The sequence below is a fragment of the Pseudophryne corroboree genome, chromosome 9, assembly GCF_028390025.1.
Source record: "Pseudophryne corroboree isolate aPseCor3 chromosome 9, aPseCor3.hap2, whole genome shotgun sequence".
Taxonomy (NCBI): Eukaryota; Metazoa; Chordata; class Amphibia; order Anura; family Myobatrachidae; genus Pseudophryne; species Pseudophryne corroboree.
Window position 1 is genome coordinate 58,134,366 of NC_086452.1, and position 72,089 is coordinate 58,206,454.

Genomic DNA, 72,089 nt, shown 5'->3' on the forward strand with positions numbered 1-72,089 from the left:
ACTACGAGCAGGGGCCTGTTGTAGGGCGTGTTGTGGGCGTATGCTGATGATCGGTAGGCGGTGCATACGCAATTTTTGCAACTGAACGCACATTTATGGTGTGCAGTTTCTGAGTGACTACAGGTCTACCTTAAAATCTGCACAAGCTGACTTCAGTTGTAGACTGTTTGATGTATACTGCAATCATTGCTCCATTACTCCAAGCTGGAGCAGCTCACGCCTCAGACCACAATTCACTTTATTCAGCAGCATTGAAACTTAACAACATGTAAGGGAGGTTTAAACTATTTAACACATGTATTACTCTAAAATATATGTTAGTAGTAACCTAATAATTCTTTAATTTAATAACAATGCAGGTTTGTCAAAAACACACTTGTTTTCCTACAAACATGTACAATAACATTTACAAGCAAGTTTTTTGTTTTTTTGGTTTGGTTATTGGCTTTTTGTTTAAAAGCTGAGTTTTTTTCTGATTTAAAGCAACAAACAATTATTATCTTCAAAAATCATACCCACATACATGTGTAAGGGTTGTTTTTTTTTTTCCCTTGACAAAGAAACATGTTTAATAACATCACCACAATAATTGTGATTTTGTGGACATTTTAATTATGCACCACTTTTTTTTAATAAATATTTTCACATTAAACAATAACATAAGGAATGTTAATAATAACAAAGAAACATTAATACAGTATGTCATGTATGTAAACTTTCAACATAAAAAAAACTATTTTTGTTTCCTTTTTCTACCGGCGTTTATGGATTCACCAGCGGAAGTAGCTCGTCTCAGTGGCACACCCAGGGGGGGTTTCCGAGCACCCAGAAACCCCCTCCACTATAAAAAAAAAATTTTTTTTTTTTTTTTTTTTTTAAGCTGCATGAGTATTATTAATGGCTGTCTAGCGTCCTCTGCAGCCTGCTGTCTTCCTGGTGGCACTTGTAAGTGCAATAAAAGTTTACTTTATTTTAATTATAGTACATATATATCCATGTGCATACATGTATATACATACATACATATAAACACACACACACGATAGATAGATATATATATATATATATATACATGTGTATATATACGTGTACTGTACATATATATATATATGTATGCATGTTTAATATGCTATGTATATGTGTATATGTGTGTGTATGTATATATATATATATATATATATATACATACATGTATATATATATATATGTGTAGATATATGTACAGTATATATATATATATATATATACACACATAGACACAATAGTTTTACGGACCCAGCATATACTGGGTCACCTCAGTCCCCACCCCCGTGATTGGCTCCGCCCAGTTCTGGAAACCCCCCCATGCAAATCCTGCGTTTGCCACTGCGTCTTGTTGTTCGACGCCTCCTGCCAGTAGGCATGGTTGGCTCAATGGTATGTGTGGCTGATGTTAAATTGTGACATCAGAAACCTTTACGCAAAAAATGCGACTAAGTGTAAGTTTTTTTAGCAAAAAATGCGGAATTTTAAATCTCATCGCAAAATTAGCAAATTTGACAAGTCCACCTTTTTTTTGTAACCTTAAATTAGTGTTGCAGATTTTCCGTTTGGGCGTGCGATTGGTCGCAGTTTTTGCTAATTTGTACTTTTTACGATCCTTACTGAATTAGCGCCTAAGGAGATTATTCAGAGTTGGTTGCAGATTTTGCTATTTTATAAAAATTTGTAACCACCAAAATCACACAGGGCAAGGCCACCCAGCATGTGTGGTGCCTCCCCGTGATGCGATCGCAATTCAAAAAGAGGTTGACCCCTGCATATGCAGCATAACTTCATAAGCAGGGGCACCGCCGCCATGTTTCCAATCGCATGAAACGCATGCGACATCATTGGTCGGCCCCGAAAACGGCCGTGACATGCCTGCATTTCCTGTGACACTTTCCCCCAATGCCGTAACGTTGCCCCCGGACACCCGTCGCCTGTCAATTATGATGCAATCGCATCACGATAGCATACGCAGATGGCTGAAAATCGGTTGTTTGCGATTATATTTGCCCATCTGTGTCAGGGTCTGAAAAAGACCCATAATGTCTACCACAGACTGGAGGGGATGTAGTAAACCCGGCTGTCAGGAATGGATCCCGGCGTAAAGGATCCTGAAGCGAAATCCTGACAGACGGGAATGCCGACAGCACTAGCCACGGGTTTTCCCACTCGTGGGTGTCGACAAGACCCACAGAGTGGGAATGAAATCAAAAAATAAAACAAGGACAATGGGCGCCCGAAACTTTCAACCTTATGAGAGCTTCCTATTGCTGCACAATTTGGTAAGAAGGGGAAGGTTGCTAACCCCCACAAAACAAGGTAAACAAGGAAGAAAAAGAAACCAATCTGTGCGCAACAGGATTAACTTTTAAAATATAATAATTTTATTAATAATCCAAAAATATGGATAGATAAAATAAAATATACAGTATATACTATCTGATTCAGAGGTGACCTCACAATATTATTGAACAATTGTAGCAGATTTTAAACCATCTAGATCTTATAAAAGAACCCGCAATGATGCCATAATCACTTTAAACTTAAATAATGGTATCGTATTCAAAATATAATCCCTTAATAAAAAATCACAATACAGTGCACTGATTCATTAAACGTAAATGTCCACATATGCTGGCCAGCCTGTATTCAGATAAGGTGTATTTCACCTAGAGATTTCATCCAAAAGAATCAGTTTACTTTGTATGGATAATGTCTATAGCACAGTACTGTGATTAAAATGAGGAAAAATCACCATATAATTAGACCATTTAAATATCCTATGATTAGGTACCGTCAGTAGTAACAAGTGTCTCCTTTAGTTGAACGGTAAATATCCTCCCCGTGCCACCGATATGTATAGCTGTTCAGTGGGGATATATTTGCAGAGCAGCCGTCTCCTGCTGGCTCTCGTACTTGTGCTGATTCACTTGCTGTGATCACCCGAGACCTCCGTCATCTGTATTTCACGTACCGGCATTCACTGCATCACCCGGTTACTCACCAAACAGTGCGGCTAGATTCTCTTTAGCAGCCGGTGTCCAATATACGGTGATACACGGAGTCCCTTGCAGCGGGTTATGGGTGTAATAATTCACCAGCAATCACGGCAGTGGTGGCTGACATTCACCGTAATGCCTGAAGGCTATCAGTTAGTACAACTGAATTTACCTTTGTAGCCGGAGTCCGGTGTACCAAAATGTACAGAGCCTTTGCAGCGGGTTCAGTGATGATAAAAATTACCCAATATTCAGGGCAGCAATAGATGATCCAAATAGAGGTCACTCCAGAGCTATTACCTAACGCGTTTCTCGACCATTAGCCCCGGTCGTTTCATCAGAGGTAGATAAAAGGAAGTTCCCATCTAGCCGTATTTAAAGCCCCATACTAATTATCTAAATACAAACAGCTGATAGTCTTCTTCAACTCCCTGGAACAAATTTAAAGTGATAACAGACATACATTCACATAATAGAACCAAATATCCAAATACTCAGGAATGGAATAGATAACACATGGATATAAATGTAACCCCATTTCATCAATCTAAAATAGTCATTTCAATAACGAAACCAAATTAATAAATACACCAATGAGGTATTATACAATCTCGAATAGTGACATAAATATGTGCTTTAATATAAATACATACTTTATAAGTAAATAACCATAATTAAATAATTAAAATTAAATAAATAAATAAATAAATAAAAAACATTTTACTAATAATAGTGATATTATACTAATTGTGTATATTTCAATGAAACCTAAGGTACATGTTAAATACATCTGTGGAGTAATAAGTAATATAGGCTTATTATTATTAATATTATTATTATATATATATATATATTTTTGGGAATATGGTTGTGGGTTTGACGGATGGCTGCCAGACATACTCTGGATGAGTTTAAATATATCTCTCCGGATTGTGTCTGTCTTCTCCCTTCGGTCGACTCCACAGATGTATTTAACATGTACCTTAGGTTTCATTGAAATATACACAATTAGTATAATATCACTATTATTAGTAAAATGTTTTTTATTTATTTATTTATTTAATTATTTTAATTATTTAATTATGGTTATTTACTTATAAAGTATGTATTTATATTAAAGCACATATTTATGTCACTATTCGAGATTGTACAATACCTCATTGGTGTATTTATTAATTTGGTTTCGTTATTGAAATGACTATTTTAGATTGATGAAATGGGGTTACATTTATATCCATGTGTTATCTATTCCATTCCTGAGTATTTGGATATTTGGTTCTATTATGTGAATGTATGTCTGTTATCACTTTAAATTTGTTCCAGGGTGTTGAAGAAGACTATCAGCTGTTTGTATTTAGATAATTAGTATGGGGCTTTAAATACGGCTAGATGGGAACTTCCTTTTATCTACCTCTGATGAAACGACCGGGGCTAATGGTCGAGAAACGCGTTAGGTAATAGCTCTGGAGTGACCTCTATTTGGATCATCTATTGCTGCCCTGAATATTGGGTAATTTTTATCATCACTGAACCCGCTGCAAAGGACTCTGTACATTTTGGTACACCGGACTCCGGCTACAAAGGTAAATTCAGTTGTACTAACTGATAGCCTTCAGGCATTACGGTGAATGTCAGCCACCACTGCCGTGATTGCTGGTGAATTATTACACCCATAACCCGCTGCAAGGGACTCCGTGTATCACCGTATATTGGACACCGGCTGCTAAAGAGAATCTAGCCGCACTGTTTGGTGAGTAACCGGGTGATGCAGTGAATGCCGGTACGTGAAATACAGATGACGGAGGTCTCGGGTGATCACAGCAAGTGAATCAGCACAAGTACGAGAGCCAGCAGGAGACGGCTGCTCTGCAAATATATCCCCACTGAACAGCTATACATATCGGTGGCACGGGGAGGATATTTACCGTTCAACTAAAGGAGACACTTGTTACTACTGACGGTACCTAATCATAGGATATTTAAATGGTCTAATTATATGGTGATTTTTCCTCATTTTAATCACAGTACTGTGCTATAGACATTATCCATACAAAGTAAACTGATTCTTTTGGATGAAATCTCTAGGTGAAATACACCTTATCTGAATACAGGCTGGCCAGCATATGTGGACATTTACGTTTAATGAATCAGTGCACTGTATTGTGATTTTTTATTAAGGGATTATATTTTGAATACGATACCATTATTTAAGTTTAAAGTGATTATGGCATCATTGCGGGTTCTTTTATAAGATCTAGATGGTTTAAAATCTGCTACAATTGTTCAATAATATTGTGAGGTCACCTCTGAATCAGATAGTATATACTGTATATTTTATTTTATCTATCCATATTTTTGGATTATTAATAAAATTATTATATTTTAAAAGTTAATCCTGTTGCGCACAGATTGGTTTCTTTTTCTTCCTTGTTTACCTTGTTTTGTGGGGGTTAGCAACCTTCCCCTTCTTACCAAATTGTGCAGCAATATGAAGCTCTCATAAGGTTGAAAGTTTCGGGCGCCCATTGTCCTTGTTTTATTTTTTGATTTTTATCGATTGTTGCTGAGGCAGCCCTCTTCTGATACCTTTGAGAACATTCAGATATATAATGCCTTCATTAAAATGTTTATCAGAACGACTTGAAAGAAGGCAGAATTATTTAAAGGAAGAGTCCAACCATATAGAACAGAGTGTGAATAATGATAATATGGATATGTATTCATTATTTAATGAATTGGAGGACCTATTTATTTCTGAGACACGTCATTGGTGGGATCAAGTAACACTGCAAAAGTATCTTGATAAAGAAATGATCCCCAGGTGCCTCAGAATTTTTAAGTCCTGTTCTTTTAAGGATGATTCTATATTTACTCAGGAATGGAATGGAGTTCTGGATAATTGCTCAAAGAACCTCATGAGACTATTGATTAAACATAGAGAACAGAAAGTTCTTAAAATTCAGGAGGAGATTGAGAGGGTACAGGATTCTCTTTTTGCCTTCTCCAAACATCCAGAATTTGATAATAAGGATATTAAACTAAACAGAAAAGTTGAGGATTTTGAGAAAACTCTCATTGCCCTTAAGGATAAAAAATTATACCGGGATAAGAATGATTATCAGACAGATCAAGTCCGTACATTTAATAAAAGATTTAGAACACCATCAAGAAACGGACGTCTAGCGAGGTCCCCAAATAGATCCTCCGGTAATACCAACTATCTTGAACGTGAGAGGATTTCAGAAGGTTCTGGGAATAGACAGGAGAGAAGGAGGAAACCAAGCTATAGACAGAGATACGACTCAGGTCCAGTTAGGAATCGCATGGGAAATAGGAATAATGAGGCCACTTCATGGAGAAATAGGAATCACTCAGATAGATACATTAGGGGACATCAGAGATCACGTGATGATGTTGATAGGTATACACATGTAAATAGATATGATTCTCTAGGTGATAACATCCCTGCCTATAGAGATAAATTAGATCAAGGTGGATCGTCCTCGGTTCATTTTTTAGACAGGAGGGATGCATCACTTCGAGAAACACAACAATTAAATCAGAGGGAGCAAATAAGGAGCAGATACACTCCAAAAAGGAGAAGAGAGGAAGAAAATGAGGTTGTAGAGGAGGAATCAAGAAATCAAACAAACAGTCAGCTACCTCAAAGAAATTTAAGAAATTAACAGCCAATAAGGGTATTTTCAATCTCTCAACAAAGACTCTCACTCCAGGTGAAATTACCCTTCTGAACAAGGGTCTGAAATTTGCCCCAGAAACTAGACCCAATTTATTTACATTATTTGTTGATTTGAGCAAATTTACTCGTACCCTAAGTCGTAAGAGATACTTTACGATGAAATCCTTACAGAAAAAGAAAATCGTTGGTACTCCAGTTTGCCTTGATAAGGATGATATTCTAGCAATAGACATTCTGGAGTCTTTGAGTGATGAAAGGGAGGAAAGGCCGTGTTTAGAATCTATTAAAATATTTGATACTATGAGTCCCATAAGTGGGAGAATATCCAAATTTAAGAGGGCGTCAGATTTTTATCCACTCCAACATAGAGGTCCCTTTGTGGAAGGTTTTTACTCCACCACTATGCGAGATTTTAAGAATCTATGTGATAGACATGATAAAAAGTCCTTTAAGGATGATCTATCTAGATCGGAGAGATTGGCACTTAAAAATCTTGCCAAAGATAAGGCAATAATAATTAAACAAGCAGATAAAGGGGGGGGGGGGGGGGCTAGTCAATCAAGACCAGACCGATTATCTTAAAGAAGCATATAGACAACTTAATGACGAGATGTTCTATAGGAAATTATCTGCTGATTGTTATGCACACCAGTGCCTGCAGGAAAGTACTGGTGTCAGAACTGTTATGCACTCCAGTGTCTGCAGGAATGTACTGGTGTTTGAACTGTTATGCAAAACAAATGGACTCACAGACAAACTGGGGAATATGACATAACGTACACAGAAGGTGATAGGGTAACAAAATACACACAAAGTGAACAGAGAAGCCCAGAGGCTAAGGAACTGGGTATCTCCCTTGTATTAGAACTGCTCAGATGGAAATAGCAAGATGTTGTGTTTTAATACGTAGAGAACCCGAAATGCTGTTGCTAAGGGCAACAGCAAAACCCTAAAGGGTTACCAACGGGTGTGGCAGTAAACTCCTTGGTCAGAGATGGAATGATAGACACAAGGAGAGACTCCACAATCCTGATTCTCACTTGCAGTGCACAGGTTTTAGCTTACTGCCACTAAACTGACCCCTGACACCTAGCACAGTGAGACAGGATTAGACAGGCAAGTCTTAGAATACAGCCGCAAACTTGCTAAGTTCACAGAGTAGTAACAGAACCCCAGCAAGCTAAACGACTGACTCCAGTCTTACTGCTAGGTCTGGATTGGCAGAGTGTAATACCAAATCCCCAGGCCTATTTGCAGTAAGCAACAAACAAATACAAAGCTACACAGTACTGGCTAACTTTCATGAACTGACTAACCAACAAAGATTCAGCAGCATCTGCTTACCCTGAAAAGAGGCCTTATAAAGCAGGTGCTGTCCACGCCCCACTCAGACCTCACAGACTGTGAGCACAAAAACCAGCACCGGATCCCCTGCCGTGCACAGAGCCTATAACCACTGCACAGCAAAAGACCCGAACCGGAGTATCAGCTGCGCTCAGGTTACTCCACTAGCACTTGTCTCCCGGTTGCCATGACGACGTGGCAGCACAGGGCAGGAGACCCTAAGAGTACCCCCCCTCTGACGAGGGGTCAAAGAACCCCTACCACCGGGTTTATCGGGGAACTGCGAGAAGAAAGAGCGTATCAGTCTGGGGGCATGAAGATCACAACTGCGCACCCACGACCGCTCCTCCGGGCCATACCCCTTCCAGTGCACCAAAAATGACAGCCGACCCCGAACCACCTTGGAGTCAAGAATCCTTTCAACAACAAACTCCCTCTGGCCACGTATCAGAAGAGGGGAAGGTCTTCCACTGGAAGAAGGATTACTAATCGCCCGTTTTAAAAGGGAACAATGAAATGTTTTATTGATACCCAAAGAACGGGGCAGATCTAACTGAAATGCCACCGGATTGATAACCCTGGTGATCTTATAAGGGCCGATGAACCGGGGGCCTAACTTATGAGATGGCTGTCTCAACTTCAAATTCTTGGTTGACAACCAGACGAAGTCTCCTAATTTGAAGCTGCAGGGTCTTTTCCGCTTATCAAAAACCCTTTTGGTCACTAATGACACAGACACAAGGGCTTTCTTCACTTTCCGCCAAATACCTCTAAGGACCGAAACCACAGAGGAACCACCAGGCGTGGAGTCCAGGGGGTCAAAAGAATTGGCCTTAGGATGATGCCCATACACACAAAGGAAGGGAGAGATCCCTGTAGCAGAGTGAGCCGCGTTGTTATAGGCAAACTCCGCCATGGACAGATGAGCAACCCAGTCAGTCTGACACTTGGAGACATAACACCTGAGGAACTGCTCCAAGGACTGGTTCACCCTTTCAGTCTGCCCATTAGACTGCGGATGGTAGCCTGACGACAAGCTGACAGAAATCTGGAGATCGGAACAAAATGCCCTCCAGAATTTGGCCACAAACTGGGATCCGCGGTCAGAGACCACATCAAGTGGCAACCCGTGGAGACGCACAACATGCAGCATAAATAATTCAGACAGGCGTCTGGCTGATGGCAGCCCAACCAGTGGAACGAAGTGCGCCATCTTCGAAAACCTGTCAACGACAACCCAGATGGCTGTCATCCCCGAGGATTTGGGCAAGTCCACCACAAAATCCATTGAAATGTGGGTCCATGGCTTAGATGGGATAGAGAGTGGATGTAATGGGCCAACAGGAACCCCTCTAGGAGTCTTATTTCGGGCACAGATGTCACATGCCCGAACCCACTGATCCACATCCTTAGCCACCGAGGGCCACCACACCGCCCTAGATAGCAACTCCCGAGTTCTGGCAATACCCGGGTGACCTGCCGACTTCTTGGCATGGAATTCCAGGAACACTCGCTGTCTTAACCTAGGAGGCACAAACAAAAGACCTACCGGAAGGTCTGGAGGAGCCTGCTCCTGTGCTCTAAGGACTAATGATAAGAGGTCCTGGGTAATGCCCACTTTAATACATGATGGGGAAACAATGGGCAACGGCTCCTCGGTGGTCTCCTGGATTGGAGCAAAACTCCGCGAGAGCGCATCAGCCTTGATGTTTTTTGACCCAGGGCGATATGTTATCAAAAAATTAAAGCGAGCAAAAAACAAAGCCCATCGTGCCTGCCTGGCATTGAGACGCTTCGCTGACTCTAAATATGCCAGATTCTTATGGTCAGTGAGAATTGAGACCACAAACTTAGCCCCCTCAAGCCAGTGTCTCCACTCCTCGAGTGCATCCTTAATAGCCAACAATTCCCGGTTACCCACGTCATAATTCATCTCGGCAGGCGAAAATTTACGGGAAAAGTAAGCACAGGGATGAAGGCGATTATCAGACACTCCCATCTGAGAAAGCACTGCCCCAATACCCATCTCAGAGGCATCCACCTCCACCACAAAAGGACGCTCTGGATCTGGGTGTCGCAGCACCTTGGCCGAAACAAATGCTCTTTTGAGACGGGCAAAAGCCGCTTTAGCCTCACAAGACCAGTGAGCAACATCCGCCCCTTTCTTAGTGAGTGCCACCAAGGGCGCCACTATAGACGAAAATCTAGCGATAAATCGTCTATAAAAATTCGCAAAGCCCAGGAAACGCTGAAGCGCCTTCAAACTAGTGGGCTGCACCCAATCCAGGACTGCCTGTACCTTGGAACCCTCCATTTGGAAACCTTCTGGGGAGATAATATATCCTAGAAATGCGATTTGCTGAACTTCAAATTCGCACTTCTCCAGCTTCGCCCCAAGCCGGTGGTCTCTGAGTTTCTGGAGGACTAAGCGTACATGCTTCCGATGTTCCTCCAGGGAATGGGAGAAGATTAGGATGTCATCTAAGTATACAACTAAGAATCTATCCAAATATTCCCTGAGCACATCATTCATGAAATCCTGGAAGACTGCCGGGGCATTACAGAGCCCAAAAGGCATCACCAAATATTCATAATGCCCTGAGTGGGTATTAAAGGCAGTCTTCCATTCATCCCCCTCTCTTATTCGGATTAGATTGTACGCACCGCGTAGGTCAATCTTAGAAAAAATGGTGGCAGTACGAAGCTGGTCAAACAAGACCGAAATGAGAGGCAGTGGGTATGAGTTTTTAATCGTGATACGGTTCAATTCCCTGAAGTCGATGCAGGGTCGCAACGAACCGTCCTTTTTACCCACGAAGAAGAACCCCGACCCAACTGGAGACTGTAAAGGTCTGATAAATCCCTTAGCCAAGTTCTCCTGAATGTACTCTGCCATAGCCTGAGTCTCAGGACGTGACAGGGAGTACAACCTGCTCTTGGGAAGCTTAGCATTTGGCAACAAATCAATGGCACAGTCATAGGGGCGATGGGGAGGTAGTACCTCTGCAACTTTTTTGGAGAACACGTCCGCAAAATCTGCATAACACCCTGGCAATCCTGGCAAACTTAGCTGCGAGAGCCTGACTGGAAGGCTCAAGCAACTCCTGAAACAATCAGTACCCCAACTAAGAATCTCCCCAGAGACCCAGTCAAATTGAGGATTGTGGGCCCTTAACCAGGGTAACCCCAACACCAATGGGGCAAAAGTACAGACAGTCACATAAAAGGACAATTTTTTCAGAGTGTGTGGCTCCAATAAACAAAGAAATCTGGCTAGTGCAAGAGGTAATTTTACCTTGGGATAATGGTTCCCCGTTTAACCCACAAATCTCAATTTCCGATGCCAAGGGTACTAAGGGAACAGAGTGTTTCAGGGCGAATTGGCGGTCCATAAAAACCCCGTCGGCCCCACTGTCCACAAAGGCCTCAGTCTTGACAGTTTGACCGAGGATCTTCAAGGTCACCGGAATGATAAAAGTCTTCTTGGGAAATTCTGACTTCTGGCCTGACAGGATATTTCCCATCACCCTCAGGCCCTGAAGTTTTCCGGCTTTTCTGGGCATGATACTACCACATGACCTTTATTCCCACAGTACAAACACAAGCCCTGCTGTCTCCTCCGCGTCTTCTCACGCGAGGAGAGGCGGGTAGCCCCAATCTGCATAGGCTCCTCAGAAAATTCCTCAGAGTCTGAGGTTCCCTTGGGAAGGAAGGAAATCTCAGTCTCCCTTTCAAGCCTACGCTCTCTCAGCCGTCTATCCACCCGGATGGATAACTGCATGAGCTGATCCAAGCTATCAGGCAAGGGATATTGTACCAGTTGGTCCTTTATCTGGTTAGAAAGACCTCTTCGGTACTGGTGTCTCAGGGCTGGGTCATTCCACTGGGTATCATGGGCCAACCTCCGAAACTCCGTACAGTAAACCTCAACTGGCCTTCGCCCTTGCTTAAGGATCGAAATCTGAGCCTCGGCTGAGGCCGTCTTGTCAGGGTCATCATACAACATGCCCAGTGCCGTAAAAAAAGCATCAACACTTTTAAGCGACGGACAGTCAGGCTGCAACCCATATGCCCAGACCTGTGGGTCTCCTTGTAGCAAGGAAATCACTATGCCCACCCGCTGAATCTCCGACCCAGAAGACTGAGGCCTAAGCCGGAAGTATAGCTTGCAGCTCTCCTTGAAACAAAAGAACTGCGAGCGATCTCCAGAAAAACGATCCGGGAGATTTACTTTCGGCTCCTTAACCCCTGCAGGTGCTGCTGCTGCGGGAGCTCCGCCAGCAGCCTGGGAGGTGTGCATTTTAATGGACAAATCATTAAATTGTCGAGTCAGGACCTGCACCTGATCGACCACCTGTTGCAACGTATTTTGAGGGGTATGCTCCATATTCCCACAAAATTTCAACAGGAGTATTAGGCTGCTGAATATGTTATGCACACCAGTGCCTGCAGGAAAGTACTGGTGTCAGAACTGTTATGCACTCCAGTGTCTGCAGGAATGTACTGGTGTTTGAACTGTTATGCAAAACAAATGGACTCACAGACAAACTGGGGAATATGACATAACGTACACAGAAGGTGATAGGGTAACAAAATACACACAAAGTGAACAGAGAAGCCCAGAGGCTAAGGAACTGGGTATCTCCCTTGTATTAGAACTGCTCAGATGGAAATAGCAAGATGTTGTGTTTTAATACGTAGAGAACCCGAAATGCTGTTGCTAAGGGCAACAGCAAAACCCTAAAGGGTTACCAACGGGTGTGGCAGTAAACTCCTTGGTCAGAGATGGAATGATAGACACAAGGAGAGACTCCACAATCCTGATTCTCACTTGCAGTGCACAGGTTTTAGCTTACTGCCACTAAACTGACCCCTGACACCTAGCACAGTGAGACAGGATTAGACAGGCAAGTCTTAGAATACAGCCGCAAACTTGCTAAGTTCACAGAGTAGTAACAGAACCCCAGCAAGCTAAACGACTGACTCCAGTCTTACTGCTAGGTCTGGATTGGCAGAGTGTAATACCAAATCCCCAGGCCTATTTGCAGTAAGCAACAAACAAATACAAAGCTACACAGTACTGGCTAACTTTCATGAACTGACTAACCAACAAAGATTCAGCAGCATCTGCTTACCCTGAAAAGAGGCCTTATAAAGCAGGTGCTGTCCACGCCCCACTCAGACCTCACAGACTGTGAGCACAAAAACCAGCACCGGATCCCCTGCCGTGCACAGAGCCTATAACCACTGCACAGCAAAAGACCCGAACCGGAGTATCAGCTGCGCTCAGGTTACTCCACTAGCACTTGTCTCCCGGTTGCCATGACGACGTGGCAGCACAGGGCAGGAGACCCTAACACTGATCCTACAGGTGCCTTTTTGGAAGAATATAGATCCGTGATTGATTTAGCATTAGAACAACAAGTCATCACTAAAGATATTTGGAATTATTTGTGGACACTCTATCCGATTATTCCAATTTGCTATCACCTCCCAAAGGTTCATAAAACATAATTTCCCCCCCCCAGGACGCCCTATTATATCTGGAGTAGGATCTCTTACAGCTAACCTTTCTTCCTTTATTGATGCTCATTTACAAAAGTATGTTACCTCTCTCCCCTCATATATAAAAGATACGACTCATTTTCTACAGAAGTTAGAAGGAGTAAAGTGGAAAGATGGATATATATTATCCACATGTGACATAGAGTCTTTATATACGAACATATCACATGAGTGGGGCCTAGTGGCTGTTAATTATTATTTGACACGTGATTCGGAAGTGTCTGATGAACTACGTCATTTTTTATTATTGTCAATTAGGTTCATTTTGGAACATAATTATTTTTCATTTGACTCTCGGTTTTATTTACAAAATAAGGGGACTGCCATGGGGACCAGATTCGCGCCAAGCTTTGCCAACCTTTTTTTAGGTTGGTTTGAGGATAGTCATATTCTCAATACCACCATTGGCGCGAATCTGGTCCTCTATGGTAGGTTCATTGATGATATTTTTATTATTTGGGAGGGTGGTACTGAATCCTTGGTAGGTTTTATGAACAACCTGAATTTAAATATGTGGGGTCTTAGATTCACGAATAATTTTAGTCCAAATAGTCTCAATTTTTTGGACATTACGGTCTTTATTAAGGATCGTTCAATAGAATCATCTACATATATCAAGGAAGTGGACTGTGGCAATTATTTACATTATAAGAGCAGTCATTACAATCCCTGGAAGAACAATATCCCTAAGGGTCAGTTCCTCCGGTTACGTAGGAACTGCTCTATGGAAGAAATGTTCAATATACAGGCCAGGGATATGTATAGTTCATTTGTTAAACAAGGATACCCGATCCACCTCCTTGATAAGGCATTGGAATACACCTCCCGTCAATCAAGACCTCTGATGTTAAATCCTGAGAATAAAACATCTCGTAGAAATAGGGGATCTGATCGACCACCCATGTTTATTACACAGTATAATTCAGCTGCAGGACAAATTAAGAGGATTATCTCCAAGAATCTTACGATTTTACAATCAGATCGTTTTCTAGAGGGGGCAGTTTCGGATAAGAACCCTGTGGTTTTTAAAAAAGCACAGAATCTTAAGCAAAGATTAGCACCAAGTTTGTTTAAGAGAGGACCTATAACATCAGGCATAGATACCAAGGAGCCCATTTTTGGGCTGCCACCTAGACCAAGGGGGTTCTTTAAATGTGGGAAGGATAGATGTATGACGTGTACATATGCCGATCATAGATGTACCACTACAATTCGTACACAACTAAGGATAAATTTGAGATAACTACCTTTCTCAATTGTAGATCAAGCTATGTAATATATGTAATCCAATGTTTCTGTGGCATTCAATATGTGGGGAGGACTATACGTCCCCTACATGTGCGATTTCTTGAACATAGGCGCAATATTATGAAAGGTGTGAAAACACATACTCTCTCCAATCATGTTAATGTATGTCAGAAGGGGAACCTTAAAGGCCTCACAGTAAGAGCAATTGAGCAAGTCAGGCCTACTTGTAGGGGGGGTGATAGGTATAATAGACTTTGTAAACGTGAAGCTTTCTGGATTTTCCAATTGCAAACATTATCTCCACAGGGTCTAAATGATACGGTCGAATTGAATAATGTATAAAAGTCTGAATACTCCTTTATAGATTTGGTGGGTGAGAATATCCACTCATTGATGGGATCTTGGAACTATCTATTTGAATTGGGCTTATAATAGGGTTGATTAAGGTAGTCCAGGGGTATTTGAGCGTTATTTAAAGGTATGGATATATGGAATATGTGCCTCTGTATTTTTGTCTACACGGTATGACACATGTGTATAAGGGTACGAGTATTTAGTTAACAATTAATCTAGTTTAGTTTACTTATTATTGTAATAATTATATAGGCTTATTATTATTAATATTATTATTATATATATATATTTTTGGGAATATGGTTGTGGGTTTGACGGATGGCTGCCAGACATACTCTGGATGAGTTTAAATATATCTCTCCGGATTGTGTCTGTCTTCTCCCTTCGGTCGACTCCACAGATGTATTTAACATGTACCTTAGGTTTCATTGAAATATACACAATTAGTATAATATCACTATTATTAGTAAAATGTTTTTTATTTATTTATTTAATTATTTTAATTATTTAATTATGGTTATTTACTTATAAAGTATGTATTTATATTAAAGCACATATTTATGTCACTATTCGAGATTGTATAATACCTCATTGGTGTATTTATTAATTTGGTTTCGTTATTGAAATGACTATTTTAGATTGATGAAATGGGGTTACATTTATATCCATGTGTTATCTATTCCATTCCTGAGTATTTGGATATTTGGTTCTATTATGTGAATGTATGTCTGTTATCACTTTAAATTTGTTCCAGGGAGTTGAAGAAGACTATCAGCTGTTTGTATTTAGATAATTAGTATGGGGCTTTAAATACGGCTAGATGGGAACTTCCTTTTATCTACCTCTGATGAAACGACCGGGGCTAATGGTCGAGAAACGCGTTAGGTAATAGCTCTGGAGTGACCTCTATTTGGATCATCTATTGCTGCCCTGAATATTGGGTAATTTTTATCATCACTGAACGAGCTGCAAAGGACTCTGTACATTTTGGTACACCGGACTCCGGCTACAAAGGTAAATTCAGTTGTACTAACTGATAGCCTTCAGGCATTACGGTGAATGTCAGCCACCACTGCCGTGATTGCTGGTGAATTATTACACCCATAACCCGCTGCAAGGGACTCCGTGTATCACCGTATATTGGACACCGGCTGCTAAAGAGAATCTAGCCGCACTGTTTGGTGAGTAACCGGGTGATGCAGTGAATGCCGGTACGTGAAATACAGATGACGGAGGTCTCGGGTGATCACAGCAAGTGAATCAGCACAAGTACGAGAGCCAGCAGGAGACGGCTGCTCTGCAAATATATCCCCACTGAACAGCTATACATATCGGTGGCACGGGGAGGATATTTACCGTTCAACTAAAGGAGACACTAGTTACTACTGACGGTACCTAATCATAGGATATTTAAATGGTCTAATTATATGGTGATTTTTCCTCATTTTAATCACAGTACTGTGCTATAGACATTATCCATACAAAGTAAACTGATTCTTTTGGATGAAATCTCTAGGTGAAATACACCTTATCTGAATACAGGCTGGCCAGCATATGTGGACATTTACGTTTAATGAATCAGTGCACTGTATTGTGATTTTTTATTAAGGGATTATATTTTGAATATGATACCATTATTTAAGTTTAAAGTGATTATGGCATCATTGCGGGTTCTTTTATAAGATCTAGATGGTTTAAAATCTGCTACAATTGTTCAATAATATTGTGAGGTCACCTCTGAATCAGATAGTATATACTGTATATTTTATTTTATCTATCCATATTTTTGGATTATTAATAAAATTATTATATTTTAAAAGTTAATCCTGTTGCGCACAGATTGGTTTCTTTTTCTTCCTTGTTTACCTTGTAGAGTGGGAATGAAACCTGTGGTGAGTGCAGCAAGCCACCGAGCCCGCAAGCGGACTCTTTGCGCTCTCATCGCTGCCGGTATTCTGGCTGCCGGGATTCCGCTCTTTGTTTATTGACAGCCAGCATCCTGTCCACCGGGATATCATTATCATCCCGAATGGAGAACCAGATACCAGAAGGAAAAGTCCAAGAAACTGAAAGCTATCCACTTGACTTCAAGTTCTAGAACTTGTCTTCAGTCCATCCAGCAGCTCCTGAGATAACACTGAGTAGTAGCCAGACATAGCACTTATAATTAGATGTTTTTTAATTAGAAAAATTAAAAACTTAAGTTGGGCTTTTGGGGGGGGCTTTTTAGGAATGGTTTGGGCTTGTTTTGGGCTTATTTTTCAGTCATCAGTTACTTGTTTTTCATTTCATAGTTGGCAACACTGGATCAGCCAGGAAGGTCCTTCTGACAAGCCTCCAAACCTGCCCTCTTCCCTAACAACACACTGCACTGCACTTCACTTGACTCTCTGCGCTGCAATCAGTTACATGGAACATGCAGGTAGTGTGGTGGCCACCCCTTCCCTCTCTTACAGTCATCTCCTCCTACCCTGAGTCCCGGCTCCCAGCTCTATTACAAGGAGCCGGCGCCTTCAGTCCCCAGCGGCGCCTGGTGCTCAAGTTCCATTCGACCCACCCTCGCTACGCCCCTGCTTGGAATACAAAAGGTAAGTTGGATCTACAACAGGAAGCTAGTATGGTAGTGTTAGGGTGTGTTTTGTGATAAATGGGGTGTGTCTTGCACAGATCTAGGCGTGAGGCTTCTTTTTCCCCAACTTTGCCTCGGAAAATGTCGGTAGTTAATGGTATGAAACACCACTATAATTCCACTCTGAATGGTACAGTGTTCTGCAGCTTGCAAGCTGAACCAATATTAATTTGAATGTTCTCTAGGTCAGAGGTGTCACAAGGTGCGTGCTGGGTGTACGGATCGCACCCAGGTGTCACGCACCCATTGGGTAACACCAAAATGCCGGCATTTCCACAGTGACAGGAGCTAGATGCTTCACTGTGACATTCTTGTGCAGCGCCCGGTTCATGTTGCTGAACCGCAGCCTACCGTGCAGCAGGAGATTCCCTGGGCAAACTAGCATCTCTGGGAATGCTGGACATGCCCCCGGAGTGATGTAACAGGGCTTTCCATGAGGCCATTCCCCCTCCCCGTGAGGCAACGCCCTCAGAATGAAGTAAAGTCGGGCTTCCTGTGAGGCCAAGCCCCTTTTGCTGGCTCTGGCCTATTGCTCCATCAAGTATCACTGTCACTGACCCCTGTGCCACCTCTGCGCTAGGTAACCATATACACTGGATAGAGTATGTAATACAGGGGGTCATTTACTAAGCAGTGATAAGAGCGGAGAAGTGAGCCAGTGGAGAAGTTGCCCCATCAACCAATCAGCAGCTCTGTATAATTTTATAGTATGCAAATGATAGATGTTACTTCAGTGCTGATTGGTTGCCATGGGCACTTCTCCACTGGCTCACTTCTCCGCTCTTATCACTGCTTAGTAAATGTCCCCCATAGTATTAATAATGAACTGTATTGCATACTTGCCTACTTTAGAAAAAGCATTTCAGGGAGATGTGAAAGTAACACCTATCAGCGCGGGTGTGTAGTGATACATCTGAGAGGCGTGCCATGAAAATGACTTACATCCATATGTAAATGAGCCCCGGCGTTAGTAATATCTACTTGTTGAAGAACAGACTCTGATATTTTGCCTGATTTCTTTGTGTATTGTGTTTTACAAGAGGTTCCATATAATATAAGTGGCCACGAGAAACCTTATTTAAAATGCATGTAGCCAAAAACAATACAGGGAAATGGCACTGATGATCCCATTTGAATGTATATATCTCTGATTTCTTTTTTTAACCAAGAATGTAACAGCTGAATAATGGGGATTGTTGGCAGAGTGTTACGATGTCGGATAGGGATGTTAGTCAACGCAACGGCACTTAACCAGGATGATTGGTTTATTCATATAACAGAAATAACAGCTTGCAGTGTATCAGAGCCGTAACTAGACTTTTTGGTGCCCTGTGCCACAGAGAGAATTGCCCCCCTCCCCCATTTTTTCAATAGGGACATAAGGCGCATGATCCAAGAGAAAGCCCATGCCATGATGCCCCTTCCACATGCATGCACTTAATGTGAGAGCTATTCAGTTACAATAGCCTTTATTAAATAACACATTTCAATATACTGTCATACCCAGAATTAGTTAGAATTCTCTATCTTAGAATTATCAACATTTCTGTGCAAGGGCAGATAGCTCAATTAATAGATTGTCTGACTGCAGTGCCACAGGCAATGGGTTTGAAACCTGTGTATGTCAGCATCTTGAAATGTAATAAAGGACAGTGTGACTGAATAACTAAGAAATCCCAAGTTGAGTTCATGAATGCTGTATAGGTATAAGCGACAAAAGGGGTCAGGGTAGGAGACAGGGGCGGTCAGGAGATGCTAGGCTTCAAAAAGGGGGAAGCTGCAAGTGAAAGTAATTAAAACAGATAATTGACAAGTGCAGCCAACAGCGCCTCCTACCCTGCAGTGCTATGTGCGGTGCCCCCTCCGCACACACCTAGTTACGGCCCTGTAGTATATAGAAGATGTTCTGTAGCAGCAGGAACTCACAGTATACATGTGAAGCAGTACAGCGGTAACACAGCATCTCCAGTACACTCAGAGAGCGTCTGTATACACACAGGATGCGGCTGTATACACACAGGGCAGGGCTGCAGGGTAGACAAGGTCAAACACACAGGAGAGTAGAAGCTCTATGCAGTGTCGGACTGGGGAATGTAGGGTCCACCGGGGAAATGCAGTGGTAGGACTGGGGCAGTGGGGCCCACCGGTGGTTTCCCCTGTACCCCTGTGGGCCAGTCCAAGCCTGGCTATGTGTCAGTGCAGTTGTCTCTCAGGAAGAACTTGCTCAGACTGTGCACTAAGCACCTCCTCCTGCATTGAGCTGACACTAGGAGGGAAAACACTAGAGCAGGGAAGCTGCTTCTAGTGCTGGGAACAGAGACAGACCACAGAGTGATCCACTGTCTAACAGGGATAAGGAGCAATCAGGGAGATTGATGGACTAATCAGGGAGCCAGGGAGATTGCTGCTATTTCAGGGAGTCTCATGCAGATTGAGGAAGGGTAAGCAACTATGCTGTAGTGATAGTCTACAACAGTTCTGGGCAACTGGAAACCCCCCTGCTTTTGATGCCAAGTTTTGTGACCTATATGATATTAGTGGGTGACAAATATGATATGATTGGGTGACCTATATAATAAGTTAGTATGTGTCTTAACAGCATTGTAAGCTCTGGGTAAAGCAACGCACTGGGGCCCCACCCCCTATCCATCCGTTCACAGGAATAAAAAAAAAAACACAAATAACTTAGGTAGTGAGTTTTCTGCCAGTGTTTTTTTTTTTTTGTGTGTGTCTAAAGATACACAGGGGGTGCTCAGGGTTTGCTATCACTTTTACTGGTGGAGGCCTCCACAACTTCATTGCCCCTGGGCCCCCACCAGCCTTAATCCTACCCTGTTGAGGGTTACACACAATCAGAGCAGCCAGGCAGCATTCTCTACCTGCCTGCCTAGAAGTTCCAGAGGCACCAGATGCCCTCCGACCCAGCTCGTACCTGCTTGAAAGCTCCTAGAATTATGGGCCCTAGGCAGCTGCCCAGTGTGCCCCCATACATTAATATGGCCTTGTGTGTGACATGTATGATACTAGTGGGCAGTGGGTGACCTGTATGATATCAGGGGTGTAGTATTGTATGCCGGCGGCCGGGCTCCCAGCGACCAGCATACCGGTGCCGGAATCCCGACCGCCGGCATACCGACAGCGTGGCAAGCGCAAATGAGCCCCTTGCAGGCTCGCTACGCTCGCCACGCTGCGGGCGCGGTTCTCCCTACAGATAAAGTGTCGGTATGCCGGCTGTCGGGATTCCGGCGCCGGTATACTGTGCGCCGGGATCTCGACGGCCGGCAAACTGAAGACCACTCAATATCAGTGGGTGACCTGTGGGCTGTGTCTGGTGACAGCACCTCGTAGACTTTTCTCATTCTGTTTTGCCAACCTGTTACTCAAACCGGGACTTTATTTCCATGCAGCATGTCTGTTTATGTGAGTTATTATGATTCAGACTTTGTCTCTGTTATTATTTCAGGCTCGCAGAGCTGTTCAAGTGAGCGAGGGAACAGAAATTGCAATTATCGTCATTACCGCGCTGTAATTGAAGGTAAATGGTAGAAATTGTAAAGGAATGCTGATAAATAAACAGGTCCCTGCACTCCTATTAACATTATCATATCGTACAACTCCCCAGCAATTACAACCTCTGCTCCCAGCAGATAAGTGGGCAGAGAACCGTTTAAATAGAAACAAAATTACTTTGCTTATATTGGAGTAGGTCTGGGAGATCTATCCGCTATGAATGGAATGAGATGGGGGAATAAAGTATGGTCACTGCGGAATATTCTTCTCCGCTAACGTAAAGCAACTTAACTAATTACTTCCTCCGAGGTTTTGTTACTATCACGCTGGTTTCTCAGTGATCTCATCACAATATGGGTTTCGAAAAAGTAAGTGTGTAATGATATTGGTCACAACGTTCTAGTCTTACAGAAAGTCAGTGTACTCCACAGTACCCTCTCCCTAATCCAGGGGTGGCCAACCAGTCTAAGACAGGGGGGCAGATGTATTAAGCCTGGACAAGTGATAAAGCAGTGATAAGTGCAAGGTGATAACGCACCAGCCAATCAGCTCCAATATGTAAATTGACAGTTAGGGGCTGATTGGCGGGTGCGTTATCACCTTGCACTTATCACCGCTTTATCACTTCTTTATCCCTTCTCCAGGTTTAGTACATCAGCCCCAAAGAGACAAATAATATTTTCTGGTAAGTTAAAGAGCCAACATCATGCGCAAAAATGGGTTTGGCCTAGTGTGCGCTGGGCTACGCCCATGGTTTGACGTGGTATGAACAAGCCAAAGCCAAATAAAATACACTGAAAAAGCCAGATCCGCATAAAATACACTGAAAAAGCCAGACCCACATAAAATACACTGAAAAAGCCAGGTCCGCATAAAATACACTGAAAAAGCCAGATTCACATAACATACACTGAAAAAGCCAGGTCCGCATAAAATACACTGAAAAAGCCAGAGCCACAAAAAAACACTGAAAAAGCCAGATCTGCATAAAATACGCAGAAAAAGCCAGGTCCGCATAAAGGGGGTCATTCCGAGTTGTTCGCTCGCAAGCTGCTTTTAGCAGCTTTGCACACGCTAAGCCGCCGCCTACTGGGAGTGAATCTTAGCTTATCAAAATTGCGAACGAAAGATTAGCAGAATTGCGAATAGACACTACTTAGCAGTTTCTGAGTAGCTCCACACTTACTCGGCATCTGCAATCAGTTCAGTCAGTATCGTTCCTGGTTTGACGTCACAAACACACCCAGCGTTCGCCCAGACACTCCTCCGTTTCTCCAGCCACTCCCGCGTTTTCCCAGAAACGGTAGCGTTTTTACGCACACACCCATAAAACGGCCAGTTTCCGCCCAGAAACACCCACTTCCTGTCAATCACTTTACGATCACCAGAATGAAGAAAAAACCTCGTAATGCCGTGAGAAAAATACCTAACTGCATAGCAAATTTACTTAGCGCAGTCGCACTGCGGACATTGCGCATGCGCATTAGCGACTAATCGCTCCGTTGCGAGAAAAAAATAACGAGCGAACAACTCGGAATGACCCCCAAAATACACTGAAAAGGCCAGATTCACATAAAATACAATTAAAAAGCCAGAGCAACAAAAAAAACACTGACAAAGCCAGATCCGCATAAAATACACTGAAAAAGCCAGAGCAACAAAAAAAACACTGACAAAGCCAGATCTGCATAAAATACACTGAAAAAGCCAGAGCCACAAAAAAAAAACACTGAAAGCCAAATCCGCATAAAATACGCTGAAAAAGCCAGATCCGCATAAAAAACACTGAAAAAGCCAGATCCGCATAAAATACACTGAAAAAGCCAGATCCACATAAAGGGGGTAATTCTGGGGGTCATTCCGAGTTGTTCGCTCGGTAAAAATCTTCGCATCGCAGCGATTTTCCGCTTAGTGCGCATGCGCAATGTTCGCACTGCGACTGCGCCAAGTAAATTTGCTATGCAGTTAGGAATTTTACTCACGGCTTTTTCATCGTTCTGGCGATCGTAATGTGATTGACAGGAAGTGGGTGTTACTGGGCGGAAACAGGCCGTTTTATGGGCGTGTGGGAAAAAACGCTACCGTTTCCGGAAAAAACGCAGGAGCGGCTGGAGAAACGGGGGAGTGTCTGGGCGAACGCTGGGTGTGTTTGTGACGTCAAACCAGGAACGACAAGCACTGAACTGATCGCAGATGCCGAGTAAGTCTGAAGCTACTCAGAAACTGCTACGAGGTGTGTAATCGCAATATTGCGAATACATCGTTCGCAATTTTAAGAAGCTAAGATTCACTTCCAGTAGGCGGCGGCTTAGCGTGAGCAAATCTGCAAAAATCAGCTTGCGAGAGAACAACTCGGAATGACCCCCTTTGACTTGATCGCAGCATCAAATTTGTTAGCAGTTGGGCAAAACCATGTGCACTGCAGGGGAGGCAGATATAACATGTGCAGGAAGAGTTAGATTTGGGTGGGGTGTGTTCAAACTGAAATTTAAATTGCAGTGTAAAAATAAAGCAGCCAGTATTTACCCTGCACAGAAACAAAATAACCCACCCAAATCTAACTCTCTCTGCAAATGTTATATCTGCCCCCCCTGCAGTGCACATGGTTTTGCCCAATTGCTAACAAACTTGCTGCTGCGATCAACTCAGAATTACCTCCAAAATACACTGAAAAAGCTAGATCCGCTTAAAATACACTGAAAAAGCCAGAGTCACATAAAATACACTGAAAAAGCTAGATCCGCTTAAAATACACTGAAAAAGCCAGATTCACATAAAATACACTGAAAAAGCCAGATCCACATACAATACACTGAAAAAGCCAGACCCACATACAATACACTGAAAAAGCCAGATCCGCATAAAATACTTTCAAAAAGCCAGATCCACTTCAGCCCCTCCATGCCACTGCAGCAGACCTTCATGTTGTCACTGCAGCCCTTCATGTGTCATTCCAGCCCCCCTCTTGTCGTATGCCATTGCAGCAGTGCCTCATGTGTCCAGCAGCTCCCCACCCAGTGGGATCAAGAAGGGAGGGGGGATGGGGGGGGAGTACTCTTAGGGGCGCCCCAGCCAGAGCTACTGTTAAAGGGAATCTGCCTGTCTCCAGGTTCCACCACCAGTAGCAGCACTCCCAGCAGCAGTGGCAAATACATTATATAGAATTAGAAATATATAAGGAGTGGAGGTAATGTATTGATGGGAGGGTGGAAGAGACAACACTATCTATCTATCTATCTATCTATCTATCTATCTATCTATCTATCTATCTATCTATCTATCTATCTATCTATCTATCTATCTGCCTGTGCTGTATATATATACACACATAATACTTGCACAGGGGGAGTGGACACAGTGGCACATCTAGCTGCCATGAGGGAGAGTGTCCCCTTGTCTTAAGTGCCCCGAGCCCTCCGAAGGCTTAGTCCAGCCCCCCACACACCATATCTTACCTTGCTTGTTGTGGCGTCGAGTGAAGTAGACTGTCTGTATAAGTCTTCTGCCGTCGACGTTCTCCTCGTGGCTGCTGGTCACTGTGTGGCTTGAGTTACACCTCGCATTACGCGACGTGATGTTATGACGTCATGTCGCCCGTGAAGCGAAGCAGTGCAAGTGTAAAGTACAGTAGATAAAGTGAGGAGCTGCGCGTCTGTCGGTGGAGGCTGTGAGTGTCAGGAGCAGCATCTTCAGTGTCCGGGTGGGAGCTGCATCTAATTAAAGAAAGAGCCACTGTCCTAATCAGTGTTCCGCCATACTGCAGCCTGGAGGCAGTCACTCCACTGGTACCCCAACCTTTACAATATGTCGGGCAGCCACCCTAAATCACTGAGAAGATGGTGCTGGCTGGAGAGGAGGGACTCGCTTGCTGATAAAGTAAGGTAGGAAGCAGGTGCCCTCCCCTGCCCCCGTGTTAAAATTACAATTGTATTATTATATTAATATTTTAATAGTAAAGGGGATCGCCACGCCCCTTTTCAAAGTTAGGCCCACTGCCCTTTACCTTGGCCCGGCATGGCACTCTATGGCCCTGCCTGTCTGTAACATACCACATTAATGCACTCTACCCCCATACACACCAGCCAGTGTCCACAACCCAATAAGAATTGTATTAGCTCTAGTAAAGGCCATGAAAGTTATTACCACTGAGATGACCAAAGTATTGGTTACTTTTATATTTTATTTCTCTGACGTCCTAAGTGGATGCTGGGACTCCGTAAGGACCATGGGGATTAGCGGCTCCGCAGGAGACTGGGCACAACTAAAGAAAGCTTTAGGACTACCTGGTGTGCACTGGCTCCTCCCACTAAGACCCTCCTCCAGACCTCAGTTAGATTTCTGTGCCCGGCTGAGCTGGATGCACACTAGGGGCTCTCCTGAGCTCCTAGAAAGAAAGTATATTTAGGTTTTTTATTTTACAGTGAGATCTGCTGGCAACAGACTCACTGCAGCGAGGGACTAAGGGGAGAAGAAGCGAACCTACCTAACAGGTGGTAGTTTGGACTTCTTAGGCTACTGGACACCATTAGCTCCAGAGGGATCGACCGCAGGACCCGACCTTGGTGTTCGTTCCCGGAGCCGCGCCGCCGTCCCCCTTACAGAGCCAGAAGCATGAAGAGTCCGGAAAATCGGCGGCAGAAGACTTCGGTCTTCACCAAGGTAGCGCACAGCACTGCAGCTGTGCGCCATTGCTCCTCATGTACACCTCACATTCCGGTCACTAATGGGTGCAGGGCGCTAGGGGGGGGGGGGGGGCGCCCTGAGGGCAATATAAGACACCTTGGCTGGCAAATAATCACAATATATAGCCCCAGAGGCTATATATGTGATAAATACCCCTGCCAGATTCCATAAAAAAGCGGGAGAAAAGTCAGCGAAAAAGGGGCGGGGCTATCTCCCTCAGCACACTGTCGCCATTTTCTCTTCACAGTGCAGCTGGAAGAAAGCTCCCCAGGCTCTCCCCTGTAGTTTTCAGGCTCAAAGGGTTAAAAAGAGAGGGGGGGCACTAAATTTAGGCGCAATATATGTATACAAGCAGCTATTGGGGGAAAAATCACTCAGTTATAGTGTTAATCCCTGCATTATATAGCGCTCTGGTGTGTGCTGGCATACTCTCTCTCTGTCTCCCCAAAGGACTTTGTGGGGTCCTGTCCTCAGTCAGAGCATTCCCTGTGTGTGTGCGGTGTGTCGGTACGGCTGTGTCGACATGTTGGATGAGGAAGGTTACGTGGAGGCAGAGCAGAGGCCGATAAATGGGATGTCGCCCCCTGTGGGGCCGACACCTGAGTGGATGGATAGGTGGAAGGTATTAACCGACAATGTCAACTCCTTACATAAAAGGCTGGATGACGTAACAGCTGTGGGACAGACGGCTTCTCAGCCCGCGCCTGCCCAGGCGTCTCAAAGGCCATCAGGGGCTCAGAAAAACGCCCGTTACCTCAGATGGCAGACACAGATGTCGACACGGAGTCTGACTCCAGTGTCGACGAGGTTGAGACATATACACAATCCACTAGGAACATCCGTTACATGATCTCGGCAATGAAAAATGTGTTACGCATTTCTGACATGAACCCAAGTACCACATAAAAGGGGTTTTATTTTTGGGGAGAAAAAGCAGCCAGTGTTTTGTTCCCCCATCAGATGAATGAATGAAGTGTGTAAAGAAGCGTGGGTTCCCCCGATAAGAAACTGGTAATTTCTAAAAAGTTACTGATGGCGTACCCTTTCCCGCCAGAGGATAGGTCACGTTGGGAGATATCCCTTAGGGTGGATAAGGCGCTCACACGTTTGTCAAAAAAGGTGGCACTGCCGTCTTAGGATACGGCCACCTTGAAGGAGCCTGCTGATGAAACGCAGGAGGCTATCCTGAAATCTGTATATACACACTCAGGTTATATACTGAGACCTGCATTTGCCTCAGCATAAAGAGTGCTGCTGCAGCGTGGTCTGATACCCTGTCAGATAATATTAATACTCTAAGACAGGGATAATATTTTGCTAACATAGAGCATATTAAAGACGTCGTCTTATATATAAAGGATGCACAGAGGGATATTTGCCGGCTGGCATCCAGAATTAATGTAATGTCCATTCTGCCAGGAGGGTATTAGAAACCCGGCAGTGGACAGGTGATGCTGCCTGTAAAAGGCACATGGAGATTCTGCCTTATAAGGGTGAGGAATTGTTTGGGGATGGTCTCTGGGACCTCGTATCCACAGCAACAGCTGGGAAGAAAAAATTTTTACCTCAGGTTTCCTCACAGCCTAAGAAAGCACCGTATTTTCAGGTACAGTCCTTTCGGCTTCAGAAAAGCAAGCGGGTCAAAGGCGCTTCCTTTCTGCACAGAGTCAAGGGAAGAAGGAAAAAGCTGCACCACTCGAGGCACAAACGGGGGCTGACTATGCAGCACTCCCTTAACAAAAGTCAGAACTTCAGGCAGTGAAGCCAGTTCTATTTTGGAAGAAAATCGATAGAGCCGAAATCTGGACCTTAATGGAACCCAATTATAGGCCCATAGTCACCTCTGACTGTAGGAAGTGCAGAAATCGACCTAGCTGAAATTCCTCAGCTAGGTCCCAGGATCAAGCTAGGTCCCAGGATCAAAAATCTTCCCCCGCTTCCTCTGAGTCCACCGCATGACGCTGGGGCTCCACAGGTGGAGACAGGTGCGGTAGGGGCGCGTCTCGGGAACTTCAGGGACCAGTGGGCTTGCCCACAGGTGGATCCCTAGGTTCTGCAAATAGTATCACAGGGATACAGGCTGGAGTTCGAGGCGACTCCCCCTCGCCGTTACCTCACATCAGCCTTGCCTGCTGCCTCGGAGAAAGGTAGTACTGGCGGCAATTCACAAGCTGTACTTCCAGCAGGTGAAATCAAGGTACCCCTCCTTCAACAAGGCGGGGGTTACTATTCCAAAATGTTGTGGTACCGAAACCAGACGGTTCGGTGAGACCCATTCTAAAATTGAAAGCCTTGAACACTTATATACGAAGGTTCAAGTTCAAAATGGAATCGCTCAGGGCGATTATTGCAAGCCTGGAGAATTTCAGGGTATCACTGGACATCAAGGATGCTTACCTGCATGTCCCTATTTACCCTCTTCACCAGGAGTACCTCAAAATTGTGGTACAGGATTGTCATTACCAATTCCAGACGTTGCCGTTGGTCTGTCCCCGGCACCGAGGGTATTTACCAAGGTAATGGCCGAAATAATTATCCCGTACTTGGACGATCTCCTTATAAAGGCGAGGTCCAGGGAGCAGTTGTTCGTCGGAGTAGCACTATTTCGGGAAGTGCTACAACAGCACGGCTGTTTTCTGAATATTCCAAAGTCGCAGCTGGTTCCTACGATGCGTCTACTGTTCCTGGGTATGGTTCTGGATACAGAACAGGATAAAAAGGGTTTCTCCTGGAGGAGAAGTCCAAGGAGTTGTCGTCTCTAGACAGAGACCTCCTAATACAGATACAGGTGTCGGTGCATCAATGCACGCGAGTCCTGGGAAAGATGGTAGCTTCTTACGAAGAAATTCCATTCGCCAGGTTCCATGCAAGGATCTTCCAGTGGGATCTGTGGGACAAGTGGTCCGGGTCGCATCTTCAGATGCATCGGCGGATAACCCTGTCTCCAAGGGCCAGGGTGTCGCTGTTGTGGTGGCTGCAGAGTGCTCATCTTCTAGGGGGCCGCAGATTTGGCATACAGGACTGGGTCCTGGTGACCACGGATGCCAGCCTTCGAGGCTGGGGGGCAGTCACACAGGGAAGAAACTTCCAAGGCTATGGAAAAGGAGACTTCCCTACACATAAATATTCTGGAACTAAGGGCCATTTACAATGCCCTAAGTCAGGCTAGACCCCTGCTTCAACACCGGCCGGTGCTGATCCAGTCAGACAACATCACGGCGGTCGCTCTTGTAAACCAACAGGGCGGCACAAGAAGCAGGATGGCGATGGCACAAGGATTCTCCGATGGGCGGAAAATCATGTGTTAGCACTGTCAGCAGTGTTCATTCCCGGAGTGGACAACTGAGAAGCAGACTTTCTCAGAAGACACGACCTCCACCCGGGAGAGTGGGGACTTCATCCAGAAGTCTTCCAAATGATTGTACACCGTTGGGAAAGGCCACAGGTGGACATAATGGCGTTCCGCCTCAACAAACAGCTACAAAGATATTGCGCCAGGTCAAGGGACCCTCAGGCGATAGCTGTGGACGCTCTGGTAACACCGTGGGTGTACCAGTCGGTGTATGTGTTCCCTTCTCTGCCTCTCTTACCCAGGGTAATGAGAATAATAAGAAGGAGAGGAGTAAGAACTATACTCATTGTTCCGGGTTGGCCAAAAAGAGCTTGGTACCCAGAACTCCAAGAAATGATCTCAGAGGACCCATGGCCTCTGCCGCTCAGACAGGACCTACTGCAGCAGGGGGCCTGTCTGTTCCAAGACGTACCGCAGCTGCGTTTGACGGCCTGGCGGTTGAACGCCGGATCCTGAAGGAAAAGGGCATTCCGGAGGAAGTTATCCCTACGCTATTTAAAGCTAGGACAGAAGTGAACGCAAACCATTATCACCGCATATGGCGGAAATATGTTGCGTGCTGTGAGGCCAGGAAGGCCCCAAAGGAGGAATTTCAGCTAGGTCGATTTCTGCACTTCCTACAGTCAGAGGTGACTATGGGCCTATAATTGGGTTCCATTAAGGTCCAGATTTCGGCTCTATCGATTTTCTTCCAAAATAGAACTGGCTTCACTGCCTGAAGTTCTGACTTTTGTTAAGGGAGTGCTGCATAGTCAGCCCCCGTTTGTGCCTCGAGTGGCACCGTGGGATCTCAACGTGGTGTTGGATTTCCTGAAGTCGCATTGGGTTGAGCCACTTAAATCCGTGGATCTACAATACCTCACGTGGAAAGTGGTCATGCTGTGGGCCTTGGCGTCGGCCAGGCATGTATCAGAATTGGCGGTTTTGTCATACAAAAGCCCTTACCTGTATTTTATATGGCTAAGGCGGAATTGAGGACTCGTTCCCAATTCTTTCCTAAGGTGGTATCAGTTTTTCATGTGAACCAACCTGTTGTGGTGCCTGCGGCTACTTGGGACTTGGAGGATTCCAAGTTACTGGACGTAGTCAGGGCCCTGAAAAGTATATGTTTCCAGGACGGCTGGAGTCAGGAAAACTGACTCGCTATTTATCCTGTATGCACTCAACAAGCTGGGTGCTCCTACTTCTAAGCAGACTATTGCTCGCTGGATCTGTAGCACGATTCAACTTGCACATGCTGCGGCTGGACTGCCGCACCCTAAATCTGTAAAAGCCCATTTCACGAGGAAAGGGGCTCTTCTTGGGCGGCTGCCCGAGGGGTCTCGGCTTTACAACTTTTGCCGAGCTGTTACTTGGTCGGGTTCAAACACTTTTGCAAGAGTCTACAAGTTTGATACCCTGGCTGAGGAGGACCTAGAGGTTGCTCATTCGGTGCTGCAGAGTCATCCGCACTCTCCCGCCCGTTTGGGAGCTTTGGTATAATCCCCATGGTCCTTACGGAGTCCCAGCATCCACTTAGGACGTCAGAGAAAATAAGATTTTACTCACCGGTAAATCTATTTCTCGTAGTCCGTAGTGGATGCTGGGCGCCCATCCTAAGTGCGGATTGTCTGCAATACTTGTTTATAGTTATTGCTTAACTAAAGGGTTATTGTTGAGCCATCTGTTGAGAGGCTCAGTTCTATTTCATACTGTTAACTGGGTATAGTATCACGAGTTATACGGTGTGATTGGTGTGGCTGGTATGAGTCTTACCCGGGATTCAAAAATCCTTCCTTATTGTGTCAGCTCTTCCGGGCACAGTATCCTAACTGAGGTCTGGAGGAGGGTCTTAGTGGGAGGAGCCAGTGCACACCAGGTAGTCCTAAAGCTTTCTTTAGTTGTGCCCAGTCTCCTGCGGAGCCGCTAATCCCCATGGTCATTACGGAGTCCCAGCATCCACTACGGACTACGAGAAATAGATTTACCGGTGAGTAAACTCTTATTTTTTTTAACAAAGATATTCCTAGTCTGCAATATGCTGTATTTCTCTTACGTCCTAGAGGATGCTGGGGACTCCGTAAGGACCATGGGGTATAGACAGCTCCGCAGGAGACATGGGCACTGTAAAGCTTTAGAATGGGTGTGCACTGGCTCCTCCCTCTATGCCCCTCCTCCAGACTTCAGTTAGTTCCTGTGCCCAGTGGAGACTGGATGCACTGCAGGGGAGCTCTCCTGAGTTTCTCTGAAAAAGCTTTTGTTAGGTTTATTATTTTCAGGGAGCACTGCTGGCAACAGGCTCCCTGCTTCGTGGGACTGAGGGGAGAGAAGCAGACCTACTTATATGATAGGCTCTGCTTCTTAGGCTACTGGACACCATTAGCTCCAGAGGGAGTCGAAACGCAGGACTCACCCTCGCCGTTCGTCCCGGAGCCGCGCCGCCGTCCTCCTCACAGAGCCGGACGATAGAAGCCGGGTGAGTATAAGAAGAAAGAAGACTTCAAAGGCGGCAGAAGACTTCAGATCTTCATGAGGTAACGCGCAGTGGTAAAGCTGCGCGCCAATTGCTCCCAGCTCACACACACAGGCGCTACAGTAAGGGTGCAGGGCACAGGGGGGGCGCCCTGGGCAGTGTAAATATACCTCAGATAAGACTGGCAGAGTACTTATATATACTGTAGATATATAATTCCAAATCCCCCGCCAGTATAAAGACTTAGAGCGGGACCGAAGCCCGCCGTCGGGGGGCGGAGCTTGATCCTCCAGCACTAACCAGCGCAATTTTCTCCTCAGCATGCTGCAGAGAAGCGGCCCCGGACTCTCCCCTGCTGTTAGCTAGTACAGAGGGTCAAAACGAGGGGGGGGGGGGGGCACATTATGTGGCGCAAAAATGTGGTGTTTTACACATATATATAAAAAGCGCTGACAGGCTGGGATTTTTGTCTCAGTGTACAGTGGCGCTGGGTGTGTGCTGGCATACTCTCTCTCTGTCTCTCCTAAGGGCCTTATTGTGGGTCAGTCCACATAATATGAGGTATCCCAGTGTGTGTGGGGGTGTCAGTACGTGTGTGTCGACATGTCTGAGGTGGAAGGCTCATCTAGGGAGGAGGCAGAGCAGATGATTGTGGTGTCTCCGTCGGCGCCGCCGACACCTGATTGGATGGATATGTGGAAAGTTTTAAACACAAAAGATTGGACAAAGCTGAGTCCAGGGAAAGAGCAGGGAGTCAATCCATAGCTTTGACTGTGTCACAGGGCCCTTCGGGGTCTCAGAAACGTCCCCTTTCACAGGTAGTAGACACTGATACCGATACGGATTCCGACTCCAGTGTCGACGATGATGATGCTAAGTTGCACCCAAGGGTGGCCAAGAGTATTCAATATATGATTGTTGCAATAAAAGATGTTTTGCATATCACAGATGACCCCTCTGTCCCTGACACAAGGGTCTGCATGTTTAGGAAAAGAAACCTGAGGTAACTTTTCCCCCATCTCACGAGCTGAACGCCCTGTTTAAAAAAGCTTGGGAAACTCCAGATAAGAAACTGCAGATTCCCAAGAGAATTATTATGGCGTAACCTTTCCACTCCCAGGACAGGTTACGGTGGGAATCCTCACCCACGGTGGACAAGGCTTTAACGCGCTTGTCAAAAAGGTGGCGCTACCATCCCCTGATACGGCAGCCCTCAAAGATCCTGCTGATCGCAGACAGGAAACTACCTTAAAATCAATTTATACACATACGGGTGCCCTACTAAGGCCGGCAGTAGCGTCGGCATGGGTGGGTAGCACAGTTGCAGTGTGGGCAGATACCTTGTCATCTGACATTGACACCCTAGATAAAGATACCATTTTGTTGACCTTGGGTGACATTAAAGACGCAGCATTATATATGAGAGAAGCTGCGAGAGATATTGGGCTGTTGGGTTCAAGAGCCAACGCCATGGCAATTTCTGCTAGACGGTCCCTGTGGACCCGCCAATGGACAGGTGATGCTGGTGGACCCGCCAATGGACAGGTGATGCTGATTCAAAAAGACATATAGAGGCTTTGCCTTACAAAGGTGAAGTTTTATTTGGTGAGGGCCTCGCAGATCTGGTTACCACAGCTACCGCAGGTAAATCTTCTTTTTTGCCTTATGTTCCCCCACAGCAAAAGAAAACACCTCAATATCAGATGCAGTCCTTTCGGTCACATAAGTTCAGAAAGGGTCGGGGCTCTTCCTTCCTCGCCAGAGGTGGAGGTAGAGAGAAAAGAGCGCCTGCTATCCCAGGGATACAAAGTAAACTAGAATTCGAAGATGTGCCTCCTCACCGATTTTTCAAATCGGTCTTGCCAGTTTCCTCCCCAGTGAGGGAAACAGTGGCAGCTGCCATACAGAAACTGTATCATCAGTAAGTAATTATCAAGGTTCCCCTGCTACAACAGGGGAAGGGTTTTTATTCAAGCCTTTTTGTGGTCCCGAAACCGGATGGCTCGGTCAGGCCCATTCTGAATCTAAAATCCCTGAACCTATATCTGAAAAGGTTCGAAAAAAAGATGGAATCTCTCCGGGCAGTGATCTACAGCCTGGAAGGGGGGGGGGTTTATGGTGTCACTAGACATAAAGGATGCATACCTTCATGTCCCCATATATCTTCCTCATCAGGCATACCTGAGATTCGCTGTACAGGATTGTTATTACCAATTTCAGACGTTGCCGTTTGGGCTTTCCACGGCCCCGACGAGGTAATGGCGGAAATGATGGTGCTACTGCGCAAGCAAGGCGTCACAATTATCCCGTACTTGGACGATCTCCTGATAAAGGCGAGTTCAAGGGAAAAATTGTTACAAAGCGTATCTCTCTCCCTGAGAATACTACAACAACACGGCTGGATCCTAAATCTACCAAAGTCGCAGTTGGTTCCAACAACTCGACTGTCGTTTTTGGGCATGATTCTGGACACAGAAAAACAAAAGGGTCTTTCTCCCAGAGGAAAAAGCCCAAGTACTCCAGAACATGGTCAGAGACCTAAAATGGGAAAGTAATTAATCACTTTCCCATTAGAAGATATGGCTTTTGTTTTGCGTACCCCCACTCACGCTGTTAAGGGGTATATGAAGCACATCAAGGTATCTTTATTCTTCTACATGCACAATCTGAATATCCACAGTCTCAATACAAAAAGAGGAGGAAAGCCTGGGTATCGTACCCCAACTCACACAGCTGTGTAGGTGTGGACTCCTATCAAGGTTTCTTTACTCTGCTTTTTGGAGATGTGGTCTCTGGAATAAATTTCTAGTCCAAGGTAACCTCATATGGATTGGTGCATAGGGAAAAAAAAACAACCAATGTGTAATATCCCCTTTACTATATGGGAATTTATGTTTTGTAAAGGTTATTTCTATGTCAAAAACCGCACCAAAGTCGATTTCAATATATGTTTAATCGTTAATGGTGCATCATCATATAAAGACCCTCCACCGATCAATGGCATATATGCACGTACCCCAACTCACACAGTGGTAAATGGGGTGACTCCCGTAAAGGTATCTCTAAAGTGGTTTATAGGCGTACCCCAACTCACACGTAGATCAGCAACATGAATCCCATCAAGGTATCTTTACTGCTCCCCTCCGAAAACCAATTTCTCTAGTCGCCAGCCAAAACCATAAAAAAGCTTGTGGTCTCCAGAAAAATATAACAATTTATTGGTTCCTCAAGAAGGCATAAAAGACAATTTCAATCATATACAAAAATATGATGAAAAAAATTCCATAAAAAATCAAATCGTAAAAATTATAAAAAATACACGAACAAGTCCATAAAAAATCACTGGTATAGAGATGGCTACTCACACAGCAGTCTGTCCCAGTGCGGAATCATTCTGCAAGACTTGTATATAGTTATTGCATACTTAAGGGTTAAGTTACAGTTGAGATCGGCCTCTGGCTGATGCTGTTTTGTTCATACTGTTAACTGGTTATTGTATACCATGTTGTACGGTGTGTATGGTGTGGGCTGGTATGTATCTCGCCCTTAGATAACAAAATCCTTTTCCTCGTACTGTCAGTCTCCTCTGGGCACAGTCCTAACTGAGGTCTGGAGGAGGGGCATAGAGGGAGGAGCCAGTGCACACCCATTCTAAATTTACAGTGCCCATGTCTCCTGCGGAGCCGTCTATACCCCATGGTCCTTACGGAGTCCCCAGCATCCTCTACGGTCTAGGAGAAAAAGATTTACCGGTAGGTTTAAAATCTTATTTTTAAATGTTATTTTCATCACACAAGAAAATATTAGACCTGTTCACTCAGCTGCAGAATCATGCAGTAGTTTCTATACAAATAAACCAAGCATCCATGTTAATTCAAGTACCTGCTCTACCAGGTATCCCCCCCTGTAAGAGAGTAACAATGCGTATTTCGAGTGCACGATCCAGAACCTGACACAAGAGGAGGGGGCAGGGCCCTCCGGCTGTGGGGCCCACCAGGGATTTCCCCTGTACCACTGTGAGCCATTCCAACCCTACCAGCACTCACATTGCATTGCTGTCTAATCACGGGGCCTTCAGTTTGGACTTTGAATTCAGTTCCACTTTCATGAAAAGCAAATCAAAAATAAATGAATAAAAAGGAGAAAAAAAAAGGAAAAAAATGCTATTAATTTACTGTCCCTCTGCTATCGTCACTCTGACTCACCCGGTCAACATTCATTATGTGTACACGGATGATGACCTAACAACAAACTTGGTGGCCTAACGGTCACTTACGTGGTCACAGCAACTCCAGAGCAGCTTCCTGCTCCCATCGGGCGCAGATCTCTGATGAAGTGGCTGTTTTAGTGAGTATATTTTGCCTATCCCTAACCCTAATCCCTGCCTCTGACCCTACCCCTATTGCCTACGTATACTGTTAAATATCTTGGAAATACTATATCTGCCATTTACATAGGCAAACGCATGGGGGTTTCCGGTTGCCCGGAAACTCCCCTCATCTTGGCAAGTGGCTCAAATTATGAAAACAATTGCAATGGTATATGATACGATAACTAGAGCTGCTGCATATGCCCAGTGGTGGCATCTTCTTCTACCAAGTTTGCTGTGTGAATCCTCAATCAGTACACTGGACAAAAGAGCAGCTACCAGGAAGAAAATACAGGAGTCAGGTGGGAGAATGTTTGCTTAAAAAGTGCAGGACTGGTTCTATTATGTTTGTGTATTTATTTATTATGGTATGTGTAATCTTTTTCTTGACCACTTATTTATATTATTTAAATGTGTGATACAGCCTATACTATAGACCAGGGGTGGCCAATCAGTCAGCGACAAAGAGCCAAGAAAAATCTTTGGGCATGCCAAAGAGCCGACACCATGTGCACGCCAAAGGCACGTGTGCAAAAATGGGGCGTGGTCTTGTGCCCGCTAGGCCACGGCCATTATAAAATACATTGAAAAAGCCAGATCCAAAATAAAATACATAGAAAGGGACAAATCCACATAAAATACACTTTAATAGCCACATCCACATAAAATACATTAAAAAAGCCAGAGCCAAATAAAATACATTTAAAAGCAAGATTAGCATAATACACTTCAGTTCCTCCATGTGTCACTCCAGCCCCCCCATACCACTGTAGTAGCCCTTCTTGTGTCCAGTAGCCCCTGCTTCAAACCCGAGGTGGTCCATGCTGAGGTAGCTGTAGTCCCCTTTTGCTTGCCAGTGGGTTCTCACCTAGTATCCAGCTCCCTCAATCCACTGAAGCACAGTGGTTTCTGGATCTTTTGCGGTCACCTGACTTCAAGTGTCAGGAGCCGCATCTGAATGAAGAAAGAGCCGCGTGTGGCTCAAGAGCCACTGGTTGGCCACCGCTGCTATAGACCATCTATAGTGTTAAACATTAATACTGTATTCCATACAGTATACATTAATGTCCAGGGTCTTTACTAGGTTTTTCTACCACTCCCCCAGACTCCCACAATTGCTCCAACTTTCCGCAGAGTGGGAGATTGTGTACTGCATTTGGAAACCCCCCTCTAGAAATCCTGCGTTTGCCACTGACTTATTTTTTATTTTTTATGTTTTTGTTATAACTATTAATTTTTAAATCACTTTATTTAACTTTTAGAGTAAATTTAACTTCCAGAGTAATACAACTTCACTGTCTCTGTATGTTATTTTCTCACAAATATTTGCCTTACTTATGATTGCCTGTAGTAATCTGAATTCTTTTACTGTATATGAAACTAAAGATTTTTTTTTAACTGTTAAATACAGCCGTTATAAAAATAATATCTTTGGTGCACAACAAATTTATGCTCCACTGTTTTCTTTTCTTTTTCATGTATATGAACTATAAATTGGAGATGGTGGTAGTAGCAGCCCAGTATTGAAAGTGTAAAAAAAACAATATAATTAAAGAATACATAACTGGGCAGAGAGAAAATAAAGAAAATATTTTCGATTATCTAATACACAAGATTAGTGCGGGATAATAATCTTTAAACATAGAATTTGATGGCAGATAAGAACCACTTGGCCCATCTAGTCTGCCCCTTTTTTTTATCCTTTAGGTAATTTCATCTTTTGTATGACATACTGTCGATTTATGAAATGTTGAACCTTGCCGAAATTCCAATGTTGATATTACAAATGTGACTGGGTCTTAAGCCAGATACAAAAAGATTGGAAATTACCACAAATAGCGGTAAATTTCCAAACCTCTATTCAATTGACTGTGAATATGCTTTCGCAGTAATTTTACTGCAAATTTCAATTCACCAATTCTGAGCAGGTGATTAACTTGGGGAAAATCCTTATTTTAAGTTAAAAATGTTGGGATTTGGTTCTAAACCCCTGGGACAACCCCCTGAAAGATTAACTAGGCACTTAGAAGTTTTTAATTATTTTTGATTGGCCAATAATGACATGTAATTGGGGGTACGGACAGATTTACCCATTTTTCACTTTTCACTTTAGACACCAATATTCCCGGCGAAAAATATGTAAAAATGGCGAAAAAGGTAATTGCGGCAAATTGCTGCAATTTCGCCACTAATTGAATACCCCCTATAAGATTATCTGTTTGGTTGGAACAAAAATCTAGTAATGTATTTGAGCAAATGACAATTGAATTGCTGCAATTTCGCCACTAATTGAATACCCCCTATAAGATTATCTGTCTGGTTGGAACAAAAATCTAGTAATGTATTTGAGCAAATGACAATTGAACATTTGCTCCCAAACACTGGAAAAGAGACAAAAATGTAATTCAGACAAATTGGTTAATCGGTTTGATTTAACCAATTTATCCGTTGATTGTCATTTGCTTCCAGACAGATTGGACAGATAATCTTATAGTGTGTAAACTGTGTATCCAAATGGGTGTGGATCATATGGTCGACCACACTTAGGTCGAGAGTGTCTAGGTCGATCACTATTGGTCGATAGTAAGTAGGTCGACATGGTCTCTAGGTCGACATGATAAAAGGTTGACATGAGTTTTTTGTTTCTTTTTTTGTCGTTTTCTCCGTAGAGTGCCTGGGAACCCCAATTAGTGCACTGTGTCCCCTCGCTTCGCTCGCCATGCTTCGGGCAAGGTTACCATTCCCAATTGTAGTCCATGTGGATTGTAAAGTATGAAAAAGTTAAAAAAATGAAATAAAAAATTGAAAAACTCATGTCGGCCTTCTGTCATGTCGGCCTTCTGTCATGTCGACCTAGAAACCATGTCGACCTACTTACTGTTGACCAATAGTGGTCGACCTAGACATTGTCGACCTAAGTGTGGTCGACCTAGAGACCGGATACCATCCAGTTTACATGTACAAGATATACAGTATGGAAAGGATTGTATTTTAGAACAGAAATCAGTCTATGGAAAGGATTGTATTTTAGAATAGAAATCAGTCTACTTGTAAATAATTGTTGGTCTCTTATTCAATATATAAATAGCAAGCCTTAGGGGTCTATTCATGAAGCAGTGAAAAGAGTGGAGAAGTGAGCCTGTGGAGAAGATGCCCATGGCAACCAATCAGCATTGAAGTAACATTTTGCTAAATTATACAGAGCAGCTGATTGGTTGCCATGGTCAACTCCTCCACTGACCCACTCTCTTCACTGCTTCCTGAATAGACCCCCACATGAGATCACAGGCACAGGAAGCAGTAATTCTGAGACAATAGAATCTTGTAAACTTTACGAATAGAAATACAATTATATCTTAAATGGCAATATTAAATATATCAGCCAGTTTAAACCTCAAGGTGAAATATATTAAATTCATGTCCTATACATATACATGTCCTATACATTTTATTATAACGGGTTGGGTATACTGACGCCGGCATCCCAATGTTGAAGATCCCAACAGAGGCGAGATAACTCCCCTCCCTACCCTAATCCTCCCATACCGCAGTCTAACCCTAACCCTCCTCCCAGTGCCTAAACCTAACCCCAAACCCCTCTCTCCCGGTGGTGCCTAACCCTCCCCACCTCCTCACAGCCTAACCCCCCACCCCTTTCCCCCGGGTGGTGGCTAAAGCTAACTCCCCCTCCCTGCAGCCTATCCATAAACATCCCAGCTATACTTACCGTCAGGATTCCAGGTCTTTTCTGGATTCAGGCATTGGTGTTCTGACGGCTGTCGGGATTCCAGTGCAGGTATTCCGGGATCTTCAACATAACCCATTAAAACAATTGAATCGCCCCCCTATAAGACTTTACCCTTTCATTTTTACTTCTTTGGAGTGAGGCGAGGCATTGCATATTGTAGAACCAGGAATCAGCAGGCGTCTGTCTGTATGGTCTCCTGCAGGGAAAAGTCCGGCTCAGATGTCTTGCTACAAATGACATATAGACCGGGCTCTGCGGGGGTGCTCTGAGGTGATTGCTCTCAGCAGGATTATCTTTTGTATGAATCTTGATAGGCTCGTTTTGTAGGAAATCATCTCTAGCCGGCATCCTTAACCCGACCATTACTGCAAAGGAATAAAGTCATCCTGAATATAATGACATTAGGGCTAAAATCTGCAATCTGAAAACCCCCCCATGTGAAAATGGAGCCAATGTATTAAGCCAGGAGAAGTGATAAAGCAGTGATAAGTGCAAGGTGATAACGCACCAGCCAATCAGCTGCAATATGTAAATTTACAGTTAGGAGCTAATTGGCTGGTGCATTATCACCTTGCACTTATCACTGCTTTATCACTTCTCCTTGTTTAATACATCTGCCCCAATGTATCATAAGAGATACCATAACATTTTGTTCATGTAAACTTGTAATGATCTTCTCCTGTCGTTCTGATAAGACAGAGACAAATCCAGATCTACAGTACATCATACAATATATTTATGATGCTATCCCGATTTATAATAAAAAGATGACACCCTTTAAGTGATGCTGGCTTACGCAATGAGCCACCCCGAAACCAGGGCCAGCTCTACCATTAGGCAGCTGCCTAGGACGCCGGCATCTAGGGGGGTGCCACTGAGACCCCTTTTCCACTAGAGTAGCACGGGTCGCAGCCGTGTCGCCTGACACGGCTGCGACCCGTGCTACAGCCCCCTGCAGACAGCGCTCACCAACCCGGCAATTGCCTGGTTGGTGACGCGCTAGTGACGCGGCAGGGGCGGCGCTGGGAGATCACATGATCTCCCAGCGCCGCCCTCCCTGTTAACACTAGACAGCTAGCCGGGTTGAAAACGTGTTCAACCCGGCTAGCTACCAGGGTAGGATTCCCGGATCACTTGATCCGGGAATTTTCCGGGGGACCCGTTTCCACTAGGGAAAAACACGGGTAAATGCGCGCCCCCGCGCATTTACCCGTGTTTTAAGGAGCTAGTGGAAAAGGGGTATGAGTCTGCCTACTGGTGCAGTAGGCTGAAGTTTTGTCTATGGTACCGGGGAACCTTGCACCGGGTCATCCTAAAATGGCACATCTCCTCACTCTGCTTTGAATTCCCGCTGTGGTGCTAGAGTTTTGCTTCCAAATTGTAGAGAACTTCGTAGGTGTGAAATATGAGTTTCGGGAAACCATTTACCAATCTAAGAAGTACTTGACAGAGTTCTATTCACAGGATACATCCTTCCTGACATGAAATAATAACTATCCAGATAGTCAGTCTGGGATTATTCTCAGCAAAGTCATAAAACCAACACACATACTGTATGGGAGTCAGGGTCAGGGGGAACCATGGGGGAGGGGGACCTTGGACTGCACACCCTAATTGCAAATATAATGAGAAGTACTGTCATGCTGAGAGTTGTAGTTCCATAAAGAAAATGTAATGTGGATGGATGCACTGCTAATTAGAATAATGATACTAAACTCTGCAATCTAACAAAGATCAAAATCGAGGTGCTTGGCATACTTTTTGACCCAAAAAATACTGGCCCACCAGCCATCGTCCAGGTGACCTCATCTGTGGTGGGTCCCTAACACTAAGATTAAGTCCAGGGGTGCAGGACCCCACCAAGCCGGCGAAGTCCAGCCACCCCAGGGCACAACACTAGTGACAGGCTAAGGTGGTAGTGAGTGGTAATAAGAGAGAAGCAAAAGCTATGTGTTAAAAAGAGTCTTACATAGGTGAGAGGTAATAATTAAAATGCTAAAAAGCGTATGTACTATTTCACCAATACAACACTTTTGAGCATTTTGAATTAATGCATTAAATTTGCTTCTGCACATACGCAGTTTGCTAAAAAAAAAAAACCTCCCCCCAAAAAACACTATTTGCGGCCATATACGCAGCTTCATCCAACTTCATGGTGCATAGTTATTTCTGTAGGAGAACCTCATCTGTGCACTAATAAGTGGCAGCGCTTATACATTGTCCCATATCTCAGATATGGAATGGGAGTACTAATGTTTTATTCTCAAAAAAGTAACCTATAAAACAGCAGTTCTCAACTCCAGTCTTCAAGTACCACCATCAGGTCATGTCTTGTAGATTTCTTTAATCAGGCACAGTCCTCAAGACAATGACAAAACTTATATATAGTCTTACAATACTATCCCTTTAAACCGGAACACTAATGAATTACACAGCTTCTGTGGCTGACTGACATCAAGCCTGCATTTCACCTGGTTTTAATCAGCCACAGAACCTGTGTAATCCATGAGTGCCCTGGTTTAAATCAATAGTTTGGTAAACCTATGTATATACATTTGTGACAGAGCACGCCATTGTGCAATGTAATTGCCTAATAAATAGTGATTTTATTCCATTCTCCCTCATCCCCAACCATCATCTACTTACACAGGTATATGATTTTTATTACCATTATCTCCACAGTGTATCCTGCAATTGTACGTTGTGTCATTTTTCTCTTCGAAGCTCTGCTGCATTATGTTCCTCCGTCACTTCAGCTTACGTCCAGATCGCCTCCAGTACACAGCCTGTCTGACACGCAGGTTCTGCCCTGATAGTGACCCATGTTGTTGTCTTCCTGAATCCCGCAGAGCGGACATTGGAATAGTTTTCCATTACCGCAACCCTGGAAGCCTCCTACCTGACAGGTACATTACACTGTTGTGGCCAGGTCAGGAAACCTGTGGCTTGCAGAGCATAACTTTAATCAGGAACTGCTGCAAATCACTACAGGCTGCCGGGCTTCACTGTACAAATGAAATCAATCTGTGTACTGCACCAGTTCTGGATGTGTCTCCCCAGTAATATTGCGCTTTTATGTATGTACTTTTCTACCAATTTAGAGAGGATTTTGACGTTTTATTGAAGACAAATTGTGAATGCAAAGTTTGTAAAGTAAATAAAGCATACCTCCCAACTGTCCCGATTTTCGCGGGACAGTCCCGTTTTTTGGGGACTGTCCCGCTGTCCCACCCGCGGGCCACAGTGTCCCGCGGTGGGGGGGGGCAGTTGGGAGGCTCTGTCTCTCGCTGCCCTGCTTAGCAGAGCAGCGGTGAATAGACGCTGTGCGCATGTGCACAGCGTCTATTCATTGGAGACAGAGGGAGACGGGGCATGCCAGCAGCTCACAGAGCGCTGGGCATGCCCCTTCAGTGACGAAAACGGGGGGCGTGGCTCGCGATCGCGGTCCTCCCGAGAAGCCACGCCCCCTTTCCGTAGGCCACGCCCCCTTTTCGGGAGCGATGACAAAACTATCCACACACACCTCAAAAATGCAAAAAACATGGTGTCTACCTTTTTCATGTCAACCTTTTGACCCTGTCGAACTTTTGACCTGTCGACCTTTTTAATGTCGACCTTTTGACCCTGTCGACCTAATGTCTGTCTAACATATGGTGTCTATCTATTGACTGTCTAACTAGACACTATCTATCTTTCATACCGGAACCGTAAGTTTATATGACGTGTGTTTAGTGTCATGACAGATTCATGAGTTCATCAATAAAACATCAGGAAAGCTGGCCAGTTTGCTGAGGAACCGGAGAGTGCCGGAGACTGACACATCCCAATGGAGGAGAGTCTGGAAGTGGAAGTTAGGCAAGGAGAGGAGCCAGCAATCACCCAGCAGAGTCTCACAGCTGAAAGAAGAGCCGTGGAACACCTGCGGAGAGCCCTGGCTAGTGAGAGGAGACGCTGGTGATACTGTCATGGGTGGTGTCTGTGATTGCTGTTTTAAAATAAACTGTCCAGCATTTATGGGCTACTGACTGTGTAACTGTATATATGTGTCAACTCTGTATGTGTTTGTGTAACTGTATACAGAGGGAGCCACGCTTATCTTGGCTTCTCTGCTGCACCTAGGCACACTATGGTTTATTAGCATATACCCTTCATCTATTGTTCTCAGCTGCAATACAATACAGAGAGAACAATACATCAGGGGATTAAGTCATTACAGCAGGGGATTAAGTCTGACTGCCCTGGCTCAATTAATCCTATTAAAGGCCAAGATAAAGATAGCTCCATCTGTATATGTGTCTGTGTAACTGTATCTATGTATATGTGTCTGTGTAACTGTATCTATGTATATGTGTCTGTGTAACTGTATCTATGTATATGTGTCTGTCACTGTAACTGTATCTATGTATATGTGTCTGTGTAACTGTATCTATGTATATGTGTCTGTGTAACTGTATCTATGTATATGTGACTGTGTAACTGTATCTATGTATATGTGTCTGTGTAACTGTATCTATGTATATGTGTCTGTGTAACTGTATCTATGTATATGTGTCTGTGTAACTGTATGTATCTGTGTAATTCTGTATATACGTGTCTTTAACAACAGGCAGAACTCCTATACGTAGAGTGGCTGGGCGTGTGGGGAGGCACTGCAACACTCTCTGTATAATATGGTGGACACTACGACACTCTCTGCATTATACGTATGGTGGGTACTGTGACACTCTGCATTTTATGATGGCACTGTGACACTCTGCGTTCCATGGTGGGCACTGTGACACTCTGCGTTACATAGTGGGCATTGTGACACTCTGCGTTCCATGGTGGGCACTATGACACTCTGCGTTACATGGTGGGCATTGTGACACTCTGCGTTCCATGGTGGGCAGTCATGGACTCTGTATTACATGGTGGTCACAAAAATGCTTTCTATATTTTCTGGCGGTCACAAAACAGCTTCAAGTGGTGTTTGGCAGTCATTAAAATGCTCTTAGTATTGTTTGATGGTCATTAAATTGCTCTCGGTATTGCTTGGCGGTCACAAAATTGCTCTCAGTACTGTCTGGATGTCACTAAAACGTTCTCTATATTGTCTGGCAATCACAAAGATTGCAGATGGAATCAGTGATTTTACGCTATTGCACATTCGTCATTGGCTGAGATTTCACTCGGCACATGTATCAGATTAGCAGTCCAAATTCACATGGATCTGCATCTATGGGTATCCATGGGCAATAACATGTTAGTGAGAAATGGGTTGTAACTGGATGGTGAGTACACAATACAACTGGGGCATGAGGGAACCCAAGATCTATCTTGCCCACTGGGCGACTGGGATGAAGTTATGCTACTGGTTGACCTTATTTATTATTTATTAACAGTTTCTTATATAGCGCAGCATGATCTGTTGCGCTTTACAATTAGAACAACAGTAATAGAACAAAACTGGATAAAAACTGACAGACATAGCAGTAGGAAGGCCCTGCTCGCAAGCTTACAATCTATGGGACCTTATGAGTACGCCAGGAATTACTACTGAAACCTGTGTTTAGTACCTAACAAGACATTGGGGGTCATTCCGAGTTGATCGCTCGCTACGGATTTTCGCAGCGCAGAGATTATGGCAGTACAAGTACAAAGAGCTTTGTGGTTTTGCACAGGTTCTAGCGACGCTTCCAGTCGCACTGGCAGACGCAAGGAGATTGAAAGGAAGTGTGAGTTTCTGGGTGTCAACTGACCGTTTTCTAGGAGTGTTTGGAAAAACGCAGGCGTGGCCGGGCGTTTGCAAGGCGGGTATCTGATGTCAATACCGGGACCTTCGTCGCAGCAATCATTGCACAGAACAAGTAACTACAGGGCTGGTCTTGTTCTGCACAAAATGTGTTTGCTGCCGTACGGCTGCACAGGCGTTTGCACTCCTGCAAAGCGAAAATACACTCCCCTGTGGGCGGCGACTATGCATTTGCACGGCTGCTAAAAGTAGCTAGCGAGCGATCAGCTCGGAATGAGGGCCCTTGTAACTAACTGTGCCCCTTCTCTAAACGATGTGCAATTTTAAAATGTAAACGTTTGATATTAAGTTCCAACCAGGGACAAATACTCAATTGCGTCGCTTGATATGCTCAACACCGATATATATATATTATGTAATCATAGAAGTAATTTGTTAAACACCAGGGCATGATATTGAAAAATTCAGACCCAGCATGTACTATATGTGTGTAGACAGAGAAAATAGCTTTATCCCTCCTTATACCCTATTACACGAGAGAGAAAATAAGTTGTCCCTGAGCGTTGCAATCAGAACACTCAGGCGTCAGGCTGACCTCGCCGGCGCTGTGTGATAAATGTTTTGTTCCCTTCGAGAAACTAAGAGAAACACTTGTCCTTATTTTCCTGAGAGAATGTTCTCCTGTACCCTGTATCCTGGATTTTATCTCTTAAAGAAACATACGGCAGATAATTCTGCCACCATCTTGATAACATTGCTCAGTTTGCTTTTTATCAACCTGTCTGCAGCTCTCTATATACTGTATACTTAGAAGCAAATGGATTTACAAGGCCAAAATAGAGGCCTCTGGTCTGACATGTTGACATGTTAGAATATGTTGACAGGAGCCATAATTAGGGTTACGCACCGCCAGGAGTTATAGTGTTGGCTGCAGGAAGAGATTAGGGTTAAATTGCGGGGTTTGGGCTAGGGTTAGACACTAGGGGAAGGGTTAGGGCAGTGGTTCCCAAACTGTGTGCCGTGGCACCCTGGGGTGCCGCGGGACACTTGCAGGGGTGCCTCAGGTTGGTGGTCAAGGACCAATTCAAACTATTTATTGTCAATTTAATAGGCAAAACCAGTGCTGATGGCTTCCAGTTATAAAATATGTGGACAAACAGAAGCAAATCTTGTCCCTCACCACATAACTGACCCTAAGGATGACATATAAACATAATTTACTTAATCTAATATTTTTTTTGAAATTTCTCAATAAGAAACTTGTGGCCTAGGGGTGCCGTGAAAAAAAATCTGACACTCCAGGGTGCCGTGACTCACAAAAGTTTGGGAACCACTGGGTTAGGGAATAGAGGTGGTGATTCAGACCCAGGCTTGGACTGGCCCACAGGGGTACAGGGGAAACCACTGGTGGGCCCCACTGCCTTGGGGCCCACCTCCTCCTCTAAGGATCAGGTTCCAGACTGTGCACTTGAATTATACATTATACATATGTTACCTTATACTGGACTATGGTGTATTTTCTACAGTGCATTGCTGTCATTAATCTTATACATTATTATCATGCATGCAGCATCTGAATTTACTGTATATATTTATGAAGGGGCCCAGACGTTGCACTCTCTAATGGTTAGTCAAACCAATGAGGTGTCAGGCCACACCCCCTCTGCGGACTGGCTACACCCGTAACATGGGCCCCTACCACTGCATTCCCCCGGTGAACCCTACATACCCCAGTCCGACACTGTTCAGACCTGATCGCTAGGCTGCTAAAATTGTTCTCCTGCGATCAGATAGTCGCCGCCCAGGGGGAGTGTATATTCAGCGTGCAAGTGTGCGATCGCATGTGTACGCCAAGCAGCTAAAAAATCCCACAGTCAGCGGACAGCTGCAGATCCGTTCGCACCTCACTCACCGGTGAATGATTTGCCCTGTGTGTGCAGTCTGTGCGCAGGACTGACTTCTCCAGTGCGATCAGAACAAGCTGGTGGGGGCCAGAACTGACGTCACACACCCTCCCTGAAAACGCTTGGGAACGCCTGTGTTTTTTCTGACACTCTCAGAAAACGCCCGGTTACCACCCACAAACGGCCTCCTGTCAATCAGCATGCGAATGGCTGTACGATTAGAATTTTCGCAACAGCCTGTCGCCTTCCAGCGATGCTTGCTGTTGTTTGCCGACACGCGTGTGCATTGCGGAGCACACGCACGCGCAGTTAATAGCTGATCGCCCTCTGTGCGAAAGCGCACAGCAGCCATCAGGTCTGAATCGAGCCCAGAGTTAGGGATAGAATACTCAACGGAAATCCTGTTCTACTTCGTAGCTGGAACTGCTGCTTATGTGACTGCTGGTATCCTGAAGATGCTGGAGACACTTCTGGGAGCAATTAAATCATTAATAGACCTCCAGTGATGATTTGTCTACATTCTGTTGTGTCGACATACCATCAGTGTAGACATGAAAGTTGCCATGGTCATATCGGTATGCTAAGCATGTTGACATTGCAGCTATGTCAATATTCTCATGTCGACCTAATGCACGCTGTCATGACAACTGTCGACAAAAACATACCACACCTGGCGAGTTAATCAATTTTGCTGGATTTTTGCAATCATCCCACCTGCATCCACAGACCAAAATACTGAAAACATGGTTGAGGTTGAGAGGAAGGACCTTGCAAAATAGAAAGAAGGGGGGGGGGGGGGGCAAAGAAGAATGAGGCGGGGAGTAGAGATGAGCGCCTGAAATTTTTCGGGGTTTTGTGTTTTGGTTTTGGGTTCGGTTCCGCGGCCGTGTTTTGGGTTCGACCGCGTTTTGGCAAAACCTCACCGAATTTTTTTTGTCGGATTCGGGTGTGTTTTGGATTCGGGTGTTTTTTTAAAAAAACACTAAAAAACAGCTTAAATCATAGAATTTGGGGGTCATTTTGATCCCATATTATTATTAACCTCAAAAACCATAATTTCCACTCATTTTCAGTCTATTCTGAATACCTCACACCTCACAATATTATTTTTAGTCCTAAAATTTGCACCAAGTTCGCTGGATGACTAAGCTAAGCGACACTAGTGGCCGACACAAACACCTGGCCCATCTAGGAGTGGCACTGCAGTGTCACGCAGGATGTCCCTTCCAAAAAACCCTCCCCAATCAGCACATGACGCAAAGAAAAAAAAGAGGCGCAATGAGGTAGCTGACTGTGTGAGTAAGATAAGCGACCCTAGTGGCCGACACAAACACCGGGCCCATTTAGGAGTGGCACTGCAGTGTCACGCAGGATGTCCCTTCCAAAAAACCCTCCCCAATCAGCACATGACGCAAAGAAAAAAAGAGGCGCAATGAGGTAGCTGACTGTGTGAGTAAGATTAGCGACCCTAGTGGCCGACACAAACACCGGGCCCATTTAGGAGTGGCACTGCAGTGTCACGCAGGATGTCCCTTCCAAAAAACCCTCCCCAATCAGCACATGACGCAAAGAAAAAAAGAGGCGCAATGAGGTAGCTGACTGTGTGAGTAAGATTAGCGACCCTAGTGGCCGACACAAACACCGGGCCCATTTAGGAGTGGCACTGCAGTGTCACGCAGGATGTCCCTTCCAAAAAACCCTCCCCAATCAGCACATGACGCAAAGAAAAAAAGAGGCGCAATGAGGTAGCTGACTGTGTGAGTAAGATTAGCGACCCTAGTGGCCGACACAAACACCGGGCCCATTTAGGAGTGGCACTGCAGTGTCACGCAGGATGTCCCTTCCAAAAAACCCTCCCCAATCAGCACATGACGCAAAGAAAAAAAGAGGCGCAATGAGGTAGCTGACTGTGTGAGTAAGATTAGCGACCCTAGTGGCCGACACAAACACCGGGCCCATTTAGGAGTGGCACTGCAGTGTCACGCAGGATGTCCCTTCCAAAAAACCCTCCCCAATCAGCACATGACGCAAAGAAAAAAAGAGGCGCAATGAGGTAGCTGACTGTGTGAGTAAGATTAGCGACCCTAGTGGCCGACACAAACACCGGGCCCATTTAGGAGTGGCACTGCAGTGTCACGCAGGATGTCCCTTCCAAAAAACCCTCCCCAAACAGCACATGACGCAAAGAAAAATAAAAGAAAAAAGAGGTGCAAGATGGAATTGTCCTTGGGCCCTCCCACCCACCCTTATGTTGTATAAACAAAACAGGACATGCACACTTTAACCAACCCATCATTTCAGTGACAGGGTCTGCCACACGACTGTGACTGATATGACGGGTTGGTTTGGACCCCCCCCAAAAAAGAAGCAATTAATCTCTCCTTGCACAAACTGGCTCTACAGAGGCAAGATGTCCACCGCATCATCACCCTCCGATATATCACCGTGTACATCCCCCTCCTCACAGATTATCAATTCGTCCCCACTGGAATCCACCATCTCAGCTCCCTGTGTACTTTGTGGAGGCAATTGCTGCTGGTCAATGTCTCCGCGGAGGAATTGATTATAATTCATTTTAATGAACATCATCTTCTCCACATTTTCTGGATGTAACCTCGTACGCCGATTGCTGACAAAGTGAGCGGCGGCACTAAACACTCTTTCGGAGTACACACTTGTGGGAGGGCAACTTAGGTAGAATAAAGCCAGTTTGTGCAATGGCCTCCAAATTGCCTTTTTCCTGCCAGTATAAGTATGGACTGTGTGACGTGCCTACTTGGATGCGGTCACTCATATAATCCTCCACCATTCTTTCAATGGTGAGAGAATCATATGCAGTGACAGTAGACGACATGTCCGTAATCGTTGTCAGGTCCTTCAGTCCGGTCCAGATGTCAGCATCAGCAGTCGCTCCAGACTGCCCTGCATCACCGCCAGCGGGTGGGCTCGGAATTCTGAGCCTTTTCCTCGCACCCCCAGTTGCGGGAGAATGTGAAGGAGGAGATGTTGACAGGTCGCGTTCCGCTTGACTTGACAATTTTCTCACCAGCAGGTCTTTCAACCCCAGCAGACTTGTGTCTGCCGGAAAGAGAGATCCAAGGTAGGCTTTAAATCTAGGATCGAGCACGGTGGCCAAAATGTAGTGCTCTGATTTCAACAGATTGACCACCCGTGAATCCTTGTTAAGCGAATTAAGGGCTCCATCCACAAGTCCCACATGCCTAGCGGAATCGCTCCGTGTTAGCTCCTCCTTCAATGTCTCCAGCTTCTTCTGCAAAAGCCTGATGAGGGGAATGACCTGACTCAGGCTGGCAGTGTCTGAACTGACTTCACGTGTGGCAAGTTCAAAGGGCATCAGAACCTTGCACAACGTTGAAATCATTCTCCACTGCGCTTGAGACAGGTGCATTCCACCTCCTATATCGTGCTCAATTGTATAGGCTTGAATGGCCTTTTGCTGCTCCTCCAACCTCTGAAGCATATAGAGGGTTGAATTCCACCTCGTTACCACTTCTTGCTTCAGATGATGGCAGGGCAGGTTCAGTAGTTTTTGGTGGTGCTCCAGTCTTCTGTACGTGGTGCCTGTACGCCGAAAGTGTCCCGCAATTTTTCTGGCCACCGACAGCATCTCTTGCACGCCCCTGTCGTTTTTTAAATAATTCTGCACCACCAAATTCAAGGTATGTGCAAAACATGGGACGTGCTGGAATTTGCCCATATTTAATGCACACACAATATTGCTGGCGTTGTCCGATGCCACAAATCCACAGGAGAGTCCAATTGGGGTAAGCCATTCCGCGATGATCTTCCTCAGTTGCCGTAAGAGGTTTTCAGCTGTGTGCGTATTCTGGAAAGCGGTGATACAAAGCGTAGCCTGCCTAGGAAAGAGTTGGCGTTTGCGAGATGCTGCTACTGGTGCCGCCGCTGCTGTTCTTGCGGCGGGAGTCCATACATCTACCCAGTGGGCTGTCACAGTCATATAGTCCTGACCCTGCCCTGCTCCACTTGTCCACATGTCCGTGGTTAAGTGGACATTGGGTACAACTGCATTTTTTAGGACACTGGTGAGTCTTTTTCTGACGTCCGTGTACATTCTCGGTATCGCCTGCCTAGAGAAGTGGAACCTAGATGGTATTTGGTAACGGGGGCACACTGCCTCAATAAATTGTCTAGTTCCCTGTGAACTAACGGCGGATACCGGACGCACGTCTAACACCAACATAGTTGTCAAGGCCTCAGTTATCCGCTTTGCAGCAGGATGACTGCTGTGATATTTCATCTTCCTCGCAAAGGACTGTTGAACAGTCAATTGCTTACTGGAAGTAGTACAAGTGGGCTTACGACTTCCCCTCTGGGATGACCATCGACTCCCAGCAGCAACAACAGCAGCGCCAGCAGCAGTAGGCGTTACACGCAAGGATGCATCGGAGGAATCCCAGGCAGGAGAGGACTCGTCAGAATTGCCAGTGACATTGCCTGCAGGACTATTGGCATTCCTGGGGAAGGAGGAAATTGACACTGAGGGAGTTGGTGGGGTGGTTTGCGTGAGCTTGGTTACAAGAGGAAGGGATTTACTGGTCAGTGGACTGCTTCCGCTGTCACCCAAAGTTTTTGAACTTGTCACTGACTTATTATGAATGCGCTGCAGGTGACGTATAAGGGAGGATGTTCCGAGGTGGTTAACGTCCTTACCCCTACTTATTACAGCTTGACAAAGGGAACACACGGCTTGACACCTGTTGTCCGCATTTCTGTTGAAATAGTTCCACACCGAAGAGCTGATTTTTTTGGTATTTTCACCAGGCATGTCAACGGCCATATTCCTCCCACGGACAACAGGTGTCTCCCCGGGTGCCTGACTTAAACAAACCACCTCACCATCAGAATCCTCCTGGTCAATTTCCTCCCCAGCGCCAGCAACACCCATATCCTCCTCATCCTGGTGTACTTCAACACTGACATCTTCAATCTGACTATCAGGAACTGGACTGCGGGTGCTCCTTCCAGCACTTGCAGGGGGCGTGCAAATGGTGGAAGGCGCATGCTCTTCACGTCCAGTGTTGGGAAGGTCAGGCATCGCAACCGACACAATTGGACTCTCCTTGTGGATTTGGGATTTCGAAGAACGCACAGTTCTTTGCGGTGCTACTGCTTTTGCCAGCTTGAGTCTTTTCATTTTTCTAGCGAGAGGCTGAGTGCCTCCATCCTCATGTGAAGCTGAACCACTAGCCATGAACATAGGCCAGGGCCTCAGCCGTTCCTTGCCACTCCGTGTGGTAAATGGCATATTGGCAAGTTTACGCTTCTCCTCCGACAATTTTATTTTAGGTTTTGGAGTCCTTTTTTTACTGATATTTGGTGTTTTGGATTTGACATGCTCTGTACTATGACATTGGGCATCGGCCTTGGCAGACGACGTTGCTGGCATTTCATCGTCTCGGCCATGACTAGTGGCAGCAGCTTCAGCACGAGGTGGAAGTGGATCTTGATCTTTCCCTAATTTTGGAACCTCAACATTTTTGTTCTCCATATTTTAATAGGCACAACTAAAAGGCACCTCAGGTAAACAATGGAGATGGATGGATACTAGTATACAATTATGGACGGACTGCCGAGTGCCGACACAGAGGTAGCTACAGCCGTGAACTACCGTACTGTGTCTGCTGCTAATATAGACTGGTTGATAAAGAGATGTCGTAGTATGTATGTATGAAGAAGAAAGAAAAAAAAAACCACGGTTAGGTGGTATACAATTATGGACGGACTGCCGAGTGCCGACACAGAGGTAGCCACAGCCGTGAACTACCGTACTGTACTGTGTCTGCTGCTAATATAGACTGGTTGATAAAGAGATGTCGTAGTATGTATGTATAAAGAAGAAAGAAAAAAAAACCACGGTTAGGTGGTATACAATTATGGACGGACTGCCGAGTGCCGACACAGAGGTAGCCACAGCCGTGAACTACCGTACTGTACTGTGTCTGCTGCTAATATAGACTGGTTGATAAAGAGATGTCGTAGTATGTATGTATGAAGAAGAAAGAAAAAAAAACCACGGTTAGGTGGTATGCAATTATGGACGGACTGCCGAGTGCCGACACAGAGGTAGCCACAGCCGTGAACTACCGTACTGTACTGTGTCTGCTGCTAATATAGACTGGTTGATAAAGAGATGTCGTAGTATGTATGTATAAAGAAGAAAGAAAAAAAAACCACGGTTAGGTGGTATACAATTATGGACGGACTGCCGAGTGCCGACACAGAGGTAGCCACAGCCGTGAACTACCGTACTGTACTGTGTCTGCTGCTAATATAGACTGGTTGATAAAGAGATGTAGTAGTATGTATGTATAAAGAAGAAAGAAAAAAAAACCACGGGTAGGTGGTATACAATTATGGATGGACTGCCGAGTGCCGACACAGAGGTAGCTACAGCCGTGAACTACCGTACTGTGTCTGCTGCGACTGGATGATAAATAATGATATAAAAAATATATATATATCACTACTGCAGCCGGACAGGTATATATATTATATAATGACGGACCTGCTGGACACTGTCTGTCAGCAGAATGAGTTTTTTATAGAATAAAAAAAAAAACACCACACAAGTGAAGTCACACGACGAGTGTTTAACTTTTTCAGGCAATCACAATATAGTATACTACTAACTATACTGGTGGTCAGTGTGGTCAGGTCACTGGTCAGTCACACTGGCAGTGGCACTCCTGCAGCAAAAGTGTGCACTGTTTAATTTTAATATAATATGTACTCCTGGCTCCTGCTATAACCTATAACTGGCACTGCAGTGCTCCCCAGTCTCCCCCACAATTATAAGCTGTGTGAGCTGAGCACAGTCAGATATATAATATATACATAGATGATGCAGCACACTGGGCTGAGCAGTGCACACAGATATGGTATGTGACTGTCTTGTACTCCTGGCTCCTGCTATAACCTATAACTGGCACTGCAGTGCTCCCCAGTCTCCCCCACAATTATAAGCTGTGTGAGCTGAGCACAGTCAGATATATAATATATACATAGATGATGCAGGCATGCAGCACACTGGGCTGAGCAGTGCACACAGATATGGTATGTGACTGAGTCACTGTGTGTACCGTTTTTTTCAGGCAGAGAACGGATATATTAAATAAAACAACTGCACTGCTGGTGGTCACTGTGGTCAGTCACTAAACTCTGCACTCTCTTCTACAGTATCAGCCTCAGGTCAATCTCTCTCTCTCTCTCCTAATCTAAATGGAGAGGACGCCAGCCACGTCCTCTCCCTATCAATCTCAATGCACGTGTGAAAATGGCGGCGACGCGCGGCTCCTTATATAGAATCCGAGTCTCGCGAGAATCCGACAGCGTCATGATGACGTTCGGGCGCGCTCGGGTTAACCGAGCAAGGCGGGAAGATCCGAGTCGCTCGGACCCGTGAAAAAAAACATGAAGTTCGTGCGGGTTCGGATTCAGAGAAACCGAACCCGCTCATCTCTAGCGGGGAGTGGACAGTTTGAGAAACAAATACAGATTTGTAACAGTTTCCAATGTAACTGGTTGAGGGAAGTATTTGAAAAGCAGCGCCCCACAAGGATTATTTACAGGGTTGATCACAATGCTTATTTTCAATTAACTTTTCCCACTTTATTATGGTCCACACTCCCTCAATTGCACCCGTGCCATTAGACAGTTAAATAACCCAGCAAGCAATAAGCATAATAATAGTAGTAATAATAATAATTCACATTTAAATTCGTTGATCATTTAATTGTATTGAGGTAGACTGAGGACGCTGCACTAGACCTCCCACACCCCACCAGCACCACCTCCATCCTGCGCTTGGCAATGATTGGGGGCCATCGATGATTGGCAATCCGTCTGAGAATCAGGTAGATTCTTAATGTTAAAAATTCCCGATTTGCCGATCCCAGGCGTTTTTGGTCGGGATCGGGGAATCTAAAATTTTTAAACATATTTAATATTCCAGACTCCCCGACTTGGCAGTTGGGGGATTTGGGTAATGCGGCAATATGTCGATGATGTATGGGGGCCTTAAGCCCTGATAGCACTGAGGGAGGTCCTTAGGGTAAAGGTTAGAGGAATCTGGTCAGGACCTAATTTGCTGTGAGGATACTGGGTCAATGTTCTGCTGCACCAGCTGGTTATTGGCTCAATGGAAGCCTTATATACAGTCTGGCATTCCACACACCCCTATTGGGTAAAGTTGGAAGCAGCAAAACAGTTCTACACAGAATACAGATTTTACAAGAATCAAGTACAAGTTGGTTCACCACACTCTGAGCCAGCTATACAACTCTGTCATAGAGGAGTTTATAGTCACGGCTCTCCCAGAGGCTCAGCCACAGGACTTAGGGCCTAATTCAGATCTGATCACTAGCGTGCGTTTTTTAGCATTCCTGCGATCATGTAGTCGCCGCCTACAGGGGGAGGGGTAATTGCTGTGCGATCGCATGTGCAGGAGAGCTGCACAAACAGAAGTTTGTGCAGTCTCTATACAGCCCAGGACTTACTCAGCGGCTGCGATGATCGGGGCTGGAGCTGACGTCAGACACCCTCCCTCCAAACACCTGGTCCCTCCTGCGTTTTTCCGGACACTCCCTGAAAAAGGTCAGTTGCCACCACAAATGGCCTCCTCCTGTCAGTCACCTTGCCATTGCCCGTGCAATCGCTTTTCTCGCACAATCCCGTTGCTGACTGGCGCGCCTGCGCATTGCAGTGCATACGCATGCGCCGTTCATACCTGATCGCAGACTGTATGAAAACGCAGCCTAGCTATCAGATCTGAATTAGGCCCTTACTCCTCTACCACCAAAGTAGGGACCAAGCCTGATGTGCAGAGGCTAAACGGTATTTGCAACAGTTCTCAAGCAGTCAGGCAGGATCAGTAACCCCGGCAGTCCTGTTTCAAAGGAATACTCCTGTTACCTGGGGGAGGCCCCACATTACAGGGCTTCCCAAAAGTAAGTTATCTATATAGTGTCAAAGTCAAAAAATATTGCAGTACACACATCACGTACAAACAACACACAGATGGCCTCCACGCGTGTACTTGTTCTGCTGTGCGTGCACATATTCGCAATTTGCGTAGGGTCGCTCCCGCGGTCGTGCGCATCAGCGCGTGGTATGGGTATTTACGGTAGAGTTTGTGAATGCATGTAGAGCTATCAAAACACATTACATATTTAATCCAAATAGTGCACAATGTACACATAGTCCCCCTGCACCACACCAGAAAATAACAACAGTTTAAATGGTTTCAGAACAAAAGGATTCACCTTTACAGGATAGGAGGGGACAGACTAAGGTTATAAGGTGGTGTTTGGTATCCAGCTGTAGGGTATTTTAAGGGTAACATTCCGGTGTTGGTCTGCGGAAGATCGCATGTTCCTGCGGATAGTTATGTGCAGAAGCAGAATATAGATATAAACTGTATTTACTGTATATTATGTATGCGGCAGGAATCCAGAGGAGACCACCCACAAGAGCAGTTGAGAAAGACATTGCCTACCTTTTCAAATCGACCTATGACCTCTCCTATACTGTAAAAGTGCATTCCTGTGTCCAATGGACAAAGGGATTACAGTATCCATTGTATTGCTTGTATTGCCTGGCCTGGCACAAGACTCACAAAATTATCTATCAGATGACCGGGGACCGGCCGGGTTGCGCAAGCGATTCCAATCACGTATGTACATTGACTGTAGCCATTATTCTGTTATATTGTCTTGTATTGTAGTGTATGATTTGTATTGTAAACCCCCTTTCAACAAATATTACGCTGTGGTGTCGGAACCCAGTGGTTTAACTACAAATCGGTGTTGTGTCTCCCTTTTCCTGCTAAGGTTTAAGAGTGTATTAGTAACGCATCGCATTGCTGTATAAGGTTTAAAGTGTATCTCTGGGTGTGTGAGCTCTGTGTGCACTTTGTACCCCCAGCGCGGCGTTTGTACGCTAAGTCCGTACAGTGATACGGGACTCCGTACGCAAACAGTGTATAAAGTATGTAGCGTGTGTATTAAGTATAGCGGCCGCAGCGGCTAAAGGTTTAAAGTGTATTTACGGTGTGTTTAAGGTATAGCTTTCTTTCCTGTAAGATAATCGACATTATCAATTAGGGGCTCTCCGGTCTGCCACATTCTTACTGCCTAACAGGTCACAGCAGACTTTATATATCAGCATAAGGGTGGACAGAAGGTATCCTACGTATCCTTTTCTTGGTCGGTGGAGGCACTGAAAACCCTACTTAATTGCTGATTAGATGGTGTCTGCTCTGTATGGTTTGTAGAGATGCTGGTAGAAACTCATAAGGTAAACAGAAAAAAAGCTATTTAAAATCTGTGAATTTATTTTTGGCGCCAAATGCGTACACCCATACTCTTTGTACACCCGCTCACATTGTTGCCATAGGACTGATTGCTAGATTCATAATATAAATATTAAGGAAGTAAGTGTAAAACACAAACACAGTCTGGCCTAGTTATAAGGGTTTATACAGAAAAGAAACTGTGTGGCGTGTTAAGTGAGCGATTATAGTTAATATTGCTCACATTTATAGAAATTGTGTGAGTTGTTTTATTGCGTCCGCACATAAGTACACGTGGTACGGAACGTGAGGACAGCATACACAAAACGTGCATGTGGGGCAAGGCCGCACACGTGGCATATACATACGCACGGTTGCGTAATTACGCAAGCTTACGTAGCGTTATGTGCGCATAATAAAACCACACGATAGTTCGTTTAGTTTAAAGGTGGGACAGTAGCCACGCTACAATAGCACAAGATTGCCCAGTTTCCAAAGTTTAGTATAAAACTCTTATTTACTGTATTGCCCCTGGGAGTAAAACTGCTTGTCTGAATGAATGATAAATTTCTGTACAGAAAAACCATAGTGTATTTGAGTGAGCGAACGTAGGAGCGAGTGTAAATTTGAACCCCGGAATTCGGAATCTCGTCGTGTGGTACATCAAGTGAGTGGAAACTTGGTGGCGTGAGGCGACTGACTCACATTAGTATAAGGTTTAAAACGCAAATCGTGAGGTGATTTGTAGCGGAGCGTGATAGTGCATTGTATTGCGAAGTATTTGAAATAAAAAGTTTTTTTGGTATTACGCTCCGGACTGAGGGTCCCAGTTTGTACAACTACCCGTGATCGTACGGCAGATAGGTAACAAGTACCTATACGCTGTGCGATTGGACCGCGCATTTGTGGATGCAATATATATAGCGCAACTGGATACCCCTTTACGTGCTTTGCGTAAAATCACGGTACCATTAGCACTGTATAGAGCATAAGCAATTGTGATTTGTGCATAAGTGTATAGGGAGTTTTCGCTGGTCTCTCTCAGGAAAATCTCCAGCGGTGTATATTCACTGGAATAGGTAAGTCACTCCTAAACACTTCCAGTGAATAGAAATCAGATAGGGATCTCACTGGGTATGCGGTGGTCATTCTTGGAGTGAGTCGTGGTACCCGGCAAAGAAGGAGTGGGTGAAAGCGCTCTAAGAACTTTCACCGTCTATTCGGTGTGCATTGGGGATTGCGTAATAAGGAAAAAGTCCGCGATGGGATCCAATTGCACAAGCGGTGGACGTTTAGCCAGGGTTCAGGTTGAGGTGCCGCGGCCCAAGCGGTCAGCGAGGTTTGTTATGTGTGGTAAATATAGATCACACACTGAAGACTTTTTGTCTGAATGGGTACGTATGACTGACGAAGATAGGGTACCATTCCCTAAAGTGGGCAGTTTTGAACCAGAGGTATTGCAGAATTTAAGGCTAAGGATATGTTTAATAAAATCCAGAAAACAAAGGATTAGACATACAGATTGTTTAAATTTATGGCAACAAGAGGGGGATATACAAAGAGAATTAGCTCGCGCAGAAGGTTCCAAACCTAGTGGGAAAATAATGGCGACAGCACCACCGTATATTGTGGGGGAGAAAGTGGCTACAGACAATGGCACATTGGTACAAGATAAGAGTGTAATTGATAAATGTATTAATGCTAACCCTTGCCCAGTTGTATCCTATTTTAAATTTTCCCCAGGACTGCGAGCAGGAATATGAGCCCAGTACGATATCGGCACTCTCTCTAGCAGCCACCATACAAGACACTCAGGTGGGCACGGCCCAACCAACAAGAGCAGTAGTCAGGCCCCCTAGCGGAGGGATAAGTGAGGTCGTGTCCACAGGTAAGTACGGTACCGTACATTATGCAGAAACCATAGCACCCCACATTGTAGAATCAAACCAGAATGATGTAATTGAATTAAATCCTGTCAGGGTGATTGCAGTCCCCAATGGGAAGACTGACGCTCAGGGAGTCACTCCCATCAGGAACATTGCCATGCATTGTCCCTGGTCCCGAACAGAGTTAAGGTCAATTATGTCAGAATTTCCTGATCCCAGGAAAGATCTAGTCGCATGCCAGATGTTCATTAAAGAGTTAGGTAACGCCACCGAACCCACCAACAAAGATTGGCGAACAGTGCTACGAGTATGTATACCCTCCAATATTGACCCCGTGAAGTTCATAACTGATTGTAAGTTATACGCAGAGGTACCTCTCACTGAGGAGTACACTCAGGAGAATGTGCGGCAAATAAATCTGCAATTAGGAGTATATTTCCCTACTGTTGTCAAATGGAATAAAAACTTTTCCATAAGACAAAAGGAAGGTGAAACGGCATCTGAATATTTCCATCGAGCACTGCAGGAAATGGCTAGATATACTGGGATCGAGGACATTAGGGAAAACGCACACCACAGGCAGGTAGCCATTTCTGTATTAATGGACGGGTTGAAGGACACACTGAGGACAAGGGTACCGACCTCTCTACCAAACTGGAGAGGTATCTCAGTGGCTGCATTGAGAGAGTCCGCTATTGATCATGATAGGAACATCGTTAAACACAGGGAGTCACAGGGGGAGAAACTGATGACTGTAAGTATAGGTGCCCTTACCACAAAGCGACATCAGCCGAAACCCCAGACCCCTGATGGTAAGTCACGTGAAGCAACATGCTATAATTGTCACAAGGTAGGACATTACGCAAGGGAATGTAGAAATAAAGGTTCACATAATGTATACCGACACATAATTGGGATCAGGGACCGCATAGGAGAAGCTACGAGCCACACGCATGGGAAACAAGGAGGTACCCACCTAGGAGGGACTGGCAGATCTCTGAAAATTCTCTGCTACCCCCCTCACATATTGTAGCTGCCAGCGCGCTGCGGGAGGGTCTCACCACACTATAGGGGTTGGGCCACACCTGTAGTCTGCAGCCAGTGAAGTTGATTGCTAGCCTTGGTAGTGAACCTGAGGTCACGGTTGATGTAGCTGGTATACCATTACCTTTTCTTGTAGACACAGGGGCGGCCAGGTCAGTGTTAAATTCGACTGTAGGTATAAAAACCACGGGTAAAACAATTTCGGCAATGGGAGTAACAGGAATAGTGCAACACTACCCTTTGAATAGACCTGCAGAGATTACGATAGGGCCCTTGCAAACCAAGCATTCTTTTTTGCTGGCTGCAGCAGCTCCGACTAACCTGCTTGGAAGAGTTTTATTGTGTAAAATGCGGTGTGTCATATACTGTACTCCTGAGGGTGTCTTCTTAGATATACCTGAGAATCACGTTCAGGAAGTACAAGACATATTAGACACCCCTCAAAGGCTAATGTCGCATTCTGCTGTTATAGACAAGTGTCCAGCAAAGGTAGAGGAAATGATCTCACAAATACCAGGTTCCCTTTGGACCAAAGATGGACAAGACACTGGATTGATGGCGAATGTAGCTCCGGTAGTAGTGCAAGTAAAATACGGTAGGATAGCTCCAAAAATCCCTCAGTATCCTCTGAAGCCAGAGGTAGAATTAGGAGTGTACCCCGTCATAGAGCGGTTGCTACAACAGGGCATACTAGTCAGGACGTCCAGCACTGCCAATAGTCCCATCTTCCCTGTGAAAAAGAGTGGGGGGAGGGGTTACAGGCTAGTGCAGGATCTAAGGGGGATAAACAAGATAGTTGAGAGCCAATTCCCCGTAATGCCCAATCCAGCTGTCATCCTCATGCAAATTCCCCCTACTGCAAAATTTTTCACTGTCATTGACCTCTGTTCTGCCTTCTTTTCTGTCCCTCTGCACCCTGACAGCCAATACCTCTTTGCATTTACATACAGGGGAGTACAGTACACCTGGACTCGTCTCCCCCAAGTTTTCATTGACAGCCCAAGTATTTTTTCCCAGGCTTTGCATGACTGTTTACAATCCTTTCAACCTGAGAGCGGATCAGTATTAATACAGTATGTCGATGACTTATTGCTGTGTTCTGATTCACTCGAATCGTCCTTGAAAGACACAAAACAGCTTCTGTTTCATCTTTCCCATACGGGACACAAGGTTTCAAAGGATAAGTTACATCTGTGCCAGACCAGGGTAAAATATTTGGGACATTGCTTGACTCAAGGACTTAGACATCTCACCGCTGATAGAATACAGGCGATTTGCGACATGACACTGCCACAAACCCAGCAACAGATCCGCACTTTCCTTGGAATGTGTGGGTACTGCCGAAACTGGATCCCAGGATTCTCCATACTGGCTTTACCTTTGCAAGAAATGGTCTCGAACAAACCAGATCGGATCTCGCACACAGATGAGTCTGAACTGGCCTTTGAGAGACTCAAACAGTGCCTATCACAGGCACCTGCATTAGGTATGCCAGATTATGGGAAGCCCTTTGAATTATATGGTACAGAAAGTGCAGGGTGCGCAGCAGGAGTTTTAACCCAGAGACGTGATGCCAGCAGGCCGGTAGCTTACTACAGTGCACAGTTGGACACCGTAGCACAGTCTCTCCCCACATGCTTGCGAAGTGTTGCAGCGATAGCTTTGCTAGTAAGTAAAAGTGAAGACGTAGTGTTAGGACACAACCTGACCATCCATACACCTCATGCTGTATCAGCCTTACTGAACTCTGCCCAAACCAGACATGTCTCATCTGCTCGGTTTACAAAGTGGGAATTAGCACTAATGGCCCCTGTAAACATCACCATAAAGAGATGCAGCGCACTAAATCCTGCAACTTATCTGCCAAGTGTGCCTGGACAGGCACAAAGGGTGGAGGATGAGAATGATGGTGAAGGAGGATTTAGTGCAGATACTGATACGCATGATTGTATGGAATACCTAAATCAGACTTTCACTGCGAGACCTGACATCAGTGACAACCTACTGGAAAGCGTGGACTTTACCTTTTACACTGACGGTAGTTGCCACAGACAGACGGACTCGGGAGACTTGTGTACTGGATATGCAGTTGTAGATGACAGAGGTATCATAGAAGCTGAACCCCTGGGCCCACCGCACTCAGCACAAGTTGCTGAGCTGGTCGCCCTAACCAGAGCATGTGAATTGGCCATGGGTAAGTCAGCTAATATATACACAGATTCTAGGTATGCCTTTGGAGTGGTGCATGATTTTGGGGCCCTATGGCGCCTCATAAATTTCATGACGGCAGCTGGCACACCTGTAGCGCATGCATCCCACATAAAAAGGCTTCTAACAGCGATACAAGAACCAGACAGAGTGGCTGTTATCAAGTGCAAAGCACACACTTACAACCAAGACCCAATTTCACTTGGTAACAGCCGGGCAGACGAAGCTGCTAAATCAGCAGCCAGCACCCTCATACAAACGAACATCACATCACTGATGACATTCAACACAATCAACACACAAAAATTAATTGAAATGCAAAATTTGTGTTCTCCACAGGAAAAGGCGGTCTGGAGGTCAAAGGGGTATGGCCAGGAGTCCTCAGGACTCTGGACAGATGGACACGGTAAGCCAGTGGCCCCCAGAGCATATCTTCCAGGTCTAGCTGAGGCGGCACACGGTCTGACTCACCTAGGCAAAGAGGGTATGTGCAAGCTAGTGAGAGCCTACTGGTGTGCGTCAGGAGTCTCATGCAGGTATGAGAGCAATGACATGTTTTACTTGCTTGAGGAAGAATATTGGAAAGTCAATACCAACAGAGCCATCCCATATCCCTCCGACAGACGGACCTTTTCAGGTAATACAAATTGATTTCATACAGTTACCACCCTGTAGGAATTTAAAATATGTGTTAGTCTGTATTGATGTATTTTCCAATTGGGTAAAAGCGTTCCCTGCCGCCACAAATACTGCTACGTTCACTGCAAAGAAAATTGTGCAGGAATTTGTGTGTAGATATGGTATCCCTAGAATAATTGAAAGCGATAGGGGTACCCATTTTACAGGTGAAGTCTTTCAGGTCATGTGCAAACTGATGGGAATTAATAGCAAACTGCATACTCCGTACCGACCACAGGCAAGTGCGAAGGTGGAGAGAATGAACAACACTATTAAGAACAAGCTGAGCAAAGTGATGGCTGAGACTGGATTGTTGTGGCCAGAAGCTTTGCCACTAGTATTGTACAGCATTAGAACCACTCCCAGGTCCCCCCTTAACCTATCACCCTTTGAGATTCTTTTTGGCCGACAACCTCATGTAATGATAGACCCCCAGGATGATTTGAAATGCAATAACGAAGTGACTGTAAAATATTTGGTTAGGATGAGCCAGCAGCTGAGGAATCAAAATAGAAATCTAAAGCTGGTGATTCCTGACCTACCGAACAGTAATTGTCATGACATTGAACCTGGGGATTATGTAATGATTCGAAATTTTCTACGCTCAGGTTGCCTCATTGACAGGTGGGAAGGACCGTACCAAGTCTTGCTAACCAGCACGACAGCATTAAAGGTTGCCGAAAGAGAGACTTGGGTCCACTCGTCCCACTGTAAGAAGGTCGCTGACCCGGAGAGAACCCGTGACAAAGAGCAGAGTGTAGAGAACATCGTATCACTGGAGTGTCTGTTCCGGGAAGGTTGAGAGGCAGGACTGTTGAGACGGCACCTGAGCGCGGAGAACAACAAGACCAGAGGCGGTTGTCGCACCAGTTTTTTTTTTATTTTCCTCCATCTCCCACTACCCTCCTTCTCTCCTTCTCTTTCTCCCCCTTCTTGATTCCCTTCTCTTCCCTTAACAAGATGGACTTACCCCAAGAGACTGCGTTCCGGGTTTTCCTGTTAATCCTGTTGTTGACCAGGACAGTCTGTTTCGGTGAGGGTCCCAGAGAGGTCGAGAAAGGATCTGGAATGGGTTCTGATGGCGAGGATGGATTTGTAGAATCTCAAGAGCAACACATCACTCGAGCAAAGGCGAGTATCAGAAAGCGCTCTGGTAGTCAGGGAGCTCGGAGGCACTGTGAAGGGTTATTGTCTGAGGAAAATTGCATTTGTAGGAATTGTGAGAACATAGTCGAGGATGGGTGCATCCAGAGATGTCAGTCCAGCCTTAATATCGACTTGGACCGTCATCCATTGAGTGATTACCACTCACTAGTGGGTAAGGTCTTAAACCAGACAGAATGCTGGGTGTGCTCACAAGTACCTCAAGGTCAGAGCAAGTCAGGATTAGTACTGTACCCTTTAGCAATAGATGAGGTACTCGAATTACGGGGTGGGAGACCAGTGGACAAGAAATTCAATATTTCTAGGCCCCCTAGCTTGAAGCTCCACCAGTATCATGTAGATAGATCCTTATTATGTTTCAATATTTCCAATTACCGAAAACCGGGAAATTGGGAAGTGACGTGGAATAACCAGACAATGACCTTTTCGCACAGAGCTGATAGGATACCCATAGACTCTTGTACGCCAAATAGCCAACAGTGGAAGGTATTTCCGGTATAGGTATACTCGAGGAAGCAAGACCATGTGGGTTGAAGAAGTATCACCAGGGTACTGTGCTCATATCATCCAGCCCGATACTTGTACTGAGCAGATGGGAGAACTAGGGATTGGGTTTTTCACTTGGAAAGTTTGTAATATGGTGATGTCATATTCTGTCCCCTATGTTCTCCCCGATGATGCCTATTTCATATGTGGGAGGAAGGCGTACAAGTGGCTTGCCCCGAGCTCAGAGGGATTGTGTTATATTGGAAGAGTGTTGCCAGAGGTCATGACCATAACCCATGATAAGATGAAAGATGTTCACCTCAGGCTCCTCACACTCATACTCACTATGAACACAATGTCAAGAGACACCTCATAGAGAGGACAGAGCACGTAGCCTCTGATTTGATCCACGAATCCACCGGGATTCAATTCCTTCTCGCAGTAGACATCACCCGTACTGCCAGAGGAATTATAAATTATAGGTATATCCATGCGCTAGCGAACTTGATAGATAATATCACTGAGATGTATGATGACACCTTCAGGTATACGGGAAGGGAGTTACAAGCTTACAAGAAGGAACTGATCCAGCACAGGATGGTCCTTAATTATATCACGGCCGTGACGGGTGGGTACTGTGTTACTCTAGCAACTCAATACGGCGTGAAGTGCTGTACGTATATATTACAAACAGCACTGACGACCCCACGGAGATTATCGATCAAAAGATGGACGATATATTGCAGTTGAAGTGGGAGTTTTCTGGAGGAGACACAACCTTACCCTGACGGCTGTGGGTAATGAGCTGACCGGCTGGGTCTCATGGTTGAACCCACGAAATTGGTTCTCAGGATTAGGAGAGTGGGCTCAAAATATTATTATGAGTGTAGGGAAGTTTCTCCTTTGTATCCTGGGAGTCATCATAATTATTGGCTTGATATTTAGGTGTGTTCGAATTCTGACGCGGCGCAAGCACAGCACAAATTTGATGAGTCTAAGGAGCGAGGGCATTGTTATAGCAGCAGATTTAATTTATGACCCATCCATAGAGACAGTGTTATGATAAGGATTGCAAATGAATTCCATGGCCTGTTTCTTTCACCCGTTTTTCCTTTGTCTCCCCCTCTGCCCAGATACACCCATCCGGAAAAGACATCAGCCCTACCCAAGAATGTTTATGAAAATGTTATGTGAATGTATTTTAGATATGTGTCTTATCTTCATCTCTACAACCTTCAGTTAATGACACACATAGTCGACAGGTGATATCCACATATACTAGCACTCACATATGTTCTCCCTCCATGTGTCATCAACTAAATGTGCACCCCATTTGTTGGAACAAGAAGCCGAAAAGAGCTCGGTAGTGTTTGTTGGCCCACTTACAGACCCTTAATATGGGATGAGAAGGATTTAATGTATACTTCGCAATACCTCGAAGCTTATTTAGAACATATACGGCACAATGATACATGCCCCTCATACATGGATTCATACATACATGTTTTTTTTACTATCCCACTAGGTCATACATTTCCTACCTACCACTCTCCCCCGACCATCCAAAACTTCTGTAGATACTGTGTAGATATTTTTCTGTTTAGTGATTAGATAGTGGCAGTTATTGGTGACTGCCAAAGGGTGGACTGTCGAAGTCGAAAAATATTGCAGTACACACATCACGTACAAACAACACACAGATTGCCTCCGCGCGTGTACTTGTTCTGCTGTGCGTGCACATATTCGCAATTTGCGTAGGGTCCCTCCCGCGGTCGTGCGCATCAGCGCATGGTATGGGTATTTACGGTAGAGTTTGTGAACGCATGGAGAGCTATCAAAACACATTACATATTTAATCCAAATAGTGCACAATGTACACATAGTCCTCCTGCACCACACCAGAAAATAACAACAGTTTAAATGGTTTCAGAACAAAAGGATTCACCTTTACAGGATAGGAGGGGACAGACTAAGGTTATAAGGTGGTGTTTGGTATCCAGCTGTAGGGTATTTTAAGGGTAACATTCCGGTGTTGGTCTGCGGAAGATCGCATGCTCCTACGGATAGTTATGTGCAGAAGTAGAATATAGATATAAACTGTATTTACTGTATATTATGTATGCGCCGGGAATCCAGAGGAGACCACCCACAAGAGCAGTTGAGAAAGATATCGCCTACCTTTTCGAATCGACCTATGACCTCTCCTGTACTGTAAAAGTGCATTCCTGTGTCCAATGGACAAAGAGATTGCAGTAACCATTGTATTGCTTTTGGAAGAATTGTATAAATAAAGCCTGCTGCAGCCTGGCCTGGCACAAGACTCACAAAGTTATCTATCAGATGACCGGGGACCGGCCGGGTTGCGCAAGCGATTCCAATCACGTATGTACATTGACTGTAGCCATTATTCTGTTATATTGTCTTGTATTGTAGTGTATGATTTGTATTGTAAACCCCCTTTCAGCAAATATTACGCTGTGGTGTCGGAACCCAGTGGTTTAACTACAAATCGGTGTTGTGTCTTCCTTTTCCTGCTAAGGTTTAAGAGTGTATTAGTAACGCATCGCATTGCTGTATAAGGTTTAAAGTGTATCTCTGGGTGTGCGCGCGCTGTGTGTACTTTGTACCCCCAGCGCGGCGTTTGTACACTAAGTCCGTACAGTGATACGGGACTCCGTACGCAAACAGTGTATAAAGTACGTAGCGTGTGTATTAAGTATAGTGGCCGCAGCGGCTAAAGGTTTAAAGTGTATTTAAGGTGTGTATAAGGTATAGCTTTCTTTCCTGTAAGATAATCGACATTATCAATAGTGATAACCTATCAGTAAGATTCCTGTATAGTAATAACCTGTCAGTAAGTTACCTGTATAGTAATAGCTTATCAGTAGGATAGCTGTATAGTAATAACCTGTCAGTAAGTTATCTATATAGTGATACCTGTCATTATGGCTGGGTACACACTCGGTAGGTGTGTATGTAGACCCAATATGGCTGTGAATGACGTTGTTCCGAGACATACCAGGTTGGCACGGCAGCACAGCCTATGCAGTGTGTACGGCCACCCTGCTGACCGTCCCATATGCTGGCCTCAGAAACCGTCGACAGTGACGTCACAGCTGGGTGTGCAAATTCAAATTCTCTTCCAGTTGTGATGTCTGGCCAGACATATCGAGAAGCTGATTGGTAATTGTGTATCCATCGGCATATTGTGTACCCAGTCTAAGTTACCTCTGTAGTGATACCTCAGTGTAGTGATACTTGTCAGTAAGTTGCCTATATAGTAATAACCTGTCAGTAAATCGCCTATATATTGATATCACCTATATAGTGGTACCTGTCAGTAAGTTACTTGGATAGTGATTCCCAGGGCCGTAACTAGGAGGGGGCACCGCACATAGCGCTGCAGGGTAAGGAATTATGTTTTAATTACTTCCCCCCTTTTTGAAGCCCAGCATCTCCTGACCTCCCATGTCTCCTACCCTGACCCCTTCTGTTGCTAATACCTATTCAACATTCATGTTATTTAGTCACACTGTCCTTTATTACATTTCAAGATGCTGACATACCCAAGATTCGAACCATTGCCTGTGGCATTGCAGTCAAACAGTCTATTCATTGAGCTATCTGCACTTGCATAGAAAGGTAGATAATTCTAAACTAGAGAATTCTATTTGAAGCTCACCTTGTACTTTGTGGAAAAAATGATCAGCATTGTGGCTGAGCAGATCTATGTAGTGTGTGGCTGCAAGGGACTGGATGTCTGGCTGCACACTACATAGATCTGCTCAATTGCAATGCTGATTTTTTTTTTCTAAAGTACCAGTAGCTTCATATAGTGTTCATAGTTTTTATGCAGGATCAAATAGCTCAATGAGTAGGGTGTTTGATTAGAATTCAACAGGTTATAGGTTTGAATCCTGGGTATGGCAGTATATTGAAATGTGTAATTTAATAAAGGGTATTGTAACTGACAGAGCCGGTTCTACACCTTGTGGTGGGCAGTGCGAAAGTTTCCACTGACTCTCCCCCCCCCTACCCCGTGGCAAAACAGTTAGTGTGCCCAGTTGATTTGCCCCCAGTAGATTTGCCCCCTGTAGCTATGCCCCCAGTAGATTTGCCCCAGTAGTTGTGCCCCCTATAGCTATGCCCCCAGTAGATTTGCCCTAGTAGTTGTCCCCCCTGTCGCTGTGTCCCTTAGTAGCCGCTTACAAACACACACAAGAAAAACAACAAACAATACTTACCACTGCCCCACTCCTGCTTCCCGACCGCTGCTGCTGCTCCGTCTGGCCGCCCGCAGCTCCTCTCTATGGGAGAGACGTCTCCCATAGCAGCGCCGCACAGACACTAGAGTTCAATAATGACCTCTAGCGTCTGACAGGTGCGCCGGCTGCAGCGGACGCCCACACAGCCCACGGCGTCTGCTGCAGCCGGGGTGCGGGTAGGAGGCGGGCACCTGCGGGGAGTGACTGCGGCTGTGCCCCCAGGTTGCAGCGTCCCGGGTGCAGGCACTGCTTGCCCGCAACAAGAACCGCTCCTGGTAACTGAATAACAATAAGCTCTCAAGTGAAGTGCATAAGTGTGGTATAAAAAGCATTTGTGTCAAAATTAGGAAGAGGCATCATAGCACGGACTTTCTCTGGAATCAATCTCGTCATTCCCTATGAGGCAGGCGCCTTATGTACCTATTGAAAAAATGGGGGGAGGGCGGCAATTCTCTCTCTGGCACAGGGCACCAAAAAGTCTAGTTACTGCTCTGGTGATTCCTGCATACTTGCCTACTCTCCGGAAGGGCTGGTAGGCTCCCGAATGCCGGGTAGCGCTTTTGACTGCACAAAAGAATATTTAAGTCTCCTGGAGCTTGCCCGTGTCCACCCGGCACCGGCCACTTTACTCAGTGCGGCTGATGACGTGATTCGTGCTAATTATAGTCTATGGGGGTAATTCAGAGTTGATCGCAGCAGCAAATTTGTTAGCAGGTGGGCAAAACCATGGAAGTCATTCCGACCCATTCGCACGCAGCGGTTCTTCGCTGCAGTGAGAACGGGTCGGAAATGCGCATGCGCGGCGGACGCATTGTGCACGTGCGTCGTTGCCGGGCAACGCAGCGCCAGCTAGAAATGTGATCGCAGCGGCGATTGCAAGAAGACGGACAGGCGGGAGGCATTCCGAAGCAGATACTCACCATTTTCCAGGCGTGGTGAGTCTAACGCAGGCGGGTCCAGGCGTTTGGAGGGTGGATGTCTGACGTCAGAACCGGGACCTTCATCGCTGGATCCATCGCACTGGGTGAGTAACTGCAGCCCTGGGCCAGTATTTACTACAAATCCGAGTTTGCCCGATTTGTGTGTTTTTTTCTAAGTCCCAATCCGGGAATTCACTATGCACCAATCTCGGCAGTGTTTGGACTATTCGTAATGGTTTGAATGACAACTGATAAAGCCTATAATTTATCCTATTAAAAACACTCTAAAAGGTTAATGAACACAGTACGCAATTGGCGTATGGAATACCGTAAGAGTACGCACGTAGCGTAACAAACGCTTAGCCGTGGACGAGACGCACGAGCGGCACGTTCGCTCACGGCTTAAAGCGTAAAGGCAAGCACGCTATAGGCTGCCGACTAACGTAATGATACGCTATCAGCGTAGCGGACGCTCGAGACCATGAGAAGATCACAAGCGGTGCTGACGCTCACAGAGTTAAACCTTTGTAACAATATCATAAACAATGTACTTATATTGTAAACCTTTGTGCAGTGATAAGGTGTAAATGCAACACAGTGTAACCTTGTTAGTTTAAAAGCTGTATGAGCGACTCTTACGCTCTGAGAACCCTTTAGCAATATAATAAACACTCAAATACCGGTCTAAGGTTCTAACACCTTTTAAGGGAGAGAATGAACGTTCAATCGCAAAAGAATACACAATACAAGTTATACACTACCAAACTAACATAAAATACCTAACCGAGTTACTACACGTTAAAATACGACAAAGACACAATTACATTTAAGGGGGAAAGAGAGAGAGAATGGCTTATAACATTAATAAGAGACAAAATGGTTGCAGAGAACTTACGCACAAGGGGAAACAATCGCAAGCGCCTTTCTGGATATCCAGCTCCCGATTATCAGTGATGAGAACCGTTGAGAAGAGTAGAGAGCTGGCCCAGGTCGGCTTGTCTTTATATACACTTACACACAGTACAGTACAATGGTCCCTACATTCTTATTGTTCATTGGACACAGGAATCCGTCTCCGCATTATAACAAAGGTCATAGGTTGGTTCATACAGGTGGGCTGTGACTATTCCAAACTGCTTAGGTGGGAGGGAAACTGGGTTTCCCGCCGCATGGGTAATAAAGTGCAAATATAGTAAATGTCCATAAACTTCTTATGTCCATAACTATACGCACGAGCGAGTAATCCGCTTCAAACCAACACCGGAATATTGCTAATTATATTCTCTTCCGATGGATACTAAACACCACTGTGTAACCCCTGTCTGACCCTTCGTATCAAACAAAGAGGAATCTCTTTGTCCCCGAACATGCTACATTAACTAAACTTTCAGATTCTATCAAAGGGACCATAATCTACAAAATACATTATATGACTAAAATATGTTACGATTGAGTCGCCCGCTAGACGCACACAAACTCTACCGTAAATGTGC

The 72,089-nt window shown here is 45.0% G+C and overlaps 1 long non-coding RNA gene across 1 annotated transcript; it reads left to right on the forward strand.

The window, feature by feature from the left end:
• The first annotated feature begins 21,327 nt into the window (after positions 1 to 21,327).
• Positions 21,328 to 43,992, forward strand: LOC134956677 (uncharacterized). The gene is made up of 2 exons (XR_010186083.1): positions 21,328 to 21,401; positions 43,713 to 43,992. It is a non-coding gene; the product is annotated as an uncharacterized LOC134956677 (long non-coding RNA).
• The last annotated feature ends 28,097 nt before the right edge of the window (positions 43,993 to 72,089 follow it).